General features: G+C 51.2%; 1 protein-coding gene across 1 annotated transcript; it reads right to left on the bottom strand.

Moving 5' to 3' along the window:
* Window positions 1–20,967: 20,967 nt before the first annotated feature.
* Window positions 20,968–70,784, bottom strand: TSPAN15 (tetraspanin 15). Its single transcript, XM_036265414.1, has 8 exons — window positions 70,566–70,784; window positions 40,924–41,109; window positions 39,633–39,707; window positions 32,156–32,251; window positions 29,542–29,658; window positions 23,910–23,957; window positions 22,321–22,437; window positions 20,968–21,726 (listed from the first exon to the last, which is right to left on the bottom strand). The coding sequence occupies exons 1-8, from the start codon at window positions 70,659–70,661 to the stop codon at window positions 21,577–21,579; spliced, it is 885 nt and encodes a 294-aa protein (XP_036121307.1). The 5' UTR covers window positions 70,662–70,784; the 3' UTR covers window positions 20,968–21,576.
* Between the last annotated feature and the right edge of the window lie 255 nt (window positions 70,785–71,039).

Raw genomic sequence — 71,039 nt, 5'->3', positions numbered from 1 at the left:
GAGAGCAGGGATGGCCTGGGGGAGCAGGGGAGCAGGAAGTCCCCAAAGCCCAACCTGGTCCAGGATTGTCCGTGGTGAGTAGGTGGAACTTAATTGAGCCACACCCCTTAGCAGGCACCGCCCCTCCCTCAGCTTTCCCAATTTGCCTAAATTTCTCCGGGGATGGGGTTGGGGCCAGTATTGTCCCATCCTTGGGCCTAAACTCACCCAAAAGCTCCCGTGAGACAGGAGATGCAGGCCATGTCCCGTCTGGGAAGGGCGTTGGCAGGGTGTCTCTAAACCTCGAATCCCTCCAACGCCCTCAGGTCCCTGTGCCACAGGAGACCCATTCCTGGGCCAGAGAGCTCGGTCAGCTGGGGACGGGAGGGAAGCACAAAGGGGCAAGCTGTGTGGCCTCGGGCAGCCGGCTTTTGAAGGCCGATTTGCTCTGGCTGGGCTGCAGGAAGCAAATGCTAATTTCCTCAGAAGGGGGTCTGCCTTCCCTTCCTCCCTAGTCCATAGGAAGGAAGAGTGGAAGACCAAATTTTCTTGTTGCCCTGGGACCACCATCGTCCTCCCCCTCCCTCAGGCTCCTCACAACTTCTGGGACCCCAGTGATCAGAAAGAACAGAAGGCAGGTCTGATCACCACCGTAATGCAGTAGATCACCACCCTGCCTCTATTCTCCCCACCGAGTAGTTGGGCGACCAAGGTTAAGGGCAGCCAGGCTGGAGCCGCCACACCCACCGCAGGGCCAGGGCTGGGAGGGCCCAGAGCAGCGGTTCTCAGCCTGTGGGTCGCAACCTCTTTGGGGGTCAAAAGACCCCTTTCCCAGAGGTCGCCTAAGACCATCAGAAAACACATATTTCCGATGGCGATTCATAACAGTAGCAAAATTACAGTTATGAAGTAGCAACGAAAATAATTTTATGGTTGGGGTCACCACAACAGGAGGACCTGTATCAAAGGGTCGCGGCATCAGGAAGGTTGACAACCACTGGCCTAGAGGTACGAACAGGAACAGCTCTTTGAACTGCTGGAGGAGAGAAGTGTTCCTTTTTCAATCCTCTTAATCTCCTTGGATTAGGTCCAGAAGTCCGAGTTTGTTGCAAACACTTGCTAACCATCCTCCCCACCACCTACTATTCTCAGCAACCCCCCCCAGAGCCTCCAAGCCCCAAGCCCTGGCTGCCCCAACACCCAGCCGAGGTTTAGCAATATTGGGCTATTTAAATTAAATTTTGTTTTAGAATTTGTTTCTATTTCTTTTATTTGCAGTTACAATATAAACTTTTCTTTTTAAATACTGTTCAAATAAAATACTTTAAATTTAAAGAAAAGGATTAATAGTTTAGGTGGGTATGGCGAAAGCAAAAAGTATGCAGTGGGTGCTTGATGATTCAGTCTGGGAAACCCTAGTCTGATGGGCCAAGAGTGGGGTTCAGAGAGGCTGAGTCTTGCCCAAGGGGAGCTGGGACCTCCTGCGCCACCCACAGGCCTGGCTGCCCAGAGCCTCTAAGGACCTGGAGCTTCCCAGGGGGACTCTCTGGCACAGAGGAATGAGTTAAACACCCCCAGTTCCACCTCTCCTCCCTCCAGGCCTATCCCCCATGTCTCCTAGGGCTGGGGGCTTGGCACACACACACACACACTCACACACACCCTCCCTGCCTTCTCCCCACCTTCCCCTCCCCTCTCTCCCTAGAGACGAGGCCTCTTTGGCAGCCCCTTTGGAAGGTAATTGGATTTCTCCCCTTGTTAGTTTGCAATGAAAATGTCATCCATTCCGGGCCACCGCCAGGGAGGGGTCAGGAGCCTATTCAGCAAGTCCGCCCAGAGCTGTGAAGCTATTCAGGCCTCACAACCTCCAGCCCGCAGCTGCGGAGACTTTCCCTGACAATGCCCCCCTTCGCCTCCACCCCCACCGGCAGGCCCCGCCCAGAGTGGCCGTGGCTGGGCTGGGACTGGGGGGCTGGATTCTGAGGCTCCAAGGTCACCACCACCCAGCCCCAGTGAGTAGGGCTAGAGGAATTTAATTTTAAGAGCATTCCCCCACCCCCAAATGTGGGCATGTGGTAGGGGGTAGGCTTCCCCCAAGGGGGAAGTTCCATTAATTCTAAGACTAGAAGCGGGGTGAGAGAGACCACAAAGGGCAGATTCTGGGACAGAAGGATGGATACCTTGACCTCCCTTAGGAGACTGTTATGTGTTGTGATGCCCACCAAACCCAAAGCCATTTGGAGCTCCCAACCTCAGCCTGAACAGTGGACAAGTGCATGTTCCATGTCCCCAGGTTCCCAGTTGGAAAGACAGGGGATGAAGTGGCTCACAGTGTATTTGGACTTCTGCCAGAGTCCTTCCCCAGGACCTGTGGGCAAAGGGACAAAATGAGGGGAAATGAGATGGAAAGCCAGTCATATGAATCTGTAACCTTGAAAGGCTTCCCCCAAAGGGAGAATGATAAATCCCCCCTCTGCACCCCCTTTTTCAAACATGGAAACTGAAGTTCAGACTATGTAAGTTCTTACTCAAAACCGCACAACTGACAAGAGGCCAGGAAGGGTTTCCAACCCTGGTGTTTCTCATGCCCAAGCCTGTGTGTCCTAATTGCTATGCTTACTGTTTAAAAAGCAAAGGGATTTTAGATGCATCAACATCCAAACCAGGGCCAGGTCGGTCCACACCTGGTGCCCTGCTCACAGCCTGCTGCAGGGCAAGGGCGCAAATCCACGTGCCTGCAAAACTGCGGGCTCCGGAGACTCCCTCTCCCTCTGGGGACGGTGGGGGCCACAGTGGGCAGCTGCACTCCATTCCCCCGGGGCCTCAAGGACTAAAACAGGAAGTTGCCTGAGGACTCAGCACAAGGAAGGACTTTCTGAGAAAAGAGGGAGTGGGTTGTTTCAGTGGGGAGCAGGGGCTGTGAGTGGAGGCTGGGCCACTACCGACTGGGATTCAAAACCACTGTACTCCAAGGCGCCATTTGGAGCTAATCCCACCTCCCAGCCCTCTTAGCACCGGCTGGCAACTGCAAGCTTCTCCAGCCACTTGGCCTCTCCCTTGCTCTCCCCCCACAATTCACCCTCCGACCCCCAAAGCCTTCCCCTACGTCCTCTCCCTCGTGAATCGGCCCCATGAGGAGTCTGCTGGGGGCGGGGGAGGGCATGGGCTCCTCTGACGTCTCATTAGCTTCCCAAACATCCTCCTCCTTCCACCTTTCGTATAAAGCTCTCTTTCTCTGAGGCACGCAGCCGTCTGCCGTGGTCATCATGGAACATTCTGATGACCCATATTTACGAGGACGTCAGCACTTGGGTCACACTGCTTCCTCCCCCTCAAGTTCTGCCCTCATTCAGGGGCACTCCAGCAGCGCTTGGGAAACTCACCTGGCTCCTCTGTCCCTCAGCTCCAGGACAACCCCCTTTGATTCGCTTCGGCTGCCCACTCCCTGGAGCTTGGCATCACCTGATGTTGTCAACTCCAGAGCCCTCCTCGCCAGTGTAGACTCCAGCCTTCCAGTGCTCCCCCTACTCAGGACACATCCCCGTTGACCTCCTCTCACCTTCGCCAAGACCCCCCTCCTTTCTGGTCTCACTGTTTTCCCACAAAGCCCAGACCCCCCAGGTCCATCACCTGAACATCTCTACCTACATGCTTAGATTCCTACCCCCTGTCCTCAGCCCACCCTGGAGAGCCCCTACCTTGAGCCAGCCATGCCCTCTGGCATGTTATGCTATGGGTTGAATTGTGAGCCTCCCCCCAAATTCATATGCTGAAGTCCTAACCCATCAGTCCCTCAGAATGTGACTTTCTTTGGAAATAGGGTCATAGGCTATGTAATTAGTTAAGTGAGGTCATTCTGGAATAGGCTGGCTCCCTAACCCAGTATGAGTGGTGTCCTTATAAAAGGGCAAGCACACAGGGAGAACGCCATGAGAAGGTTAGATCATGCTGCCACATGCCAGAAACTTCCAGAAGCTAGGAAGGAGGACTGGAGAAGATCCTCCCCTAACACTTCATAGTGAGCGTGGCCTGGACCTTAGACTTCCAGCCTCAACAACCATGAAACAATAAACTGCTGTTGTTCTAAGCCACCCATGTTTGCTACAGCAGCCTGGCAAACGAATATACTTCCTAGCGGGTCCCCCTGCCTCTGCCTTGCTCCCTTCAATACTTCCCCTCACAGCTGCCTGAGGGGTGGGCAACAGAGACCTGACCATCTCTCCTTCCTGTTTAAACACTCGTTGGTGGTTCCTGTCACCCACACTCCACACTCTGAAGCCCAGGTTAGCCCTGCTTGCTGCTCCAGCCCCGTCCACTGTCGGTCCCTTCCTTACACCCTGTGTCTCTGCCGCCAGCAAAGTCCTACATGTGCTATGGCGTTTTTCACCCATCACGTCTGCAGTGCTAAGTGCTCCTTCACTGTTACCACCCCACCTGTTCTCCAGAAACTCGCCTGCTCTTTGCCTTCATGTCCTTCCTTAATAAACCTTCCCAAGATGTCCCTCTCTGGGCCCCAGTACAGTACATCTGTGCCTTTACTCAATAGATTTTACATTTCTCTATGTCTCAGTCTCCTCATCTGCAAAGTGGGGTTAACAATAGGAATTACCTCCAAGGGATTGTTGGAGAATGCAGTGGGTTGGTGGTAGCGGATCTCCAAAGACAGCCGACAGTGGCCCACAGTTCTGGACCGTCCCCTCCAGCGTTAGCCTGGGGTGGCCTGGGACTAAGAATGTTGCTGTGCCAGTTCTGAGTCTGGTCTTTAAAAGGACTAGCAGCAACTTAACCAAAGAAGTAAAGGACCTATTTGCAGAAAACTACAGGTCATTGAAAAAAGAAATAGAGGAAGATATAAAAAAGTGGAAGCACATACCCTGTTCATGGATTGGAAGAATTAACATCATTAAAATGTCCATACTACCCAAAGCAATCTATAGATTCAATGCAATCTCCATTAAAATACCAATGACATACTTCACAGAACTAGAACAAATACTTCAAAAGTTCATATGGAACCAAAAAAGACCCCAAATAGCCACAGCAATCTTGAAAAAGAAGAACAAAGTAGGTGGGATCACAATACCAGATATCAGGTTATACTACAAAGCGACTGTAATCAAAACAGCCTGGTACTGGCACAAGAACAGGCATATAGACCAGTGGAACAGAACTGAAAACCCAGAAATGGACCCAAGGCAATACGCTCAATTAATATTTGACAAAAGTGGCAAGAGCATACAATGGAGTAAAGACAGCCTCTTTAATAAATGGTGTTGGGGAAATTGGACATCTACAGGCAAAAAAATGAAACTAGACCATCAACTTACACCATACACAAAAATAAACTCAAAATGGATAAAAGACTTAAATGTGACCCGTGAATCCATAAAAATTCTAGAAGAAAATGTAGGCAACAAAATTTCGGACATCATACAAAGCAGAATTTTCACTGATACATCACCTAAGGCAACAGAAATAAAGGAGAAAATGAACACATGGGACTACATCAAACTAAAAAGCTTCTGCACAGCAAAAGAAACAATCATCAAAATGGAAAGGCAACCCACTGTATGGGAGAACATCATTGCCAATGATGTATCAGATAAGGGGTTAATTTCCAATATATATAGAGTGCTCATACAACTCAACAAAAGGAAGACAAAGAACCCAATTAAAAAATGGGCAGAGGAGCTGAATAGACAGCTCTCCAAACAGGACATACAAATGGCCAAGAGACATATGAAGAAATGCTCAACATCACTAATCATCAGAGAGATGCAAATTAAAACAACAATGAGGTATCACCTCACACCTGTCAGAATGGCCGCCATCAACAAATCATCAAACAACAAGTGCTGGCGAGGGTGTGGAGAAAAGGGGACTCTAATACACTGCTGGTGGGAATGCAGACTGGTGCAGCCGCTATGGAAAACAATATGGTGCTACCTCAAAAAATTAAAAATTGAACTTCCATTTGACCCAGTGATCCCACTGCTGGGAATATATCCTAAGAAGCCTGAAACACCAATCAGGAAGAATATATGTACCTCCATGTTCATAGCAGCACTATTTACAATAGCTAAGATCTGGAAACAGCCCAAGTGTCCACCAGTAGACGAATGGATAAAAAAGCTGTGGTACATATACACAATGGAGTACTATGCAGCGGTAAGAAAGAAAGAACCCTTATCCTTTGAGACGACATGGAGGGACCTGGAAAGTATTATCCTAAGTGAAAGAAGCCAAGCAGAAAAAGACAAATACCACATGGTCTCACTTATATACGGAATATAATGAACATAACAGTCTGAGGAATACAGTAGACCCAGACACATGGAAGTAGGGCACAGACTGACATCCCTCAGAAGAGGGGATGGGGGGGGGGGGGTGGGAAGAGATAAACCACAGAACTTATATGCATGTATGCATGACCAATGGACATGGACAACTAAGCCGGGGACAGGGTGGAGGGGGGGGTGGGGGGTGCCAATGGGGTAAAAAGGTAAAATATCTGTAACAAAAAAATAAATAAAAATTCATAAAAAAAATAAATAAATAAAAATAAAAAAAATAAAAGGACTAGCAGCTTCTGCTTTGCCCTCTTGGAAGGCACGGCTCTGAGCTGCAGCAGAAGTCGAGCTGTTCTGCTGGAGGAAAGGCCACCTGAACATGTCCCTTGAGGCGAGGCCCTGAGACTCCACAGGGAAGGAGCAAGGACCAGCCATCCCAACAGCTCAGTATCCTGGCTCAGCCTCCCAGTGACCCCAGGTCCACCTGTTACTTGACTGCAACTGCATGAGACTCCAAGGACGACCAGCAGAATAACTGCCCAGCTGAACCCAGCCATCCCATGGAACAGTGAGGGGTAATTAAGCCACCAAATTTTGAGATGGTTTGTTACACAGCAAAGAACAACTGAAGCGGAGTTGAACAAGTGGTGTGCTTAGAACTGCACCTGGAATGTGTTGGTTCTTTGTCACTTGCCCTAGAATCCTTCTGGCTGTCGTGTCCAGCTCTATGGGGTAGGGGAAGGCCAGAGGAGGAGAAATGTGGAGTCAGGAAAGGTCCCCGGTGGAGGCAGTTCTTGACATGGGCTTGCCTAGTGGTTTGATGCCTTGGTACAATATGCCATTCAGCTGGGTTTACGTTCTTCTGAAGTGGGGCAGAGTTGGGCTCAAGGTCTCTCCCATCCTCATTGGCCACCATGATGTCCTGAGCCTCCATGGTTCCCTCACTGGTCCCAGCCCACCATTCCCACCTGGACTTTCTCTCCCGGGAACCTGTGACTCCTATGGGGCATGTGCCAGCCTCCCTTAAATGCTCCGCTGCCTTGGCCTAGTTTATGATGGAAGCAATTTAGATGAGGAGCAGACTGATGGGGAAAATGGTTGAAGAAGTGGGGGGAAGCCCTCAAATTACACCAGATATTCCATTTATCAGCTTGAATAATTTTGTAAAGCAAAACTGTTTATTATTTGGTTGCTTCGGGTACTAATCATATAAGAAAAAAAGAATAATGCTTGATTATTTCCCTTTATCTATCAGGTTTTAAGACAATGAACTGCTTCTCATTCGTCCTCCAAAAGAGACAAATGAGTTCTGTGGGGTTTTTTTTGTTGTTGTTTTTTGTTTTGTTTTGTTTTTTAGCATCATTATGAATTCATGGGTTAAACTTAATAGACTTCAATCCATTATAATTCTTATTCTCATTGAAACTCAAATTATTTCATTTTGATCAACGGGAGCCTCTTCGAGTTAGCTCCTGGGTCCTTTTGACACAACCTTAGTAGCTTGATAACTTCTCTATGTAGTATGACACAATGTTCCAGACTCATATGTTTCTTCCTCCAGGCCAGTAATCTTCTATTTTTCTAAGCCCTGGTTTCACAGGAAAATGGCTTTTCAACATTATAACCTGAGTCCTAGAAATACTCACGCTGCTGGATTGGTCATGGCATTCAGGTCTTTTCAGTGGGCAGAGATAGAACATGGAAATGAAATACAAATATTTGAAGATGAAATACCCCAACAGTTTATACTGTGTCTCCCAATCCTTTTCAAAATTACAGAGTTTTCACTCAGCTCTACTGTACTACATCTGTATCTCCTTTCTTTCATATTAAGATTCCTGGTTACCAGTACACAGGCATTGAAAGGACGAGGATACCCCTTAAATACTCATTTGCTTTATCCCCACTCTGCACATAAGCAGTATCAGAATAGCAATACTAACACTACCACCGCCAACGTGATTATTAAAAATGGTTTAACTTATTTTTTCCTATGCTCTCTCATTCTCCTCCTACCCCTGTTATTTGTGCACTATAATTATACTCAAATTATATAGCCACTGCATTCTATAAGTGACTCTACATTTAATATTCACCTTCAGTCTTTATGCTGATGTCTCTCTGGTCAGTCTTCTTGTCTAAAGCTTATTCTCTGGTAGATCTCTTAGGAAGGGGTCATGGGAACAATATTTTCTGAGTTCTTGCATGTTGATAAGAGTGCGTCTCTGTTTTTGTCAAGTCGGTTTTGTTAGATATAAAATCCTTGGCTCACAGTTTCTTTCCTTCAGTATCTTAAATATGTTACTCCATTTTCTTCTGTTATAAAATGTTACTGTGTAAAAGTCTGGTGATCATCTAATGTTCTTTTTCTTCTAAATCAAATGATTTATTTATTTATTCACTAATTTATTTATTGCCTAGATGACCAGAGAAATTTCCAAGAGTATGTTTTTGGTGTTGTTCATTCTAGGCTGATATTTTCAGATATGTGGTGTGCTCTTTCTAAAACGTAGCTTCTAATTTTTCTTTATTTCAAGAAAGTTTTCTTGAATAATAGTTTCAAGTATTTGTCCTGTACCTGTATTTTGATTTTCTTCTTCAGGGGTGTGTCAGACTTTCTTTGCACATCTTTGATGTCTGTCATCTTCTTTTTCTCTTAACGCATTGTCTGTTCTGTCTGTTCACTGTTACACTCCTTCTGATTTAGTCTTAATTTACAAAGTGATGTTTTTCCTTTTATTTTTTAATTCTTTTCTGGAATTTTGACACCACATTTCAGATTTTTCTAATTCTAATTTAAGTTACTCTTTCATGTTTTATATCAATTTCTTCATGTATTTTTTTTTTTTTTACCACTTTGAGATAATGGGATATAGTTTTATACTTTTTATTATAGGTTTGTCTTTCTGGTATGCCTTTATTGTCTGTAGCAATTATTCTGTTCCTTATTCTCTTTTTTTTTTTAAATAATAAGTTTTATAAGATTTGGCCTCAATATTTCTTGATTATTTATTTTTACATGAAATTAGTTTTCCTGAACTTTTAGAAGGAGGCGTGGTTCAAGATTTTATAAATTATATAACTCTCTCTCTTCTATTGTGTTTATATAGTGTTAAAATCTGGTGGTATGCCCAGCTGGTGTGGCTCAGTGGTTGAGCATCAACCCATGCATCAAGAGGTTGCCGGTTTGATTCCTAGTCAGGGAACATGCCCAGGTTGTGGGCCCGATCCCCAGTGGGGGGCATGCAGGAGGCGGCCAATCAATGTTCTCTCTCACTGATGTTTCTATCTCTCTCTCCCTCTCCTTCTCTCTCTCTAACATCAATAAAAAGAAAAAAAAAATATTTTAAAAAAATGGTTTAAATAAAAGTCTGGTGGCTTGCTTACTCCAATTTTCTAGCAGTTTTCCTGACACCATTTTACCTGGATGATCTCTTTACTTCATCTCTTCGCTCCTGTCCTGAACAATTTTTATTGCACTCCAAGCCTTTATCGTGTCTAGTACTAGTCTTTGCATTCCTGTGTTGGAGCTGTTAGAAATCACTCTGGGATTTCTCAGTAATATTTTTAGCAAGTATTAATAGAATTATGTGATAGTTGTCTTTTAAATTACTTTTAACTTATGTTGACAGACTTCCCAAGTTTTAATTTTGTATACTAAGAATTTTACATCTATACTCTTTCTGTTTTGTTTTGTTAATCCTCACTCAAGGATACCTTTTTCCATTGAATTTTAGACAGAGTATAAGGGATGGAGGGAAGGGGAGGGGGGGGGAGAGAGAGAGAGAGAGAGAGAGAGAGAGAGAGAGAGAGAGAAACATCATTATGAGAGAGATACAGCAATTGGTTGCCTCCCACCTAAGCCCAGATCAAACCTGCAACCCAGGTATGTGCCCTTGACCAGGAATTGAATCAGCAACCCTTCCTTCCACGGGCTGATGCTCTAAATGCTGAACCACACAGGCCAGGGGTGCATCTATATTCTTAAGTAAAATTGGTCTATAGTTTTTTGGTACCATATTCATTAAGTTTTGTTATTAAGGTCATGCTTGCTTATAATGTGGATTGGCCTTGGCCAATGTGGATCAGTTGTTTGGGTGTTGTCTTGGGCACCAAAAAGTTGCTGGTTCATTTCCTGGTCAGGGCACATGCCAAAGTTGCAGGTTCCATACCTGTCATGGGGAGTGCAGGAGGCAGCTGATCAATGTTTTGCTCTTACAACAATGTTTCTCTCTCTCTCCCTCTCTCTTCTTCTCTCTCTAAAAATCAATATATAAAAATAAATAGATAGATAAAGTGGATTGGATGGGGCTTTTCATCTTTTTTAATAATCTGGAATAATTTGAATTATAAGAAGTTCCAGTTCTTCAAAATTTGGCTAGAACTCAACATTTCTCTCCCTCCTGGGCCCACCCTAGACTACATTTCTCAGCCCCGCTTGTTGTTAGCGTACCATGTGACTGAGTTCTGGAGGATGGAATGGGACAACAGCATTCCGCTTCTAGTCCCCAGCCATAAAAACCTCCATTTTTCCATCCTCCTTGCTCTTTATTCTTTTGCAAGCTATCTGTCAAAGATGGTGCAGACAGAGTGGATTCTCGTATTTCCATTGAGGGACATCCAGCCATCAGTGAGGGACACCTGTTTTGGTCTCCATGCTTGTAAAAGATAAATATCTATTGTGTTAAGCTCCTGAGATTTCAGGAGGAAAGTTGAAGCAGTTGGTACTGCCTTATTAATACTATAATGAGCTGTAATACTATCTACACATGTTGCATTTATAAGTCATAGATTTTTAAACAGCTTTATTGAAATATAATTCACATATCATTCAAATTGCACAATTTAATGGTTTTTACTGTATTCACAGATAGGTGCAACTATCACCACAGTCGATTGAAAACAGTTTCATCATCTCATAAAGAAACCCTGTACCGTTTAGCTATCACCCCCTAACTGCCATATCCCCACCCCTAATTCCAAGCAGCCACTAATCTACTTGAGGCTTCTGTGGTCCTTGTCCTTGTGTGTTCTCAGTAATGCTCTGTCCTTAGCCATTTCCTTTGCATCCTGGGAATGTTTCTCCATCTGGTCCTTTGTACCATTCATTTGATTTTTACATGTTCAGGTCTACTATTTATTGCATTCGATGCAAATTGTAATTCAGCCACTGTATTTTTTGTTTACCACTGTTTCTTGCCCTTATTTAATGGGAATATACTCTTGTATCTTAAATAGAGCGTGAAGTACAAATATTCTAATTCTGCCAGTACAATTTATTGCTGACAGTTATACTCTGAGTTATATACTCATTCAAGAAATAGTTACTGAGCACCTACTCTGTGCCTTGTGAGGAGCTAGAGCTACAAAGACATAAGTGTGGCCGTTACCCTCCTGTCCTCCCTTCTCTCTGCTGCACCTGTTTCCATAGGCCCATTTTCCCTCCTGGTGACCCTCCTCTAGTGAAGAATTGTTGTTATGGGCCCTTGTTGTGTGGATTGCCTGGCTCCATGGGACCTTGAGACCCTGGTGGGATCTTCCTAGAGGTCTAGGGTGGGAGATATGGAGGTATGTGGTACCCAGCAACCTTGGCCAATATCCTCGGCGTGCTGGCTCCCCTCCCAGTAGGAGACCGTGTTCTAGTCCCGGTGACAGGGGCCAGGAGCCTTCGAGTGGAGCTTCCCTGGAGCTGGTTTCTGAGACTCACTTTTGCTGCCAGCAGGGTCCAGATGATGCTGAGGGGAACTCACCGCCTTGCTCCAGAGGCTCCCCAGCATCTCCCAAGTCAGCATCAGGAGGACGGCCAAGGCCAGCTATAAAAACCCCACCAGGATGCGAGCCCCCACCGACGATGTCTCAGTCTGGGTCCTTCCTAAAAGCTGCTTCAAGATCTGCCTCCAAAACAGGCTTAGTTTCTTAAGTTGGTGAAGATATTTTTCTATTTGCAGCGATTTCACTGGGGTTTTCATTGGATATCGGAAGGGCGAGGGGCAGCCACAGCCTGTTTACTGTGGCAGATGGAGGAAAGGACACTAGGGCAGGAAGAGGGAGGGGGAAGCACAGCCATGTGCAGGGTGACAGGTGGCAGCCAAGGGCATCCTTACCTCTGGCATGGCCGCCCCCTGAGCCATCACACCCTTAGATGCTCCCCTTGGAGAGGAGAGAATGGTCCAGGGAGGAACACAGATTGACCAGTCTGATAGCCTGTAAGGCCGTGCAACACGCCAAGACTGGTCCTCTGGGTTTGCATGTGAGATACAAGGGGCCCTCCGAGTTCCAGGACCCAGCACAGGTGCCACATGCTCCAGGCCACTTCCATTCCCTCAGCGGACACCTGACTACTGAGCACCCATCGTGCACCAGACACGGCGACCTGAGCCCGGGGAGGCAGCAGTGTGCGAAGCAGAGCACAGCCCTGCTCATCAGCAGGGGAGACAGACAGTGCACAAAGCTAATCAGTACGAGAAATACTCTTGAATGACCGCTGTGTTACTACTGTTACTCACTGTGTGGAGTCAGGGCTTGGGTGCTGAGCCCTCACCGGGCAGCAAGTTGACACATGTGCTTTCATGTCATCCAGTGACCCAGCAGGCCGGGTATGGGTGGTTACTCTCTTTTCTTTTTATTTTATTCTTTTTTTCTTTTTTCTTTTTTTCAGAGAGAGGTGAGAGAGATAGAAACATCGATGAGAGAGAACATCTGTTGGCCGCCTCCTATATGCCCCCACTGGGGATTGGGCCCACAACCTGGGCATGTGCCCTGAACGGGAATCGAACCGGCAACCTCTCGGTGCATGGGTCCATGCTCAACCACTGAGCCACACCGGCAGGGCTGGTTACCCTCTTTTCACAAAGAAAGACTGCCCTCTAGAGCCCAGGTGCCCGCACTGCTCATAAGTACCTGCGGCCCTTCCCAGGCTTATTCTAACCCCTTCCGTGGCGGTCTAGAGACCAAGGCTGCCTTCTGGTGGTCACATGATGCCCAGGGCGGAGGCTGTCCTGGCTGTGCAAGGTCGATGGGCTTCTCCTGGGGTTCTTTTAGGGGTGGGCAAAACAAGGCACTAAACTAGCAAGTAATCCTGATCGGATGTAGGCAGAGGGCTTCAAATCCTGGTCGTTTCTCTTACCCCACTGACTGGCCTCTCTAAACCCCAGGTTTGCACCTGCAAAACGGGAATATTAAAGCACCTACCTCATAGCTGTGACCAAATAGGATGAAGAACATAGTGACCTACCCATAGCTGATGATAGTAACCTATTACGGTTGTTAGTATCTGGCCTCAGTTTTCCAGGTTGTAAAATAGAGATGGAAAGAGCTCATCTATGCCAACTTCTTAGAATAGTCATTCATTTATCGAGCGCTTACTATATGCAGATACGAATAGTATTTTAGGTTCCCTTTCCTTGTGGCCCACTCTTTTGGAGGAGTCGTGTGGGGCATACTCAAGCTGCAGCCCCAGAGCACCCATGCTTTGGGGGCGGAGAGGGTGGAGTTTGAGTGCTGGGCTTCAAGCAGCGGGCCAGCAGCGCCACCTAGTGGCAACATGCAGCCAAGCCAGAAGACTTGGACCTTGCCTGGTTCTCAGGACTGAAAATCAGGCTCCCTTCCAGAGCTGCAGGGAGCAAGGACCCTGTGCCAGAGAGAGAAGCCTCATAATATTTCTGAGCACTTCCCAGGCCTCAGGAGAGTGGCAGGTATGGCAGGGACTTGGAAGGAGCCAGGCTTTGGGGTTGCTGGCAGAGCCTCTTGGCAAACAACTTATTAAACTAGTCTTCCTCATCTACAAAATGGGCGACCATAATATAAGTCCTTCCAAACACAGAACTGACACGAGATGCAGAGGGAATGGGGAGGGCAAGGTAGAGAAGCTGAGAGCTGGATCTTTCTGTGAGATGGTAGGTGGAACCATATGAGCTAAGAATGAACTGGGTACGTCCAGGGACCTGCTGACTGGAGCAAGGGTCCAGGGACCAGGCTGGAGTGGTCGATGGGACCTCAAATGCCAGACCAGCACGAAGTAGGGAGGTTGAGGGCCTTGCAGTCAGACATGTGTTCAAATCCTGGCTATACTACTTCCCAGATGGCCCCTAAGCACATTCTTTAACCCTCCCTATTCCAGTTCCCTTCTCTACAGTATAGTTATTGTGGCCCGTGGTGGGTGAAAAAAGAGCCACGCACAACAAGCGTGGAAAGGGGGCAGCTGTTGCTTGATGGACTCTGTGGAGAGAAATCACCAGGAAGGAGTTGTCCTCTTAGAGATCAGGAGGCCAGAGTTCATGTCCGTCCCAGGGTCCCAGGACAGCCCAGCATCTCCTAGGGTCCAGGCTATAAGCATCGGCCCCCTCCAATCCCTCGGGTTGTCTGGGACAAAGGCTAGGGCCTGGCCTGGCTGTCAGGGCTTCTTGGGATTTATATCCTCATGTATAGTATCTCCCCAGCTCATTCTCACTCATTCTTTCCCTTATTCAACAACTCTGGTCTGTTACTATGTGTCAGGCGCTGGGCTAGGTGCTGGGGATACCGTGGGGTCAGGCACCTCTGTGCTCCACTGCAAATCCTCTTGACCCCATACCTTATTCCATCCCCGCTGCAGGACCCAGTTCTTCAAGCAGGTGCAGCGGGGCAGTGCTGCCTGCCCTGGGGCTCCTCTGAGGCCAGGTCTGGAATGCCTGCTTGGTCCTGACGCATGCGCAACTTAAAGTGAAGCAGAGTGGGGCTACTCTTGACGAATGGGAGCTGATGGAGAAATGTTTCCTTTCTTTCATCCCCTGGGCAGACAGTTCATTCACAAGCCTCTTCAAGGGGTTCCAGGGGAGTTAGCAACCCCACTCTGGTGGCCGATGCAATAACACATTCATATCTGAGACAACAATGCATTCATGTCTGAGGAAATAATGCATTTATATAGTAGCTTTCACTCCTTTCTTCTTTCTTTTCCCTTGTTCCTCCCTCCTGCTCCCTGGGAGCACTTCCCCAATTGTCAGTATGAAGCATTTGTCTCTAGGTCAGCTTTCAAGACGAGTGATGAACAAAATACACAAAAATTCCCACCTTCATGGAGCCTTCACTCCAACAGAAGAGACAGACAATAAACACCACAATAAGTCAAGTAATAGAGTTACATAGTGAAAGTGCTAAGAGAAGAACAAAGCTGGAAAGGGGGACAGGGGATTTATTACGGAGGAAGACTGCAGTTTTATCAAGGGTGGCCAAGGACGATCGCCCCGAGGAGGGGACATTCGACAAAATGAGAGTGAGAGCCAGCCGCGCGGACCTCGGAGAGCACCGCGCTCCGGGCAGAGGAAACAGCTCACTCACAGGCCTGGTGCGTCCAAGAAACAGCCAGGTCTGACTCCTTGCGAGGACTGGAAGGCTGGAGTGGCCCTTCCCCGAGAGGTGGAAGACAGCTGCAGGGCAGGCTTGGGGGGATATCAGGAATCACTACTGGAAATCTCAGGTGTAGGATGTCTATTGCTATTAGACATCCAAGTGGAGATGTTGGGCAGCCAGTGGATATATGAGTCCAAGGGAGAAAGGTCATTATGGGCGTGTTTCAAACCACGAGGCTGGAGGAGCTCGCCAAGGGAGTGCCGACAGAGAAGACAAACGCCCTCAGATGCTGAGACTGGGGAGGAGGAACCAACAACTGAGAAGAGAAGGGGTGGCCACAGAAGAAAGAGGAAAACCAGGCGAGGCTGCTGTCTTGGAAGACAAACAGCAAAGCATTCAGGGAAGAGAGGGTGACCAGTTGGCTAAGGGCCAAAGAGCTAGGAGAGAATATTGAATTAGGCATGAGGAGGGCACTGATGATCTTGATAAGAGCAATTTGAGTGGCAGGGTGGGGACGAGGGTCCTTCTAGGGAGGTTGCAGAATGAATGAGAGAAGAGAAATCAGAGACAGTTTAGACACTCTCTCAATGTGCAGGTTGTGAAGGGAGGGGAGGGGAGGAGAGAGATGGTGGCTAGAGGGGCAGTAAGATCAAGAAAGGTTTGCTTGTTTGCTTGCCTTCAGGTAGGAGTAGGAATGGCTTATTTATATACTCGTGAGAATGACACGTCTGGTTCCTTGAGAAGATCAGTAAAATTGATAAAGCCCTGGCCAAACGAATTAGGGGAAAGAGAAAAGTCAAATTACCGATACTGGGAATAAAAAGATGTCATCACCACAAGTTCTACAGATACTGCAAGGATAATAAGGGAATGTTGTGAACTACTTTGTCCCAATAAAATTGACATCGTGGGTGAAATGGACAAATTCCTTGAAGGACTCAACTACCAAAATTCTTAAAATCTGTAAAATTTTTAGACAAGGACGAATCTAGATACAAAGTATGTTTGCTGATGTGTCTGCTATTGCCACATTCTATCCTTTTGCAAATCCCTCTCCTGCCCCTACCTAGACAACTCAGGCTGGCATACATGGCAGACCTATCATCCTTTTTTTTGCCCATCCCCAAAAGAACCCCAGAGAAGCCCCTCGACCTTGCTTAGCCAGGACAGCCTCAGCCCCGGGCATCATGTGACCACCAGGGGGCGGCCTTGGTCTCTAGACGGCCACGGAAAGGGCTAGAATGAGCATGGGGAAAGCCGCAGGTACTTAAATGCCAGAATGAGTAGTGCGGGCATCTGGGCTCTAGAGGGCAGTCTTTCTTTGTGAAAAGAGGGTAACCAGCCCTGCCGGTGTGGCTCAGTGGTTGAGCATGGACCCATGCACCGAGAGGTTGCCGGTTCGATTCCCTATCAGGGCACATGCCCAGGTTGTGGGCCCAATCCCCAGTGGGGGGCATGCAGGAGGCGGCCAATCAATGTTCTCTCTCATCGATGTTTCTATCTCTGCTTCTCCCTTCCTCTCTCAAATCAATAAAGAAAAAAAAAAATTTTTAAGGTAGTATCTTGACTGAGTGGGGTTTATTCTAGGAACACAAGGTTGATTTGACATTTGAAAATCAATCACTGCAATTCATCAAATTAACACATTTTAAAAGATGCAGAAAAAGCATTTGACAAAATCCAACATCCATTCTTGACAAAAATTCTCAGTAAGTTAGAAATATAAGAGAACTTCCTTAACCTGATCAAGGACATCAATGAAAAACCTACATTTAACATGTTTAATAATTAAAGACAGAACGCTTTCCCTTTAAAATCAGGAACAAGACGAGGCTGTCTGCTCTCACACTTCCTATTCAGCATTGAATGAACCAGAGTAATTGTTTAAATTTTTATTGAATTTATTGAGGTGACATTGGTTAATAAAATGTTACAGGTTTCCGGTGTACAGTTTATAATACATCATGTTTATCATATTGTGTGTTCCCCACCCCAAGTCAAGACTCCTTCTGTCACCATTTATCCCCCTTTACCCTCTTCTACCCACCCCCTCCCTCTGGTAATCACCACACTGTTGTCTGTGTCTATGAGGGTTTTTAATCCCTTCACCTTCCCCACCCAGGGCCCCCAAACCCCTCACCTCTGAGAGCTCTCAGTCTGTTCTCTGTATCTGTGAGTCTGTTTCTATTTTGTTTGTTAGTTTATTTTGTTCATTTGATTCCACATATAAGTGAAATCATATGGTATAGAGAATCCAGAAATAAACTCACACGTATATGGACAATTGATTTTCAACAACTCTGCAAAACAGGTCAGTGGAGAAAAGCTCGTCTTTCAACAAACGGTGCTGGAGCAATTGGATATTCACGTACAAAATACATGAATTTCAAGTCGTTCCTTGCACCACATACAAAAATTAACTCAAGCCCTGGCTCAGTGGTTAGATCGTCGGCCCATGGACCAGAGAGTCCTGGGTTCGGTTCCCACTAAGGGCATGTACCTCGGTTGCAGTTTGTCCTCAGCCCAGTTGGGGTCATGCGGGTGGCAGCCAGTCGATGTGTCTTTCTCACATCGATGTTTCTCTCTCTCTCTTCCTCCCTCTCTCCCTTCTGCTCTGTCTGAGGATAGACACACACAAAAAAATGTCCTCAGGTGAGGATTAAAAAATAAATAATAAATAAATAAAAATGACTGCTTTGGATCCTCGGTTGAATCTGCAGATGCGAAGGACCAACTATAGTTAAATTGGGGGGCATCAAAGTTATTCCCAGAGTTTTGACTGCCCAGGGACTGGCACCTCCCAACGCATGGATTATTCAAGAGTCAACAGTACATTTCTCTATGAAGCCATGTACATAAATGTTCACAGTGGCTCTATTTGTTATTCTTACAATAACAAATAGAAACAAGACAAATGTCATCAATAGGTGAATGGATACATAAACTATGGTACAGAAAAAGGAATGGACTACTGATATATGCTACACAAAATAAATGAATCTCAAAATACTTAAGTAAAAGAACCCAGACAAATGAAAATTACATGCTGTATAGGTTCACTTCTATAAAATTTTAAAAAATACAGAGAAATTTAAAGAGACAGAAAGCAGACCCATGGTTCCCTGGGAATGGGTTAGGGGATTGGTGGGAAGGGCTATAACGAAGGAATTACTAAAGGACAAGAGGAAATGTTTTAGGGTGATGGATACATCCATTAATTTTGGTAATGGTTTTATCAATGATGTATTTGTTGCTTTAAATATGTGCAGTTTATGTTAGGTATACCTCAATAAACAGCTAAAAAATAAGTTTGAGGAATATTGTATTTGGGATTTTTATACAAAGCCCATCTTCCTTAATGCCTTTTATTGTTCTTTTTGTCTTGTAACCATATACCAAACATGTCCCAAATCAAAGCCCACAAATCTCGTTTCACAAATATTGCGGCCTGCACTAATGTCCTCATCTTCTATGTGCACCGTGTGTGGGAAGAGGGCTCGTTTTGAGGGTCATTCTTCCATTCCTGAGATGTCATTGGCTTTTAAGCACAAAAGAGCGCGACAAAGGGGGCGTCCCGACCACAGGCCTGACACAGTCCTTGCCACCTGCTCCATTTTGCTTCCTAGAGAGGCAAATGACTGAGGTTTGGACAAAAATAAAAATGTCCACTGGAGCTCAGCCATCTGAGGACACCAGCCATGATCCCTGGTACACATAAGCAGCATGAAGTAGAAGGGTGTGTGTGGTGGTGGTGCAAAGAGGACAGCAAGGTTCCAGGAAAGTGACTTTGGATAAGTAGACTCAGTCCCAAACTCTCAGTGCCTCTGCATCCCCTGTCCCAGGGCCACTCTCAGCATGGAGCACATCCTCAGAGAACAGACAGGGCCCAGGAGCCACGAGGCCATCAGCCAGACAGAGTGTGGCCTGGCCTAGTGTCCAGAGGTCAAGATGGGGGCCAGGCAGAGGCTCTAGCAGTCACTGCAGCTGCCCCTGGTTTTGCACACCTCGTACCACGTGTCCACGAGGCAGCAGAGCAGAGGGCCTGAGCGCCCCAGGAGGTTCTATCTGGGTTCATGTGGCTTTGTCTATCAGCCGTGCGCCTCGGGCAAGTTACTTAACTGCTCTGTGCCTCAGTTTCTTCAGCAATAAAATGAAGATAAGAATGACCACACAGCCCTGGCCAGTTTGGCTCAGCAGTTAGAGCGTTGGCCTGCGGTCTGGAGAGACCCGGGTTTGGTTCCTGCAAAGGGCACGTGCCTCAGTTGCAGTTTGTCCCCTGCCCCGGTTGGGTTGTGTGGGTGGCAGCTACTCGATGTGTCCCTTTCACGTCGATGTTTCTCTCTTTCTCTTCCTCTCTCTCCCTCCCACTCTATCTGAACAAAAAATAAAAAAAAATGTCTTTGGGTGAGGATAAAAAAAAAAAAAATGACCACATACAGTTGTGAGAATTAAAGAAATTAATATCTGTAAGATTTTTAGACAAGGATGAGTCTAGATACAAAGTATGTTTGCTGATGTGTCTGCTATTGCCACATTCTATCCTTTTGCAAATCCCTCTCCTGCCCCTACCTAGACAACTCAGGCTGGCATACTTGGCAGACCAAGCATCCAACCACTTGACTCCTGGGTGTGCTGGACATTTCCCTCAACACCCTTAGATCAAGTTCATCAGGTTTGGGGCTCTTGTTGACTTATTTCCATTGCCCTGGCTACTAAGAACCTCATATGAAATCTCGAATCAAAGCCTTGTGGCAGAAAGGTATAGGTGAACTGATCCATGTAGGTCCTGCTGTCTCCAGCAGGGGGCAACCAGCACCAAGCTTTGCTTGGCATTACGTGTCATTTGGCCCAACCCCAGTCCCTGGGAACAATATGCTGCTTACTGAAGGAGCCATGGGTGGATCTGTGGGCACTGCTCCGTCCCGACCCCTGACTTTCCTAGCTCCCATCTGCCCCACTTTCCGGAACATCATCCTCATGCCATAGGTGGCTTGGCCTCAGTTTCCCCATCTGTAAAGTCATCTCTGCCTCCTCCCCTGAGGTTTCCCATAAGCAAATTCCTAGCACGAAAGGCAGGCGCCAGGCCCAGCCCACAAGCTCAGAGGAGAAAAGCCATTTCCTTAAGTGGCAACCAAAGAAGGAGAGGCCGTTCCAGCCCAGCAGCAGACAGCCTCGGGCCAGCTGCAGATGTTCCCAGGCCTGTGTCCCAAACTGTTCCGAATCTTGGCCCCTAGGTGCACGCCTTCTTCCTGCACCAGGGGGCCGCCAAGCCCACATTCAAGCCTTCCTCGTCCCCTCCCCACCCAACAGCACAAATGAAAGACACACAAAAAAATCATGTCTTTATTGTTTAATTAATAAACTCACTTGGAGGGGCAAAAGTGGAGTGCATAGGAAACACCCGGCTTTGATTAGTCAGAAACTCCTGTTAACTGTGTACAAAATAAATGTTACAAAATCATGTAAAAAACAGGATCAAGCAAAGCAGGAGCCCATGAGGAGGGCTCAAGGCACCTGGAGGCTGAGTACGGGCCCCTGGGGCATGGACGAGGGCCTGGGGCCCGGGGTCTGCACCCTCCCTTCTGTCACCGCAGGGCACACCTGTTCTCCTCTCTCCCCATTTACAGGTCACTAAAAGACACACCCAGAAGGGCATAAACATGAGGCAAGGCACTGCCAGAAGGGAAACAGCCCTGAGTTGAGCGCTGACCCTTCCGCGGCGGCCCAGGCCTAGCGAAGGGCCACCCTCATACCCAGTGTCCAACGATGTGAGCAGACACAGAACTCAAGCTGGGTAGGACCTCAGGCTCTGTCCTCCGGGCAGGCAGTGGCCATGGGAGGCCTGAGCCGGCCACCAGAGCAAACAGCCTGGGCTTTGGCCAGTGCGGACTGGGAAGAAGGACCACTGTCCCATCCAGCCCCCACGACACGGCGCTCCGCTGGCACGTCCCACTGGGGCCACTGCCCCAGGCCAGCCCTAGCTGGGGTAGCACATGCAGCATCCTGTGCCTGCTGTCTCCACTCTGGGCTTGGCCCCAGGCCCCAGGAGCCCGTCGGTGACCGAGTACTCCGTGATGATGTCTTCCACCCGGGTGATGTACAGGAGCGTCATCAGTACCCCCAGGAACTGAGAAGAAGGCGCAGGATGGGTGAGAGCCTGCTGGGAATCTGGGCAGCGCTCTCTGGCAGTCCCAGCTCCCAGAAACCCCGGCAGCCAGTCACGAGCGCTCGTGGCACCGGTGACCTGGGAAACCCGGGAGCCCAGCCTTCTCCCCAGCACCCCTCTCCCCTGCCCAAGCAGCCCACTCTGGGCCCTCCTCTGCCCTCCCAGCAAATCCCAGAGACCTTCCCTGTGCCCATCAGCAGAGGTTTCTCCATTTGGGGATTCCTGTCTCCACCCAGCTATGCCACTCACCATCTGGAGGACCTTGGGCAAGTCACTTAATTTTGCCGAGCCTCAGTTCCCTCCTCTGTGAAACGGGTACGATAGTACCTACCTCGCAGAACTGAAGCGGGTAGTGCCTGTGAAGCGCTCCGAAGCTTTACAAGCGATGCTACCGCCGTTTGCCCTCTCCTCTCAGCCCTCCGGCCTTCCCGGGGTGAGCCCAGATTGCCAGTACAGAGCCTTCTTCCTGCCCCTCAACCTCCTCGGCATTCTGTAGCCACCTGCCCCCCGCCCCGGCGCCAGCTGCCCTCCCTGAGTGGGGCGGGACCAGCCCACCTGGGGGAGCAGGATGCCCAGCAGGAGGCCCGCCATGAACGTGTAGTTGTCCATGAACCAGATGATCACGGCGTTGGTGCAGCCCCGCACGTGGATGACGTCCTGCACGCTGAGGCGCTGCCCAGAGAGGAGCCCGGCTGAGTCCCAACTCTGCCACTCACCGAGGTCGGGCCGTTCCCGCAACCTCCCCGAACCGCAGTTTCTCACATACAGTGTGAGAAGGTGGTTCTAGACCACTGGGTCTCAACGGGCAGTCGTGTTCCTGAGAGAGCACTGTGGTGGCACTTCTGGCTGTCACAGGGAATGGGGTTGGGGACTGAGGAACTTCAGAGCTAAGGACAATTCCACACCCCCCACAAGGTCCCCCCTGCCTGCCTCTCAGACGGCCCCCAGGCATTCCTGTGGGGAAACCCTTTCTTCACTGTCTGAGCCAGAAGCCTAACTCCAGGCCCACGAAAACCAAAGTGTTTGCCACAGGATTTTACTGTATACATAAATTTTGCAGAAATACTACTGTGTAAATTAAGGAACAATTTTCCTTCATTTTGTTCAGAACTTTATCGAGAATTGTTCACCACGTCAACTGCAGAAATAATGCCCGTGGCGTGCAAGTTGACAACATACCCCGCCCCCTCCCCCCCCCCCCCCCCCCCGCAGCAGCTGCCCCTGCGGTGCAGACTCCCGCCCGCGTGTGTCTAGTGCCTGAGCACTTGCATGTTGACATGTGCTATATGGTCATCAACTGTTTCATTTTATTTCTCCTTCCATCTCAGCTAGATCGTTGTTACTTGTTTTGAAATTAGGTATGTAGGAAGGTTATATTATCTGTGGGTTTCATTTCAGGATAATATCCAGGGCATTACCAAGAGTTTATTACAAAAAATGGTGGGAGAATAAAGAGTGTGGTATTGAAAAATAAATTAATTAATCAAAAAGAAATAAAAACTGGCCATTGGGTCTGATGGCTCCAGAGCCACCGCCAGTCTATGCTCTCCAACTCGAGCGCAACAAAATCACCTCTGGGCCCCACCCCAAGAATGTGCGCTTCTGACAAGTTCCCAGAGGGGTGCTGTTGCTGCTGGTCTGGGGCCTCACTCTGCAAACCACCACCCAGAGCATCTCAAGTCATTGGTTTTAGCTCCCTTCTCAGCACTACCCCAGCTTCTCTCCCAGCCCAGGGGAGTTACTCAGGAAGCTGATCTGGAGGGATCTCCGAGAGAGCTCTCTGTCCTCTGGGGACTCCCGAGTCCCAGGCTGAGAGTCCGTGTGAGCATCTGCGAGCCGGTGGCTCCAAGGGCAGGGGCAGGCTGGTGCGGAGCATGCTGGGCACATGAGCATGCATCACAGACCAATCCACAGCGGGTGCTCGGCAAACCCCAGCAGGCGGCCTCTCCCAGCCTGGGGGTTCTTCGCTCCCTGAGCCCCTCAGTGTAGAGGGGTAGAAAACCCTGGCAGTCCCTGGCTCCTGTTCAAAGCCAGAAATGTTGGAAAATCTCCGCAGCCAGGAGCCCACCCATAGAACCCCTCCAACCACCCTGGGGATGGGACAAGAAGAGCAACCTTTCTGAAGAAGATTTTGCAGACATTACCTCCTTGTCAATGGTTCTGTAGCCACACATGGTGTTGACAACTTGTGTCTGAAACAGAAAGGTATATTAGCTAACACATAGGTGGTGCTTGCTGTCAAAGACACTGTTATTCTCCCGTTTTATGGATGAAAGAACTGAGGCACAGTGTTGCACTGTCCAGTATGGTTGGAGCCGAGATTCCCACCAAGGCAGTCTGGCTTGAGTCTGCATCTTAACATCCCACCTCCAAGAAATGCCGATGGAGGAAAGGCGGCACTAGTTCTGTGGCGCTTGGTGGGACCCGTTCCCTCTGGCGGCAGCCAGGAGCCCAGGGAAGAGCAAGCTGCTCCAGGCTCCTCCCTGCGGCCTGGCTGAGGTGCGCTCTGCCCACAGGGGATGCCCTGTCCCAGAGGTCGGGCTGGGCCTTCCCTGCTCTGCGAGCTCTCCTGCAGGACCGCCTAGACCCAGCCAGGACCCTGCGGTGCAGCACCTCTGACCACCCTCCCGGCCTCCACAGACTGCCGCCCCGCCAGGGGAAGTGTTGCTCAAGTTCCCTTCCGGGAAGAGAGTCGCTCTCAAGAACTCCCCGACGCCGCTCGATCTGGGTGCAGGGAAAGCTGTGGTTGGCCCCAGATCTCATCAATCCCTTCCCAGCAGGTATCAGTCACAGGGCTGGCAGGGGCGCCTCCCATCATGCCTGTGTCCCTGTGCATTCTCTCATAGGTGGGAGAGAGCTAGAGGCCCCGGTCCCGCCCCTCCACATCTGGGTCAAAGCTGCTGCGGGGTCAGGGTATCAGCAGCAAGGCAGGAGAGCACCAGAGTGGCAGTGTGGCCTCTGGCATCATGGTGCCTGGTCCAGACCCTACTGTCACTGAGCTCTGTGACCAGCCTCAGGTGTGCTGCGGAGGGGCTGGCACATGGAGGCACTCATTGTTGGATGGATGGATGGATGGATGGATGGATGGATGGATGGATGAGTGAGTGAGTGGTAGGCTCCTTGGTCTCTTCCATAAGCAATGATGATCAGTGAACCCATCTCACGAAGCTGTTTTGAACATAAAGTGAGATACACACATAAGTGCTTATCCCAGGGCCGGGCACACAGGAGGGCTGCCGGAGCGCCTTTGTCTGCGATCCTGGCTTCTGCAAAAGTGCGGAAGGGTGTCTACTCTCCTTCCCACAGAGCAGGTTGGATCTCACGTCGTCTGGATCAGTCTGAACGTCAGGGCCTGGTGTGAGCAAATAACCTCCGTCTCAGTGGTCCGCCAGGAGCCCTAGACCCAGCATCGCCAGCATCCACTAAGCACTTCTGACCCCTCCAGGCCACGAACATGACCCTGATGGAGAGGGTCAGGCCAGGAGCAGGGACAGAGGTCATGATGGGAGTGGGTGCTTTCTCCCTTGTTTGTCTGTTCATTCAGGCAAGTGTTGACTGAATGCCTGTTAGGGGCCAAAAGCCGTCCGAGGTATTGGGAATGTAGAACAAAACAAAGTTCATGGAACTGGTATTCCTGAAAGGGAGACGGGCAGTGAACACGATGAATAAGCAAACTACATAGGATGTAGAAGGTGACAGGAGTGACTTCGCTCTTCACTGAGGTTGCAGCCCCAGAGCAGGGCCCAGCCACTGCCTCAGGGAGCAGACATGCAGCGGGCAGGGCTGTCCCCTACCCCTGCAGCCCAGGAGGCCCCCTAGGCCCCTGGGGACTCGCCTCCCCCTTCCAGAGCTCCCCTCCGAGAAGGGGGAAAGCTGCACCCACGGTCTTTCCCAGTGTAAAGCCCGCACCTGAGGGGCGCACAGGCCCCGAGGCAAGCTGTGCAGCGGCCCATCCCAGCTGGCACAGCGCCACCAGGTGGGACACCAGGGAGGGAGCTCCTGGGCACAGCCAAGTTCATCTGTGCCTCCCCTCGCCCTGCCCCAGGAAGCTAGGTTACCTGGGGTCTGCGCAGCGAGGAAAGGGGAAGCGGGAGCTTCAGGGACAGGCCCCCAAGGGTAGCCAACCCAGGAGAGTGAGTAGCGATGAAAATTGGACACAAGTTCAACAGGCCACAGGCACAGCAGTCCGGGGCCATGTAATGCAGAAGCGAGCTGCCCTTCACCCCAACAGGTCTCGGGGCATCCTGCCTGTAACCCAACTGGACAAGCCAGCGTGAAGCTCTGTTGCTCCAAACCCTCTGGAGAACCAGGAGCTGACAGTGCAGTTTCTGTCCAAGGTTGGCAGGCTTGAGACCCAGGAAGAGCTGATGTTCCAGTTCAAGTCTGAAGGCCGTCAGACAGGAAGAATCCTCTTACTCAGGGCAGGGACAAATCCCACCCAAATCCTCTACAGGAAGCCTAGTAGAAGACATTTCTCTCCAAGCTGAGAGCTAGGGAAAAGTGACTCTCCCTGAAGAACTGGTTTGCTTTCTTGGTTAAACGTTGGCAGCGTGACAGACTGCATCTCCCTTTCCCTGTGGCTGCCAGGAAGCTCCAAGCCACCAAACACGAGGCCCGTTTCCAGTGATTCCATAAGCCCGTTAGGCCTACATAATTTTTTCCATCATCTGGCCCTCCTATTTTAGCATATATTTTCCATGATTCTGATTTTTAAGTTTAGTTTTTTATTTTGTGTATTTCAGATCCTTGGTTGAATATAAAATAAATCGATTCATACACACATGGAACTGATTCTTTTGAGGAGGGAAAACACCCTATTTTATATTTAGAGAAAAAGCATCCAAGTGTGGGAGACACAGGGAGAACACAACAGGTTGGCCCTGCATGACCAGAGATAACCCAGGCAGGTGACGGTCCCCTCCCCACCTGGTGTTCCCATTTAGGGGCCAGCTTGAGATCCGCTTTCCCTGCAGATGACATCATGTTTAGACTCCCAGCCTGGCCATGGCCCCCAGACTGCAGACTCATCTCTAACTGCCTCTTTGACAACCTGGTGGCGTGTCACACAGGCTCTCGAGCCCCACGTGCTCACGCTGAGCTCCTGCGGTCCCCACCCTTTGTCCCTGCAGTCCTCCCCTCAAGCAACGGTAGCGCCGCCTTTCCTGTCGCTCAGGACAAACTCTGGGAGTTGTCAGTTTCCTCTTCCACCTGCCTCTCACACCTGATCTGTCAGCAAATCCCGCTGGCTGACTTGCAAAGCACGGCTGGAATCTGACCACGGCTTGCCTCCTCCACGACCGCCACCTGGCTCGCAGCCTTTGCCGCCTCCTGCCCGGTGTGGTGGGTGCTGGAGGGAGCTGCCCAGACCCCGCGGCTGCTGGGAGCGGGCTGGCCGCAGCCCCCAGCTCTCAGCCCCCCGCAGTGGTTGTCACAGGTGGTTAATTTTATGTGTTGATTTGGCCAAGCTTGGGGTGCCCAGACATTTCGCCAAACATCATTCTGGGTGTTTTTGTAAGGTGGTTTTTCAATGAGATTAATAGTTAAGTCAGTAAACTAAGGAAAGTGGATTGCCCTCCCCAACACGTGCAGCCTCAGTCAACCAGTGAAAGGCGTGAGCAGAACAAATAGAGAATTCTTCCGGCCAGACTGTCTTCAGATCTGAACTGAGACACCAGCTCTCCTGGGTCTCGAGCCCCCAGCCTTCAGGGAGGGACCACACCATCGCTCTCCTAGACCTCAGGCCTTCGGACCCGGACCGGAACCGAAGCACTGGCTCTCCCGAGTCTCCAGCTTGCTGACTCACCCTGCCGTTCTTGGGACTTCCTGCCTCCATAATTCGGTGAGCCAATTCCTTACAATAAATCACATCTCACACACACGCACACATCCTATTGGTTCTGTTTCTCTGCTGGACAGAGCCAGCAAGTCCCTTCCCAGGTGGGGCACTATACTCATGCAATGCCTAGCCAATGTGGGGCATGAAGGCTTGGCCTCCTTGTCCCAGAATGGGACACCTCTGGGGGGCACCCACATAGATTCCGCGGAGGTTCCTACTGAGGCCGCATCATTGCTCAGTTTCTCCCTCTGCCCAACTCAGCTTCTGTCACCTCCCTTACAGGTGTTGACCCTGAGAGCACCTCCCACTAAGCCTCCTGCTCACTAACCGGAATCTCAGAGCCTGACCTATGACACCTGGACCGCTGCACTAGCCTTCAACCAGACACCCCACAGCAGCCAGAGTGATCCTGGTAAAGCCTACGCCATATCTGCCAATCAGTCACGGAAGCCCTGTCACTCAGGGAACATCAAAGTTCTGATCATACCCGTGGCGTCCCTGACTTCATCTGCTGCTGTCCTCACGCCCCACCCCTCACTCTGCTGCAGGCAACTATCTCTGTGCTGTTTCTCAAACACACTAGGGCAGTTCCTACCTCAGGGCCTTTGCACTTGCTGGACTCGCTGCCAGGAATGCTCCTCCCCCAGAGATACTTCGCTTACTCCATTTCCCTCAGGATTTTATGGAGAACTCACCTTCCCGGTATCTAAAATTGCAGTCCTCCACGTACCTTTTTGTCTTTTATCCTGAGCATTTATCACCTTCTAAGATCCTCTTTTACTTATTTGTCAGTTTTCCCCACAAAGACATCAGCTCCATGCAGGTAGAGTTCTCTGTATGTTTACTGTACCCCCAGAACATAGAACCACACCTGGCAAGTAGTAGGTCCTCAATAAATATTTGTTGAATGAATGAATACAAGTTGGGCTTCCACATCTCAACTTGGACATGCAGGGGCCACTGCCCTGGGTGAAGTTCAGGATCACCTCTCACAGGCCTCTCAAAAGCCCTGGGCTCCTTTCCAGCATACCCCTGCCCAGAGAGCTACCCCAAAGGGCAGCTGAAACTTCCAAATCCACCTCCCCTCCTGGCCCAGCCTTTTTTTAGGGCTCCTGCAGACTGGCTCCCTGACTCATGGGCCAGGCCCGCACCCCCACCAGCAGCTGCTTGGTTTACAGAATCTGGCAGTGGGCACAGAATGATGGAGACATCAGAAGAGAAACTTTCCATGACCACCCGGAGCATGAGTAATTGCAAAGCCCTCTGCCTCTTTCCAGGCCAGAAACTAGGCAGGTTTGGGACACATTAGTCAAACACAGAGGGTTGACGAAGCCTCCCAGGCAGCTAAGTGGGTAAGAAAGTTGACAGGCCCCTCCGGGTGTTCGCATCACCAGACCTCTTCCAAGCGCCTTGTTCCTGACGCTCGCCAGGCCCTCAAGCCCTTCGTCCCTGGAGGCGCCCGAGCACAGGCTTGCTCCCGCCCTCCAGCTGAGCTCCGCGCCGCCACCCTGCTCAGCACCCAGGCCTGGAAGCCGCTGTCACTGCCGCTGCCGCTCGGCAGGCTTGTCCAGTGGCCAGAGCACAGCTCTGACGATGGCTGCCTGCATTTCAGCCCAGCCCCACCACCTCGGGCAAGGCACCTTTGGGTGCCTCAGTTTCCTCACCTGTACAGTGGATAAAACAACAGTACGTGCCTCACAGGGTAGCTGAAAGGACTAAATGAGTTAGTACAGCTAAGGACTTAGAACAGGCCTGCACGTGGTGGGTGCCCAATGGACGCGAGCCACCGCTCCTAACAAAGGGAAGGCCCCCCAGGTGTGTCCTTCCAGCAGCCCCTGAGGCCCAGGAAGCCTGGACAATGACCACCACCTGCTGCCCACCCCACCACTGTCCTAAAGATGGGAAAGGTGCTTGGCCGGGGGTGCCAGAGCAGGGAGTACCGTGTTTCGGATGCAGCAGGTGTAGGGCACCCCGCAGGCCAGGGGTCCAGGGGCGTTGCAGTCATGGTACTGGTTTTTGCTCCAGTCTCGGTAGTCTTCCCCGCCACAGCACTTGAACTGAGAGGGGAAGCAAGCAGGGAAGAGAGCTGCTGTCACCGCCGAGGCCAAGGACAGACAACAGGAGGGGGTCCTGGCAGGGGACGATGCAGTTTATGATGTGGCCCCCCCTGTGGCTACAGGGAGCACCTGAGGCTGGATGTGGTCAGGTCACAGCACTCCACAGGCAGCACGGCTGCCCAGCAGGTAGTGAGCACCCCGTCACTGGAGAGGCATGCAAGCCAAGGCTGAGAAGCCTCTTGGTGGGATATCAGGGTGGTGACTAAACACTGGAAAACAAAGTCCTTCCTTGACAGATGGAGTCCATCTTCACTTCCCAGTGCAGGTGTCAGGCCAGAGAAGCTGGCCTTTAAGGTCCCAGAGAGTAGGATTCTATGGAAGCCACCACGACCCAGCGCCCCCTGCACCACACCGACCTGCTCCTCACTGGCCCAGCGCTGCCGGCCTGCCCTTAGCAAAGGAGCACACCCGCCTCCATCGTGCCCTGGGCAGGACTGAGCGATGGGAAGGCTGGTGTCCTTCTCCCCTGACATGAGCTCCTCCCTGCATCTCCCCGTAGTGGTGCCAACATCTGGGGAGCAGTTCCTCTACGGGGGTGCAGGGTGTCCGGGCATGTTCTGGGCACTGCAGAGACGGTGTGAGCCAAGCAGCGTGGCCCCTGCCCACGCGGGGCACATACCAGTGGAGGGACCCAGCGGAGGGGACCCATGTAAGCACAGCAGGAAAAGGTCAGTGACTAGTGCTGTGTACCAAGAATGTGAACACACAGGGAAGGCGGGGGCAGCTTCAGGTTAGGAGGTCAGGAAACGCCTCTGAGGAGGTGATATTTAATCTAAAACATGAACAACGGGAGTAAGTCAACATGTGCAAAGATCCTGCGTGGAAATGAGCGAGCTGTATTCCAGCAGCAGGCCGGAGGCCGCGTGTGCGGAGGCCAGCAGGCAGAGGGGATGGGATGAGGCGGAGGGGGAGCGTAGGCCAGGCATCCAAAGCCTGTGAGGAGGGAGCTGGGATCCTATTCTGAGTGATGGAAGTCACTGGAGGGTGTAACCAGGGGAGTGACATGGTTGAAGGTCCTGGTAGGAACATAAACCAGACAACCTCTCAGTGTCCCCACAGTGCCCTTTAGGCTGTTAGGTTTTAGGACCTGAAAGTGCAAAGGGCATTTGCTTTGCAATCAGACAGACCAGAGTTCAAATCCTCACACCAGCACTCCTAGCTGTGTGACTCCAGGCAAGTTGATCAGCCTCTCTGAGCCTCAGATCCTCATCTGTAAAGGAGGAAGAGATATTCCAGCTGTGCACAGCTGAGCTGAGAATTACAAAGAGAGCCGTGAATGATGCACCCAGCACAGGGTCTGGCACCAAGTGGTGCCCAATAAGCATGAGTCACCTCCCCACCAACCCACCCCGGGAGAGATAAAATCCCCAACCCAGCTGAGAGTTAGTTCCAATGAAAACACCATGCTCCACCCAACAGCCAGAGCTGACGGACTCATCCCTACAGAGAAGGGCCTACCAGAGGCTGCACCTGTTGTGAATACAGCCAAGCCCTGAGCCAAGGGAGTGGTCACCACGGGTGGCCCTGGGTGCAGAGAGATGTTGGTCCCCACTGAAGGCTATCATGAGGGATCAGGTCAGTGGAAGCCCCCAAGGTCATGTCCCAAGAAGTGCTGCCAGGGCTGAGTGGGCTCACAGCCTTCAAGCTCTGCTTGTCCCCCCCTAGAACTTGAGGACAGTGATCACCGTAGCTGACACTGACTGACTGAGCTCTTACCACAGGCCCAGCACTGCTCTAAGAACTTCTGAATTAAGTCAAGGCGATCTCGCAGTGAGCCAAGGGGAAGGACCATGAGAGCCCCTGACGCAGGGGAGGAACCTGAGGATCAGCCTGGATCGGTGTGTATAAGCCAAGGATTGTGGCTGGCCCTGCACTCCTGTTAGTGCACTAACAGGCTTGGGTGGACCTTGGGGGAGAGGCACAGCATCTCAAAATGACATCATCGTGTTCAAAGAGGGTCATGGAGGAAAAGGAGAAGTTTCGTTCTATTCCCAGTGCTGCAGAAATGGAACCAGGGAAGAGCTCTGGTCACACTGGGGCCGTCCTTGTCTTGGCAGAAAGTGAGCGCCCTGCCCCTGGGACCTTGGCTGCAGAGACTCGAGCTGGGTGGCTTTGTGCTCATTCCCAAAGAGCCCAAGGAAGGAGGCTCTTTGCCCATTGGAGCAGGGCACCCTGGGGCCCTGTAGGGTGGCTTATAGCTGCACCTGACCTTGTTCTTTTTAGAGAGAGAGTCCATGTAACTGGAGAGGGACAGGTAAGGCAAGGCATGTGGGCAAAGGGCTGGTTAAGGTCAGGCCCCATCCTCGATGGTCATCCATGGCCCATCCTTGCCTCCGACTTGGTCAGCCTCCTGCTTTGGGAATGGATAAGCCACGTAACCCATCACCCTCACCAAGAGCACGGGAGGCACATCTCTGACTCAAAAAGCCTGGCTCACCTTCTTCTGAACAAAGTCCATGATGTTTTTGAAGTCCAGGTCGTCATAGTAGTTCTCGATTCCTCGTCGGATGTTGTTGTTCAGAAAGTCGATGGTCTATTTAGACAGAGAAATTACAAGAGAAGAAGACCACACACACCTAAATCCAACCCAAGATTCCCCAGAAGTTCCCACTGGAACAGAGTGCCCACGTGCCCAGGTAGCCCCACCCCTGCCTGCATGGAGCACCCTCCATTCCCACCCCGAACACTCACGACCCCCTGTCCATACCCCCTCCTGGCTGCTAATGCCCATCTGATGCCTGAGCCCCTCTGCCATGTCTGAGCAGGACTGATTCACCCCTTTTCTCTGCAGATCAAACAACAGGCCCTGAGAGGGTGGGGCCCTGCTGGGGGTACACAGCTGCCCCAGTTCCCAGCCGGGTGCTCCTTCTGCTGCCCAAAGACAGGCCTGAATCCTCCTTGCCCTCCAGATCTCCTCTCCACTCGATGCTATCCCACCGCTTGTGTTATGGATAAGGAGACTGAGGCCAGGCAGGGGGCCTGACCCTCCCCGGCTCACAGAGCAGGCTGGTCAGGGCCCAGCCGGGACAGGAAATCAGGCTCCTGACTTCCCGCGCGCGCGGGCCTCTCCTCATCGCTGCCCGCTCTGGCCGGAGGAAAGGCCCACCTCCCCCTTGCACTGGGACAGTCCCCTCCGTGGAGAGCGCTGGCACGCCACCCCTCCCGGTCGCACTGGGCCTTCTGGATCAACAGCCTGGCTGTTGTGCTGAGACCCCGGAGCACAAAGGGCCCACAGCGGGAAGGGGTGGGGACGGGAATGTGGGCAGCCCAGCTCCACGCTCACAGGGACAATCGGGGCTTTCAGAGCAGGGAGGCCCTCGTATCATCAGAGGCTGAGCTGACACAAAGGGGCATTCTCGCCTCTGGAGCCAGATGATCCCCGGGGGAGGTGCCTGCGGGGACACTGGGACAGCAGGCCCGGGTTCCAGGCCCAGTGCTGCCACAGCAGGCCCTGGCACAGCTGCTGCCTTCTCTGAGCCTCGGTTTCCCTCTGAACCAACCCTGCAGCCTATCTGTAAGGCACTTCCAGCTCCGAGGCGGGAAGACGAGGCTGAGAGGGGCTCTGAAGCCTGCGATCAGAAACAGTCCGCGCAGCCCCCCAGGCCTCGGCACCTCCATTTCCTTACCCGCAAGATGGGGAGGGCAGTCCTGCCGCACAGGGCTTTGAGGTTTAAATAAACTAAAGCGACGGAAGTTCTTCTTGAGATGCTGGGTACATCGTAGCTCCTGGTCTTATTATCACAGCTCTTTCCTCTTCCAGGAGACACAAACCCTTTGCTGCCACTTTATACCCACCACGTCATCCGTGGAAAATAATCCCAAGGCAAAGCAAGGCCCTGAGTCTCGTCCAAAAGACATACTGCAACGGAGGCAGCCCCGGGACAAGACCCAGCCCCTGGCCTGGGACTCCACACAAACACCCTGCAGCCCAGAGAAGCCATGTGACTTGTCCAAGGTCACCCAGCTGGTCACTGGCAGATTGATGCTGGAATCAAGGTGTCAAACCCTCAGTCTGATCAACTTTAAGAAGCCAAGATAAGAACCCAAGGTTGTTTGGGGTCATCTCCCCAACCCATCTCGTGTCAGGAAGAGACGCACAAAGGATAGACCGGCCACGTCCTTCCGGATACACTGCGCAGAGCCAAGGTAGCGAAGAGACTGGCTCAGGGAAGCCTCCCTGTGGCCAGCAGGAAAAGCCTCTGCTGATGATAAAGGAAAAGCTGCTCCGGAGCAGAGCTGGGAGCTGGGGAAGACGGGAGGGCAGCGGGAGGCCTGCGGGAGGCCTGGGCCAGACCCGCTCCCGCGTGAAACCCTCTGCACTCAAAAGCCCACAGCCCTGCACATGTCTGGCGCTGGCTCCTGGGGCAGGGGCTGGGTGGCCACACAGCCTGGGCAGAGCAGGGACCACCTGCCTTCCCAAACTGGGTGTCTGTTCCTCTGGGTGATGAAGGGACAGGCCAGCCAGCTGGGACATGGTTGGTGTCTAAGAAACAGGACACCAGGGCAGGGCCAGTCTGCCACCCGTGGCAGGGCAGGAAATGAGTTCATGGCATTGAATGACATGCTGCAGGGGCCTTGGCTGAGCGGAGGAGGCACAAGGGGGCAATGTGCGAGTCAGGGGCGCGCCTACGGCTACATGCCCGAGGCTGTGTCAGGCGGCTTCCTCCCGCTCTCGAGGCACTGCAGACAGTCCTGGTCCACCATGTCCTTCTGCACCTGCCCCAGCCCAGTGGCCACCTCCTAGGCCCTCTACTGGGTCACATGCTAGAGATGGAGGTGAGGGGATAAGGGCAGGAAGCCCAGGGCAGGGTCAGCAGAGGGGATGCCCTGAGGTTCGAAGGAAAGGCTCTCCTCCCTCTTTGGTGAGCACCCCTGACCTCCCCCACCAACCATCTGTCTGCACGCTTCCCAAAGCTGCTGACTCCAAGAGGCCTTGTGGAAATCAGGCCTCCCATCTGATAAACTGAGCTGGGCCCCTGAGGGAACAAGAGGCCCCACTGGAGGCTTCTCAAAATGGGCAGTAAAAACAGATGGTCCCTTGCCCAGCCAGTGTGGCTCAGTCAGTGGTTGAGCATCAACCCAGGCACCAAGAGGTCGCCAGTTCAATTCCCGGTCAGGGCACATGCCCAGATGTGGGCCCAATCCCCAGTGGGGGGCATGCAGGAGGCAGCCAATTGATGTTCTCTCTCATTGATGTTTCTCTCTCTCTCTCCCTCTCCCTTCCTCTCTCTAAAACAGATGGTCCCAGGCTCCATGGGAAGCAGCTGCCCCTAGCTCCCATCAGGGGCCTCTCTGCATCATGCTGGCTCTCACATGTGTGCACTGCCTTTAGCACTGTGTGTCCGTGTGTGTGTGTGTGTGTGTGTGTGTGTACAGGGAGATGTGCAGGACATATATGTGGTCCCTATACTGGGACAGGTTTGGGGAATGGGTGGGAAATTCCAGTGAGGCAGGTGAATTGCCAGTTCATTCATGACTGTAAAGAGCTATGTTCTGAGATACTGGGGAGCCACTCAGAGGACATGCCTTGTGGAGCGGGCTTCCTCTGCTGCTCCCAGATGACAAGCACACCCAGTGCCACCCCCACCCTGCTCTAAACCAGGTCACACCAGCAGGGGCAGCTCCAACAAGGACTAGAAAACCACCTTCATGAATGGCTGGCACAGCCTCAAGGCCACATGGCCTGGGCTCAATTAAGCCAGCAGTAAGCGAACATCAGAGGGCACGGGATCTCCAGAACACGCCGTTTAGGCCACCAGATTCCAGCCACCTCGCTCTCCCTTTTACGTCTGCTTTCAAAGATATCCGAAGCCTCCGCATCACCCCCTCAGCAGAGATGCTTAGCATGTTTCTACATAAATGAGGAGTTGGAAGGGGTGGGGGCGTGTGGCAGCAGCGCCCCCAGGACCGGCAGCTGGAGGAGCAGGGAGAGGAGAGGGGGGAAGGGGGCAGCTGGAGCCTCCCACCAGGCCTCTGGGGATGGAGCTGTCCTAACTGCCTGGATTCCTGGAGGCTGCCGGGTCCCACACCAGATTCTAAGACCCGAGGTGGCAGAGGGAAGGAGGCCTGGGATGGGGACACAGATGTACCAGGTATAGCCCAGCACCCTCTGGGTGTCCCTGCTCAGCTCTGCCTGACTGGGAACACATCCCTGCCACCCCAAGAGAGGCCCTAGAACGGGCTGGGGTGATGATAGGTAAGAGGGGTGAGACACAAATTCTGGAGGTCATTCCGGTTTTCCTCTCACTGGCTGGGGTCAAGACACTGCTTTTCTGTTCCTAACGCCCAGGCCCTCAGGGCCACTTGCTCTGTGCCCAGCTCCCCAGTGCATGGCCACTAGACCCTGTACAAGCAGAGAGGCCATTTCAGTCTGACCCTCAGGTCATGCCTGACAGCAAAAACCTCGTCCAGGATCAAGAGTTGACAGAGTTGCTGCCTTATACCTGGGAGTCTATTTATCTTTTGCAGCCTGGTTGTGCCCATGATCTATGAATCTCCCTGAGAACTTAATATGTAATCATTAGCTTAATGATCTGTCCCCATTTGTCACCAAAAGTAGATTCTTAGAGTTATCAGTGGGGCTGACTTGTTATAGTGTGGCTCATAGAAATCTGTCTTCTCCTCAGGAAAAAATGGAATTGGGAACTCACCTCCTCCCAGAAGCTGACCTTGATTGCTCCTCCTCACCTGTTCCTCCACCTTACACTGCCTCCTCCTGCCGCCATCAACCAGCCAGGCTGCTCCTCCCCTATCCTCACCATTGGCTCATCTCTGGTTTTATGAAATCAATCACATCAGAGTTGGAAGGGACATTATTTTTCTGTATATGGTATTTTCCCCTTGATTCTGACAAAAGAAAAAGAAATTTGGAAGCTAGGAAAAAATATATAAATGAGAAAATAAAAATTGCCCTAGTACAATCCCTTAGAAGAAATAAGAGTTTGTATGTTCATATTTCTATTTCCTTCCAGAGTTTTCCAGGCCTACTTTTTATTGTGGAAATCTTATTCAACTTACAGTTTTTAAAATCTCATTTTTCAATTACTTTGAATTATGTATTACACGCATATGATAGCACAGCCCACCAGGAGCCCCCCAAACAGCTGAGACCCTGATGGTGAGGGTACTTCCTGGGCTACGTACTGAGACCCTCCCCTGACAGGGCCCGGAGAGGGGACAGACACCCCATCCAAGGGGAAGAAACACACTTCACTCCATGGTTCCCTTGGATTCTGGGGGCAGCTGGGGCTCTGACCTCGGACCCACAGCACCCTAGCTGTGAGGACTAAGTGACCCTGGAGGGTTCACCTTGGCTCAGCTCCCTCACTAAAACAGAGGAGTGGTGTCATAGCCCTGTGACCTACAAGGGACTGGAAAATGACCAATCAGACTGCCTCTGTGAAAGCATGCTGGAAACCAAACTGCTGCTCACTTAGGGGACTGTTTATGACAACCTCGGATGCTGCTGACCATGACCTGGACCTGGGCTGCAGCCAGGAAAGCACTAACCCATAATCCCAAGGCCGGCCGGGAGCCCTGCTGGCGGCGCAGGAAAGCATCCCAAAGGGCAAATGGAATAAACAACTCTCCCCGCAACACTGCCAAAACATAAACCATGCCCTGGATCTGCCAGCGCAGACAGATGGGCTGCCAAAGAGAAACGGGGAAAGGGGAGGAGCAGGTAGCAAGGCTAGATTGGGAAGACAACCAATGGGGCACATAAGAAATCAAAACGGAAATAAAAAAATATCTTAAGACCCATGAAAATGAAAACACAATGTACCAAAACTTATGGGATACAGAAAATACAGTTCTAAGAGGGAAGTTTATAGTGATGTTTATAGTGATTCTTTCTACATTAAGGGAAAAAAAGAATCTCAAATAAACAATCTAACTTTACACCTCAAAGACCTATAAAAACAAACTAAGCCTAAAGTTAGTAGAATGAAGAAAATAACAAAGAGTGGAAATAAATAAAATAGAGACCAGAAAGACAATAAGAAAAATCAATAAAACTAAGAGTTGCTTTTCTGAAAAAGATAAATAAAATTGACAAACCTTTAGCTAGACTATGAAAAAAGAGAAGATTCATATAAATAAAATCAGAAATGAAGATGTTACAAAAATAAAAATAAAAGAGGAGACATTACAACCGATGTCACAGAAATACAAAGGATCATAAGAGACTATGACGAACACTTATACACCAACAAACTGGATAACCTAGAAGAAATGGATAAATTCCTAGAAACATACAACCAACCAAGACTGAATCATGAAGAAATAGGAAATCTGAACAGAACAATAATGAGTAAAGAGCTTTAATCAGTAATCAAAAGTCTTCCAATAAAGAAAAGTCCAGGATAAGATGGCTTCACTGGTAAATTCTAAGTGTTTAAAGAATTATTACCAATCCTTCTCAGATTTTTCCCAAATATTGAAGAGAAGGGAACACATCCAGATTTATTTATGAGGCCAGCATTGCACTGATACCGAAGCCAACAAGGACACAAGAAAAAATTTATAGGCTAATATCCCTGATGAACATAAATGCAAAAATCCCCAACAAAATATTAGCAAATGAAAATCAACAGAATTTTAAAAATCACACACCATGATCGAGTGGGATTTATCCCTGGGATGCAAGGATGGTTCAAAATCTACAGATCAATCAATGTGCTATACCACATTAACAGAATAAAAAATAAAAATCATATGATCATCTCAATAGATGCAAAAAAGTCATTTGACAAAATTCAGCATCTTTGGTGATAAAAACTCTCAACAAAGTAGTATAGAAAGAATGTACCTCAACATAATAAAGGTCATACATGACAAGCCCACAGCTAACATCATACTCAAAAGTAAAAAGCTAAAAACTTTTCCTAAGATCAGAAACAGACACAGTGCCCACTCTCACCACTTTTATTCAACATAGTACTAAAGTCCCAGCCACAGTAAAAAATTAGGCAAGAAAGAGAAATAAAAGGCATTCAAATTAGAAAGAAAGAAGTAAAATTATCTGTTTGCAGATGACATGATGTTTATATAAGGAAAATGTTCACATGCATTCTCTTATCAAATCCTTACCCCAAACTCCAGCTAGGAACCATGATCCCCTAAGGAACCTAGGGGCTGCCAACAGGTTATGCTTGCCCAGGTCACACAGCTGGTATGAGGCTACATGGCCTGCAGTGGAAACTGTGGGAGACCAGAAGCCCTGAGAATCTTTCCAGCTCAAAGGGGCCCTGACTCTGCAAACCCTTCCAGAGGGGTTTCATGGCACGCGGCCTTCTTGGCCTTTCTCTTGCCCTCGCTCTATTTTCCAGCACAGCAAAGTTCTGTAGATAGACACTGCCTCTAAAACGTACTCCAAACCCCTGGTCTCCCCACACCCCCACACCCTGCAGCGAGGAAAATGCAAACCAGATCACATCACTTCCTCTGCAAAGGCTTCCTATTGCCTTCAGAGAAATTCCCAGCTCCTAAATCCCGGCCCCTGAGAACCCACGTGATCTGCACTGGCGGGCACTCCAACTCCAGTTCCCACCCCTCCCCATTTCTCATGCCCTTCAGCCAAGTGGCATCCACTTGGGTCCACATACCCACCAAGCTCCCCTCTGCCTCAGTGGCTCCCTCTGCCTGGCATCTGCTCCCGATGAGCCTCACCTTGTAGGCTGCCCTTCATTACTTCATTATTGTCCTCCCCATCTGCACCCCAGGCCCTCTCCCAGCACCCTGTCTTGTTTCTTGTTCTTTGGCTTCCTTTTTCAGTGTCCATCTCACCAGCAAAATAAACACTCCACAAGGAATTTTATACCCTGCTCTCTGTGCACGCCCTGTTTTATAGTCCAGGGCACACACCCAGTGGGTGCTCAGCATACACATGGCTGATAAATGTGTCACAGGCCCACCTGGTTCCGGAAGAGCAAGGCCACCACGCCACCAGTGAGCTCGATTATGAGGCAAATCCCAAGGATGTACATAAACTGAAAAACAAAATTCAGAGATTCACCTAGAGGGGTAGAGGAAGCGCCGTCTGCTCCAACGTCAAGAGCAATCAGGGGAACCATCTCTGCCAGAGCTCTTTCTTCTCCTGGGACTCTCGCCCCTTCCTCCTGTGAGGACACAGGATGTGGACAGACATTTGGAGGAAAAGCCCGTCTTTGGAGCCAATGGTCAGGAAGAGTGACTCAGCGGTCCAAGCCAGACTGTGACTGAGGTTTGTGTCAAGGCTCCTCAGCAGGATCTAGGTGGAAAACACACACCCCTCCCCCAACCTCCACAAGGAGAGCTGGTCCTTGCTCTGGCTGCCCCAGAGGGGACAGGCCTAGCTTATTGGGCAGGGTAGGGTAGCATTTGCAGCTGTGCAGGCAGAGCCCCTCAGAAGTGGCTTCCCAGACCCCCCGAGTGGGTAAGGGGATGTCTGAGATTTGGAGGATATGCACCCCACCCCTGCCCTTGATCACAGAATAGGCATTGTCCAAACCGATGCCAGCAAAGTCTAGCCTCAGGCAGCCGAGGCCCTGCTTCCAGGGCTTTCTGGGGCTTCCTGCGGAGGAAGACAATGAAGCCAAACACCCATGCAATGCAGAGTCGATGCATCTGCCTATGTGGCACCCCCAGCTTTGGGGAGTCATCCCTCACCCCACAGTAAGGGGGCAGGCCCTTCAGAGTCCTGAGACTTTGGCCAGAGTTACCAAGAAAGATTCCCTGGAATCAAGAGCCACAAGGACTCTGTGGCCTGAAGCTGCTGGTGACCAGCACAAAGAGCGAATGAGGACAGTGCCCAGCGTCCAGCTGGGAGGTGGCAGGAGAGAGAGCCCAAGGGCACTGTCTACACCCCTGGGCCCAGTGTGCATTAGCTGGTTAGATGAGTAAGAGCTTCCTACCAACTTTTTTTGGTTTTGCTTGCTCTCATTTGAGTGTGGTTTCTCCCACTTCCAACTGAGAGTCTGGACCAACACAGGGTTTAAGTAAGAAGAATAGTATAGAAAAATAGTATTCAAATCAGCCCTTGTACGCAGCAGTGGCGGTGACCAACTTGGACAGCTAGGCTGATCCAGGACACCCTCTAGAAGAGCTGATTTGAGGCAAGGACTGAAAAACCGGGCAGCCTGAAGGCAATGGGACAGTCTCCCACCTTTTGGGGGGACTCCAAGGACCCACTACCTACCAGCTAAGGGGTGCAGAGGGCTGACTCACCACTTGAAGAAGGCACAGGTTGTCACGAAGGGAGGCCAGCACGCCAATGAAGGAGACGATGAACATGATGACTCCTAGGAGGATGAGGATAATGGCCGGGGCCAGAAAGGCACTTTCAAGGGTTTTGTATTTCTGCCGCTCGACCTCTGCATAGATCCCCACTGACAGAACCAGAGTCCCGATCAGCTGCAGCAAGAAAGCAGGGAGTGAGAGATGAGAAGGACTGGAAGTCACCTGATTTCCCTCCAAAGAGTTTATTTGAAGGTTGTGGTGCCTCCATAGGTGGTGGTGGGGGTCCCCCTAGATGACCATACAAGGGCTGAATATAATCCCCTAAAATTCCTATGCTGAAGTCCTAACCCCCAGAACCTCAGCATGTGACTGTATTAGGAGCCTTTGAAGAGGTAATTAGGCCCGGCTGGTGTGGCTCAATGGATTAAGCATCGTCCACTTAAGAGGTCCTGGTTGATTCCCAGTCAGGACACATGCCTGGGTTGCAGCTCAATCCCCAGTAGGGGACATGCAGGAGGCAGCCAGTCGATGCGTCTCTCTCACATCGATGTTTCTATTGCTCTCCCTTTCTCTCTCTCTCTCAAAAGTCAGTTAAGAGGTAATCAGGCCCTGGCCGGTTTGGCTCAGCAGTTAGAGCATCAGCCCACGGTCCAGAGAGACTGGAGTTCAGTTCCCACAAAGGGCATGTACCTCAGTTACAGTTTGTCCCCCTCCCCGGTTGGGGTCATGTGGGTGGCAACCAGTCGATGTGTGTCCCTCTCTCCCTCCCGCTCTGTCTGAAGATGAATGCAAAAAGTATCCTCGGGTGAGGATTAAAAAAAAAAAGAGAGAGAGGTAATTAGGTTAAAATAAGGTCATGTGGGTGGACCTTAATCCAATCTGACTGTTGTCCTTATAAGAAGAGATTAGGACACAGACAGACACAAGGAGCAGACAGCCACCTTCAAACCAAAGACAGCAACCTCAGAAGAAACCAGCCCAGCCAACAGACAGCTGGTTTCATCTTAGACTTCCAGCCTCCGAACTGTGACAATAAGTGTCTGTGGGTTAAGCCACCCCGTCTGTGGTACTGTTATAGCAGCCCTAGCAAACTGATGCAGACCCTATTTGGAAATTTAGAGAAAAGTCCTGGTGAGTCAGAGGGAATGCCTGTTAGAGGGTCAGGACCTGGGCCTTTGCACGGGCTGTTCTTATTGCCTGGAATGCTCTTCCTCTGAAATCCACATGGCTCACTCCCTCACCTCCTTTCTGCCCTGGCTCCACTGTCCGGTGCACAGTGAGACCTTCAAGGGCCATCTTATTTAAAAAGGAATCCCTCCTCCTGAAACTCCTGATCTCGTTTCCCTGTTCCTCCTCTGCACTTACTAGCATTTAACATATGACTTTTTTCCTTTGATTTAATTGTTTGTCTTCCGCACCAGAACATAAGCTCCATGCCAGGAGGGGTATTTTCAACTGTTTCCGGGCATCCCCAGCAGCCAGTACAGTCCTGACACTTAGGAAGTATAGTCAGTGTTTATACTCAGTGTCTGATTTCTTTTGTTGTTGTTGTTAATCCTCACCAGAGGGTATTTTTTCTATTGATTTTTAGAGAGAGGAAGGTGGGGGGCATCAATGTGAGAGACACATCTATTGGTGCCTCCACCACAAGCCCCAACCAGGGCCGGGATCAAACCTGCAACCCAAGTAAGTGCCCTTGACTGGGAATTGAACCCAAGACACTTCAGTGTACAAGATGACACTCTAACCACTGAGCCACACGGGCCAGGGCTACAATCAATGTCTGCTGAATGGATACAAACTGGGCTTCCTAATAGACCCTGCTGGGTTGGAGGTTGATGCTGTCTACCCAGTCTCTGGCCTGCCCAAGGATTCTGACTTTCTGGGTCTCACATTCCCGAGGGCAGGGACAAAGCATCAGAGACCCTGGACTTCGCTGAGCGGAAGGCAATGTGGGGGAGTGACCGAAAGCCATGGTGCTGTCAGCTAAGGCCCGAGTAGAGGAAGTGAGGGGTAATACTGAGAAGATGTTGGCAAGATATGCCATGAACACAGATAACCTGAGTCAACGTCCGGGACACTGAGGGGCTGTCCCTCCAGGGACTGGTCTACCCTGGCCTTGAACCGGCTATAGCATGCCTTCCCAGCACAGCCCCCGACTGCCTTCTAAGAGGGCTGGGTAAAAGGACGTGCCTGCTCCCCCTAGGCTCTGACAAATGGCAAGGATGCCAACAGTCAAACAGACCGAGCTTCTTGGAAACACCGGATGACAGGATTACCCCCTCCCTCAGTCCCGCATTCTGCTGTATTTCACAGCTAAGTGCCATTCCCTTGGTTTGAAAAGACAGTTGGGATTGCAGAGATCCACACCCCCCAGCCTAGCAGGATGTCCTTCCAGTACACACTGGCCAGGAGGAGCTGAAGGTGTTGACAAACTCACGGGAAGCCACTTATGAACAAGCTGGCCACGTCTGGGAAACTGAGTGAAATGATGTCATCAAAATTACCTACTTGGTAAATGTTAAAATCTATAAGGCAGGACACATGTGTGCGCGCACACAGCCCTACACAGGAAAATGGTGATCACAGGAAATAAGATCTACCTTCGATAGAGAAAGATTAACCAAAGACTCTCTGGTCACTTCATGCTCCAAAACCCAGAACATGGTGAAATCGTTATTCAAGGTCAGCCTCAGCCCCGCGAGTCCTCTGGGAACAAGGGCAGGCAGCTTTTAATAGCCAAATCTCCCCCTTCCGAATCACTGCACTTACAAAGAGTCAGTCTCCCAACCCGAACCCTAACCGGACACACCGCGGTCGCCCCTCCACCCCGAAGCTAGGATTATGGGTAAAGAGAACCCCGGAGAAGCGAAGTCTTCGGAGCCCAGGCAGAGGGCGAATTAACGCTGCGAGGGCAAAGTGAACCGTGGGCTGCAGAACCGGGGTTTCATTTCCACCCTGATGAAAAGTAGAATCCTCATGCTGTCGCTGAACCGACAGAACAGCTTCTGGTATTTTCAGAACTGATGCACATACTTTTGAGAGTCGTACATTTCCTGTTATAAAAAAAGTTCTTCTCAGGCAGGATGGCCATGGCCCTAGCCTGCCGCCCCCTCCCCGCCCCTGAGGCTGTGCTGCTGAGGTCAGGTGCCCTGCTTTGGAAACCATCTCCAAAACACCAGAGCGTCACTGCCCCAGCTCTGAGCAGGACTGACCCCAGCCCTCTCCATGACGGCGCTCGGTGGCCTCTGTTTCCACAAGCTCCCCGGAGCCCAGGGCCACCCCAGGACAGCCGTGCCGGCAGGAAACGAAACTCCCTCTGATCTCCCTCCTGTTGTCAAGCATCGCATTTCCTTCCTAGTCGGCCCTACAACCTTCCCCGGCCCTGGAGCCATAGGAAAAGCTATCATAGCAAATGCAAACCCAAGCCTCCGGGCGCTGCCACCACTGTGTACCCAGCCATCGCAGGCCTGTCCCTCCGGGTCCACCCAGAGGTGCTGCCGCCCCAGCCCTCCCGGAGGCCTGGCAGCCAACCCCCAAGGCGGCTCACACGGCACAGGCTGATCTGGGCTCCTCTTTTCCCAGAAACTTCAAGATTTCCAAATGATATTTACATCTCCGATGACATCAGTTTATGTTTCCATTTAAATATAAAAATTAACTGTCGATGCCAGTGTGGATCACATCCACTCTTCCCTAATTATAGCCTTCCACCAGGCTGCCGGCCACTCCAGCTCCAGCGCAGGAAGCAAATGGACTATTTGTCAAGCAGGACAGCTTCAGCTAAACAGGGTGGGGGCAGAGGGCACACAGCCACGCTCATCTGGGGCCAAAGAGGGGGAGAACACGCTGCCGGCAGCCTACAGGCCAGGCCCAAAGTCCCAGGCTTTGCAAACCACATGGTGCCTTCAACAGGCTGCACAGGAGCCCTGCTGTCCCACGTAAAAGGGGCCTGAAAGTCCCCTCTGAGCCCTGCAGGGAGAGGCCCAGCCCCACCCAGCTGCTGAGAAACAGGAGTCCCTCCAGCACCTGGGTCTCCTCCTTCAGGAAGCATCTGGTCACTTGGTCCCCTGCACAGACTGGCTCACCCCCAGCTGAGGCAAGCCTGCATTTAGAGGGGACCTGAAAGGCCCATATTCACTCCAAAACGCACAGACTAGGCACCTACTGTGTTCCAGGCCTTGAGGTCACAATGGGTGACAAGACGAGATATGGGGTAAGGCTGGGTGAGGGGAGATTGAGAGAAGCTAGGAATGGCCTCTACGGTCCTAGGGATGAAATCCAGGGGGTCTTTCAACTGGGGATGGAGAAAAAGGTCACACCTTTACTTCTGTTAACCTCTAAGTGAATTGTGCCTCATACAGACAAGGTAAAGGACCCCTTGGTCTACGGGAAGCCAACTGCAATTTCTACTGGAGAGATGCAGAGGATTAGGAATTTGAACAACAGTGAGGGGAAGAAAGAAACTGTCAGAAAATCAGGATGGGCTTCCTGGAGGAGCCACTGTTTCCTGGAAGGCCCCAAGAATTGCTTCATTCTAAAACTATCTCATGGGGCACTTGATGCTCCGGGGCTCTATGTTGAGCCCAAAGAGAGCACTTTTCTGAGTTTCTAGAGATGTGGGGAATAGCTAAACTCCAAGACCTGAGAGAGATTTTAAATAAGTTGGGGCCAGCAGGATCCCTGCACCCAGGCCTTTGCATCAGCCCTTCTGCCCCAGGCCAATTCTGCTGGCCCTGGGCCAAGCCCACCCTGCAGACAGCCTCCTACTCAGACCACAGCTTCTCTTCTGTCCAGACTGGGGCTGGAAGGAGCAGTAGAGGCAAGATTGGAGACAGGAGTTGGCATTCCGGGCTGCCATTTATTAGCTCAGTGCCCTTGGCCATGCCACTTCCCCTCTGTGACCCTCTTGCACCTGTAGCACAGGAAGGCCTGCTGCATCTATAAAATGCTGCACCGCATCCCGCCAAGTGCGAGACCTGCACCATCTCCCTCAACTTCCACACTCCCTCACATCCTAGAAATGAGGAGTCTCATCTTAGAGACCAGGCTCGATGCGTCACAGGAGAAGTAGAGTCATCAGGATTCATGACAAAACCTGTCTGGCCTGCCACCAGGGCTTCCAGACCAGCCTTTTGCAAAGACCTGGGAGAGAACTGATCTGCAATGTCAACAGAATATTCTATGACGTTGGTAACATCCAATACAGTAGCCACGAGCCACGTGTAACTAACAAGCTCTTGAAATGTGGCTTGTGTGTCTGAGGGGACTACACTTTTCATTGTATTTCATTTAAATTAATTTAAATCCGGCCACCTGTAGCTAGTGGCCACCATGCTGGACAGCACAGACCCAGAGCGTCTCTCACCGGATGCTCTCCCTTACCATTCCCACGTTGACACTTTCCGAAAGCAGAGACCACCTACTTTATTTTTTAATAAAAAATCGTGTGTCCTAATCAATCTGCCACTAGCCAGAGAAGGTTCAGTTAGTGTTCACTGACTTCATTCAGGGAAAACCGCCTCTTCCCCCACTTTCCCCAAGAAAGCTCAGTTCTGTTGTCCCAGCCCTTCTTTCCAGTCTCAGGGGGCCCTGGCAGCGCCTCCGACCAAACTGATACAGGGCCCAGACCCCCTCCAGGACTCCAGGGCAGTGTTCTAAGCTCTGGGGGCCCTGAACCCCGGTGCCATTGACCTGGCCCCTGTCCTAAGCCGGTGCTTGAGGAATGGGGCTTCTTTAAACCCCACATAAAGCCAGCCCTTGAGAAAGCAGCAGAGGCCCCGCCTACTGCCAACAAAGAAGCCGGTTCCTGGTCTTTGTCACCAGTACTTTGCTGTCAGCTCTGCCTTAACCCTGGACTTCCTTTGAAAAACTGGAGATCAAGCCCTGGCTGATGTTGCCAAGTGGTTAGAGCATCGGCCCACGAAATGAAGGGCCTTGGGTTTGATTCCCAGTCAAGGGCATGTACCTGGGTTGCAGGTTCAATCCCGGCCCTGGTTGGGGTGAATGCAAGAGGCAACCAATTGATGTCTGTCTCTCTCTCTCTCTCTCTCTCACCTCTTCTTACTCCTCCTCCTCCTTCCCTCCCTTCCACTCTCTAAAAATCAATGGAAAAAATATCCTCGGGTGAGGATTCACAAAACAAAAACCTGGAGATGAAGTACAGAGAACTCGGTTAATTGCAACCCTTGATCCATGACGTCCTCTCAGACACCTGCTTTGTAATGTAACAAGCACCATTAATAACCGGTCCTGTCCCCAGTGATCTGCCGTGACCCCACTGTCACACACTAAGGCTCCACATATGCCTAGGGCAGCTTCTGGCTCCCTACCTCTTCCGGCGGTCAATCTACCCCCTCGTAGTGACTATAGCCCTAGAACACATCTTAGCATCTAATAGGTCAAGGCCCTCCCTCCGGGCTTCTTCGGAAGTGTCCCGGAAATTCTTGGACCGTGACTCTTCCCTATACATTTTAGAATCATCTTATGAAGTTCCATGAAAAAAACCTGCTGAGGTTTGACTAGAGCCGCATGGAATCCATAGATCCCTTGGATGGAACTGAATCAGGTGTTCCTGCCCACGAGCAGATCTTCCTTCTTTACTCGTGTCACCTTCGCTATTACGCTCCCTCTAGGGAAATTCTCTCCACTTCCCTCGAGCTGCTCCATGGTCTGTGCAGGGCCGGGGGCTTCGGGAAGCAGTTTCCAGGCCTGCCTGAGCAGGCCCTCCAGCTAGGTCCCGGGTGGAAAACACGGCCTTTAGAAAACACACCGCTCTAAACAGCAGAGTGGGCACACCTGCCCGTTTTGCTACCCTCCTGTCACCAGCGGTGACAGAAACCTAATTTAAAAGACTCCCACATATTGTCTGCTCTCTGTATTGGGAAGTTTCTCCGAGGTCTATCTCGTCACCTTCTCTTTCACCCTGGATGATCTTCCACATTCCTAAGGCAAAATAAAAAATAAAAACACTGCCCTGCACATGGCACACTCCAGGCTCTGAAAGACCTAAGCTGGGCTGGGCAGAGATCCACCACAACATGGGAGCCCTGGGGGAAGGAGCTGCCCAAGCCCACTCTGCTTGGGCAGTTTGGGAACAGGCAGATGGGAAGTGGAGTAACAGATAAGTAACATAACTGGAGGATGTTCTGAAACCAGAGGCGGAGCAGTCGCTTCCTCCTGGGAATCAGGGAAGGCCCTCTGCAGCCGACCTTGAAGGAGGCACCGGGTTAGACTTCACACCCTGGACCCCCATCAGCACACACACTGACCCAATATACCTGCCGGAGGAATGAATCTGAGAAATCATACCACTTCACATGCCTATGAGCCCCAGGAGGAAACGGGTGGTCCCACTCCACAGGAGAGCCTTCCAAGGTTTAAGGACACGAGTGACTCGTGGTTCATCTGAAACCCATGGAAACAGCCAAGGGGGAAGGGGGAATCAAAAACAAATCCCTCTACCCAACACACTCCCCTCCCTGGTTTTCTTTCCTCTCCCTCTCTGGACCTTTCTCTCTCCCCACCTTCCCTGTGTCTGAACCAAGAGTCAGAACAGGAGGGAGGGCCATGTTCTCAAGGCATCAGAGTGATTATCTTCCTGGATCTCAGCCAAGGTCAGACTGACTCATTAGCCAGAGGCCGATCAGAACAGAAGCCAGTCTCCCCGGAATGCACCCAGACCCGTGGCTCTGCCAAGGGGACTTCCTGCTCAGGCCACGGCAGGCAGCCCCTCGGCCCGGGGTGGGGGCTGAGAGGCTAGGGATGATGACTGCAGACTGGGGTTCTGGGATGTGGGCTTGGAGACTCTAGAGATGAAGAGCTGTGCAGGGCTGGGGTGGAGCTGCTTCCTGCTGGGGTACACTGAGTACCCCCTGTGCCCGGTTGGCTAAGGCCCCACTGCTCATGGCTGCAAGCCGTTGGCAAGAGTGTATAAGATGACCAGGTCTCCCCATTTTTCAGGCCCTTTAAAAAGAGACACAGGGACTTCCGGTCAAGATGGCGGCGTAGGTAAACGCGGTATTGTGTCCTCCCACAACCACATCAAAGTTACAACTAAACTACAGAACAACCATCATTCAAAACCGCCCGAAATCAAGCTGAATGGAAGTCATACAACAACGGAATTAAAAAAAAAAAAAGCAGCTACATCCAGACTGGTAGGAGGGGCGGCAAGGGGTGGTGGCGGCGGCGAGACGGGCTGGTCCCAAACCCAAGTGTGGCGGATAAAAATCAGGAGGCTCCCGCGGCTGGGAAGGTCCTTCCTGAGGACTGAGGGGTCCCCATCCAACACCAGGTGCCCCGTTCAGGGTTCCAGTGCCAGGAAGAGAAGTCCCCATAACTTCTGGCTGGAAAAACCAGCAGGAACTGAGGTTCAGGGAAGCTGACCTGGCTGGAGCCCCAGGCAGCTCCCTAAAGGGCCCGCGCACGGACTTATCGGACTCTCTCCCTCTAAGCTCGGAGGGGAGGCAGCTCGAGGGGCGCCAGAGACAAACAGGGAAGAACTGAGCTGTTTGGCACTGGAGCAAGGGCTGGAGAGGGGGCTTTCTCCGGGACAAACGAGCTGTCAGAGGCCTTTGTTCCTTTGGTGAGCCCTTCCCGGGGGCGGCAGACAGAAGCCATATCTGGGACTCCAGCAACCTGGCTCACACTGGTAGCCCCGCCCTGGTGACTCCCTGAGACCCCGCCCCACCCCACCCAACTTTCAAGCCCACCCAAGCTGTTGCCACTTGCTTAACCATAGGATTGGCCAGTCTTGGATCCTGCTTGAGGTTTTCCTAAATTCTTTCAAACGAGCAGCATCGGGTCTCAGCGAGCCCCATACCTCTCGTTAAGTAATACACAGAAACAAACACAGGGAGGCAGCCAAAATGAGGAGACAAAGAAACAGGTCCCAAATGAAAGAACAGAACAAAACCCCAATAAAAGAACTATGCGAAAGGGAGATAAGCAACCTAACAGATACTGAGTTCAGAATACTGCTTATAAGGATGCTCAATGAACTTAGTGAGAACCTCAGTGAACTTAGGGAGAGCCTCAAGAGCATAAAAAAGACCAGTTAGAAATCATGGATACACAGTTAGAATTAAAGGAGGCATTAACTGAAATAAAGAATAATTTACACAGCTTCAATAATAGAGTATGTAAGTCCAAGGAGCAAACCATCGATTTGGAATATAAGGAAGCAAAAAACACCCAATCAGAACAGCAAAAAGAAAAAAGAATCCAAAAAAATGAGGATAGTGTAAGGAGCCTCTGGGACAACTTCAAGCGTGCCAACATTCGCATCTTGGGGGTGCCAGAAGGAGAAGAGAGAGAACAAGAAATCGAAAACCTGTTTGAAACAATAATGGCAGAAAACTTTCCTAACTTGGTGAAGGAAACAGACAAACTTTCCTAACTTGGTGAAGGAAACAGACAAACTTTCCTAACTTGGTGAAGGAAACAGACATACAAGTCCAGGAAGCACAGAGAGTCCCAAACAAGATGAACCCCAAGAGGCACACACCAAGACACATCATCATCAAAATGCAAAAGGTTCAAGACAAAGAGAGAATATTAAAAGCAGCAAGAGAAAGGCAACTAGTTACCTACAAGGGAGTACCCATTAGGCTGTCAGCTGATTTCTCAAAAGAAACTTTGCAGGCCAGAAGGGAGTGGCAAGAAATATTCAGAGTGATGAAAACCAAGAACCTACAACCAAAATTACTCTATCCTGCAAAGCTGTCATTTAGAATTGATGAACATATAAAAACTTTCCCAGACAAGAAACAGTTAAAGGAGTTCATCACTACCAAACCGTTATTATATGAAATGATGAAGGGTCTTTTTGAAGAAAAAGATAAAATGTATGAACAAACAAAATGGCAATGAATACATATCTATCGACAATGGAATCTACAAACAAAATGAACAGGAAGAAGAGAAGCATTCTCATAGATACAGAGAACATTTTGTTGGTTGCCAGATAGGAGGGGGGTTGGGTGAAAAAGGTGAAGGGATTAAGAAATACAAATTCATTGCTAGATTGACAAACCTCAAAGGGGAAGGGGTTGGGGGTGGGAAGAAATAAACCAAAGAACTTATATGCATAACCAATGGACACAGACAATAGTGTGGGAAAAGGCGGGAGGGGGGTAGGGGGGGAAGGAGGGGGCCAATGGGGGAAAAATGAAGACCCTCTATAATACATTGAACAATAAAGATTTAAAAAAGAAAGACAAAAAAAAAAAATTAATTAATTAATTAAGGGCAGTCTCTATATACTTTTGGCAATAATAGGGCTTACTTCCAGGCTGGTTTGGCTCAGTGATTGAGCGTTGACCCATGCATCAAGAGGTCACCATTTCAATTCCAGGTCAGGGCACATGCCCAGGTTGTGGGCCAAATCCCCAGTGGGGGGCATGCAGGAGGCAGCCAATCAATGTTCTCTCTCATCGATGTTTCTCTCTCTCTCTCCCTCTCCCTTCCTTTCTCTCTAAAATCAATGAATAGGGCATACTGTCTCATGCTGCTTGTTTTTTAATGTTAGATCTAATTTTATATCTAAGAATAAATGAATCATTGCTATATATGTGTATGTGTGTGTGTGTGTGTATTTCCCTTGGTTCATTCTTTCCCTTTTGCACAAAATCTCACATCTGAACTAAGCCCTTCCTTTGACCCTAAACTAGGGTTGGAAGGCAGAGGAGGCAGTCAGATCACACGTGGCAGTGACTGGCATGTGCAGGGCCTTAAAGAATGTAAACTGAGCCCAGCCAGAGATTGAGCATCAATCCATGCACCAAGAAGTCGCCAGTTCGATTCCCAGTCAGGGCACATGCCTGGGTTCTGGGCCTGATCCCCAGTGGGGGGCATGCAGGAGGCAGCCGATCTATGTTTCTATCTCTCTCTCCCTCTCCCTTCCTCTCTCTCTAAAAGCAATAAAGAAAAAAAGAATGTTAATGGAACCACTCCAAGGGCTCAAGACTCCACAGGTCAAAGGGCAAAGAAGAAAGGAGGCAACATCATACAATGGAAGCACTGAGTGGGGTGGGGGTGGGGGATGGGAGCCCAGGACTTTGATCCCAGCTCTGTCACTAGCTCCCATTCCACTCGGGCAAGTCACTTTCCTCTCTGGGCCTTAGTTTCACTGCTCCAAAAAGGAGGGAGGAGGCCACAACAACCCCTGGAGTCCCTTCAGTGCTCCAGGAGTCCAGGAAACTCGTGCCTACACAGCTCCTCCTAGAATCCAGCCAGCAGCAGAGTGTGGGTGGCCCACTGTTGTCTCCTCTCCCAAGTTCTCCATGCTTTCCCACCTAGTCCAAGGGTATCACACCTCTGCCTAAGAAAGGCCCTACAGGGGACAGAGATGCCCTTCCCGGCCCTGCCTCAGTGGAGGTACACACCTTCAACACTGCCTCCTACAGCAGCTATGAAAAGAATAACAGTTTTTTGAAAATAATAAAGCCAAAAGGTGCTAATAACCATCTTCCAAAGCTCAACTCAAAGCCCTCCTCCCCCGGGAAGCCTTCCTGGATCACCCCAGCTATAAGGATCTCTCTTCGTTTCTGATCACCTACGAAATCAACAATGGGAAGCCTGTCCTCTGACTTCCGCCTGGTGGGAGGGAGGCATGACGAGTTTGCAGAGCAGTGACCTGATCTTTGATTTTTAAATGCGTTACTCGGTACAGGCTTCCCATTTGTAGCATTAACTCTGCCCACTGAACAGATAATTCCAAGTATTTATTACCCACTGCTGCAGGGCATGGTGGCAGAACCTAGCAACACACATACCATCTTTGACCTACCCAACTTCACAGGCTGCACACACTATGCAAATGTGTGAGTCCCAGTTCACAGGAAGTTTGGTGGCTCAGCTCCCAGACCTCACTCTCCTGGCAGAAGCCACCTGGAAAGTGGTTGGGGCCCATGCCAGTTCCCAAGGGCCTACTGAACCGCAATGCCCCTGAAGATGCCATGTAAAAGTTCCTGGCACCAAGCAGGTGCTCAGTAAATGTTACTTCTCCTTCCCCAGTAAAGATGTAGTACTGATGTAACGCTGACATTTTTGTCACAAACCATTTCCCCTGCAGAGGCACTTTGGTCCAAGGGTAATCCAGGGGAGGGGAGTCCCCAGCTGAATTCCAAGGCAGCACTCACTGTCTCAGTATACATTTATTAAGTAAGTGCCTGTCATATACCAGGGCACTGGGAATAAAAAGATACCTAGTTCCTGCCCTCAAGGAGCTCAGCCTGCTAAGAATACCTACACACCAACACATGCAGCAGAAATGGGGAACACTGGGGTAGAAGTTTGTGGTAGAATGTGCAGAGAGCAGGACACGCTAAATCATGGCCAGACCAGTGAGCTCAAGGAGGCTTCCAGGAGGTGACGTTTGAACCGAGTCATTTAATGCATGTGGTGGACAAGCAAGAATTTCTGAAGTAGACAAAGGTTTCAGGTGCCCATGAAGGTGCTTTGGGGACAGCAGGTCAGCAGAGCTGGAGCCAAGCACAGGTTGACGGGGAGGGGAGGCGCCAGACCACCAAGGCCTGGTCTCTCAGGTTAAATCCAAAGGTTTATTCAGTCATTTAACATCCCTTTTCTGAGAGGTTGTTTAAGCCAGTGGGACTCCAAGTGTTTGGTCTCAGGACTCCTTTAGACTCTTAAGTTCTGAGGACCGCCCTGGCCAGGTGGTTCTGTTGGTTGGAGCATCGTCCCATAAACCAGAAGGTTGTGAGTTTGATTCCCTGTCAGGGCACATATCAAGGTTGCTCTCTCTCTCTTTCTCTCTCTTTCTCTCTCTTCCCCTTCCTCTCTCTAACATCAATAAACATACCCTTGAGTGAGGATTTTAAAAACATTTAAAAATAAATTTAAAATTTTGAGGACCCTAGAACTATCGTTTGTATGGATTATATCTATCAATTATTTGCTATGTAAGAAATAAAAACAGACATGTTTTAAATATTTAACCCACCTAGAACTAACGATAGTTTGCACGTTACATAGGAATAGTACACGTACTCGCATGTTTTTTATTTTAAAAATCCCAAACACAGCTGAGCGAGAAGCGCAGCCTGGGCCCTGCGTGTCCGCAGATGTGACTGGCTGACGAGAGGACGCGGGTCCTCAGAGCTGCTCCCCGTCAGTCAGCCGCCACGTGCCCGGAGGCGTCCACTGGGCACTCCCGAGAGACGGAGTGGGAGGCAGATGACATCTCAGTGCCACAGCGAATATGGTTTTAACTTCACACCTTGAGAGCAGCTGTTTCAGGAAGAGGGTCAGGAGCACAGCTAAGACAGTGAACCGAACACAGGGGTCCCCTTGGGTGGAACTCACATTCTAGTTGGGGAGAGACGAACAACAAAAACACACAGTGTGTCATGGTTATAAGTCTTACAAAGAAAATGAAAAAGAAAGAAAAAAAAACCCAGGAAGGAAAGACAGGGAGGCTAGGGAAGGGGGCCGTCATTTCAAGTCGCAGACTTGAAGTAGGAGAGCACTCTCTGCCATCTACATGGATAAACGGACAAATGTCCAAGCAACTCCCAAGACCATGGAACACGCCCCTGAGCTCCGGCACCAGCAGCTACAGCATGACAGAGGGGTGACCGCAGGTGATAAGAGGCAGCGGCCAGGCCAAGCAGGTCAGGTGGAGCCTTCCAAGCCCCCTGGAGGACTCTGACTTCCGCTGAGTGGGAGGGAGGCATGATGAGTTTGCAGAGCAGTGACCTGATTTTTTTGATTTTTAAATGCGTTACTCAGACTGCTACGCTGACAGCAGACTGGGGGATGGAGGCCAGAGGGAGAGCAATCAGGAATCTCCTGCCCTAATCCAGATTCAGGGTGAAGGCCCGGACCAGGTGGTGAGAAGTGGGCAGACTCAATACATTTTGAACTTGAAACAGGGAAATCATCGAAATAATATCAGCAGGAGAGTCACATGCTCACATTGGCTTTCAAACGCTCTTTCACCCATCTGAGTCCTCACACGGCCCCAATGTCACCCCATGGTCACTCGCTGGTTTCATGGGAAAAGCACGTTTAAGTGCAGAGGGCTGGCGGAGAGCTTGGCATGGCCAGCGGCGGGGTGGCTGGGCGTCACACGGCTCTGACCTGGCATTCTGCGCCTCCTGCCGCTTCCCCTGTGCAATCCTGCAGGAATGTGTGGCCTGAACCCAGTGCTAAGGAAGCTGGGAGGCAAATCCACAGGCTAAGGTTCTGCAGAACAACAGACCTGGAGGCCACAGGGAATCCAAAGCAGCGAGGACAGTCTAGGCTGGGGGAGGGAAAGGAGACTCATCACAGCCCGAGCACGGTGCGGGCCTGAGCGCACGCTGGATTGGGTAAAATATCCCACAGAGGACATTCGAAAAACAACTGAGGAAATGTGGATACGAACTGCACAGAGGATGCACGAAGGGACGGTGATTACTTTTTCAGGACAAAGCTGGTGCGAGAAGGCCCTTTCTGAAAAGCGGAGTGCCGGGGTGTCTGGGGGTGGGATCACGGTGGCCGCAGCTTCCTTCCAGCCGGGTTGGCAGAAAACAAATGTATTTATTGAGAGAGAGATTAAGACAAGATATTTACAGTGGGCAACTCAAGAGCACACAGGTGTTCTCTGAACTCTTCTTTCAACTTTTCTGTGGGTTTTAAATTCTTTTTAAAAAGAAGTTTATCGCCTCACCCTGGCTTGGTGAGGAGCTGCTCATGTGACGCTCTCCATCTTGCAGAAGAGAAGGGGCCGCTCCTGGCCCCATCCCAACCATGCTCTAAGCATGCGAACCAAGGGACGGAGAGGCTTCGCCCCACACATCCCTGGGCTCACTGACTTCCCCAAAGCCTCCTACACACTGGTTGTTTATAAACCCCATCTACGATCGGGCAACAGCAGGGCATGTTGGGTCTCCCAAGCAGACTTTGGGCTCTTGGGCTCCCAGCTCTTTAGAGCATCTCTCCTAGCATGTGCAGCTGGTGATTCAGGGTGGGCACTTGGGGAGTCCCGGGTCTGGCATCCAGCCGCTGAGCAGCGTTCCTTCCAACGGGGGGAGGGCTCTGCAGGGGCCCCCACAGCTCCACACCAATTTCCAGGCCCCGCAAGCGTTTCCCTACTCACTTTCTGCATTTCCCTAAGCCAGGAGCAGGCAAGGCCCCAGGAGGTCTTGGTGGATCAGGCAAATGCAGAGAGGTAACACACAGCCATCTTCCCCGGGATTCCAGAACATTCAGGGCCGTAAAAGTCACCTCTCGTGTTTTGTTGAAATGAGGTCCAGTGCACTACATGAGCCATGGCACTGCGTCCTGATTTCTCTTAATGCATTATGGGAAACATCTTGGGGACCATTGGAGAAGTTTAATATGGTCTTGGTATGTTCTTGGCATGATGATAGTACTGTGGTTATATCCAAAAACTTGTCTTGCGGAGGAGATGCATTCTGGGATATTTGGGTGAACTATCATGATGTCTGCAATTTACTCTGACATGGTCAAATATTAAAACTTGATTCTGGTTGCTGGGCAAATGAGTGTTCACTGTATCATTCTTTCACCTTTTCTATACTTTAAATATTTTTACAATGAAAAAGTTGGGAAAAAAAGCAAGATCCCGCCCTGGCCAGTTTGGCTCAGTGGTTAGAGCGTTGGCCTGCGGTCTGGAGAGACCCGGGTTCGGTTCCCGCTAAGGGCACGTACTTCGGTTGCAGTTTGTCACCGGCCCTGGTTGGTCGTGCGGGTGGCAGCCACTCGATGTGTCCCTTCATGTCGATGTTTCTCTCTCTCCCTTCCTCTCTCTCCCTCCCACTCTATCTGTACAAAAAATGGAAAAATATCCTCGGGTGAGGATAAAAAAAAAAAAAAAAAAGCAAGATCCAAGTTCTAGCTCTTCCAAGAGGAAGCCTGTTTACAGGTCTGAGTCTCCCTTTGGCCTGGGAAGTCTCAGTGGCCAGAGCCAGGGGCAGGCTCAGCTGGGGCAGGAAGCCTCCGCAGGCCTGGAATGAATGCCCTAACCAGATGTTTCACTGCTGGCCGGGGCCAAATATAGCCTGTGACAGGAACTTACCTATTACACAGCCAAGAGATCCTACTAGGAAACAGGACCCGCGGGCGTTAGGACTTGCTCCTCCCAGTTTGGGGAAGACTTGGAGGCAGGGAGACAGAGGGTCACTTGTTACCTTCAATCCCCTCCTCCACTTTAGGACAATTAGGACAAGAGAAGACAGACACAACAAACAGACATCATGATGAAAGCCTAGTGCGGAAGGTGAGAGGAGGCCGGGCAGGTGTCACCAGCAAAGTGAGGCCTCCCTCACCGAGGAGCTGCGCGACCTTGGACAGAGCACCTCCCTCCAGAGCGCGGGCGCCTCTGCTGTCAGGCTGGAACCATAACACCTGCCCGGTGGTCCTTCAGGGGCACCGAGAGACGGGGAAACTCCTCTGTAAACTGGAAGGTGCTGTCACACAAGAGAATCCCTTTTCTTTCTTTAAAATCAGCAGGTACAAAGACTGTGCTGAGTGCCTACACCTGACCAGAGGTGCCACTATTTTTCTTTAAATCGGCCGACATTTTTTTTAACAAAATAAGTATGGTCCTGACCTAACCTAATCAACACCTATTAAATCATTGATTTAAGGTACTAATTATTTTCTTTTTGATTTAGCTATTGATTTTGAGAGAGAGAGAGAAAGAGAGAGAGAAGAGGAGAGAGAGAAACTGATTTGTTGTTCCACTTATTTATGCATGCCTTAGTTGACTTTTGTATGTGCCCCGATGGGGATGGAACTTGCAACCTTGACGTATCAGGACAACACTCTAACCAACTGTGCTACCAGCCAGTTAATTAATTATTAATTATTTTTGTTAATATACAGTACATTTAATGCATATGTACTAAATGTCTAAGTGCTCTCCCAAGGACCACCTACAGTCATCTTGCCGATCTGTTCTGGGCCAACCCCCTTATTTCACAGATGGGAATCTGAGGCCAGGAGACAGGCTGCCCCTCCCACAGTCACAGCCAGCAGCCAGCCGCCGTGACCGTGTCCGGAAGCCCAGCACAGTGCTCTCCACCGCAAGCTGCCCGCCCTCGTCATGAACAAGAGTTCTCCCGCCCCGGCATCCCCTCTCAGAAAAGAGAAAGAAAAATCTGTTTTTTCTTTTTATCCTCACCCGAGGACATTTTTGCATTTATCGTAGGATAGAGCGGGAAGGAGAGAGAGAGAGAAACATTGATGTGAGAGAGACACATCGAGTGGCTGCCACCCACACAACCCCAACTGGGCTGGGGACAAACTGCAACTGAGGTACGTGCCCTTAGCGGGAACCGAACCCAGGTCTCTGGTCCGCAGGTAGATGCTCTAACCGCTGAGCCAGACCGGCCAGGGGGAAAAACTGTTTCTGAAGGACAGTGACGCCGGCTCCATTCCTGCCTCCCTGCAGCTCGGAGAGCCCGACAGGGACCTGGCCCGGTGCCTTGAGCCACTCCAGGTCTGCTCCCTCCTGTCCGTGGAGGGTGGCCGTCAGCCCACTCCCCGCCCAGGAAGCTGGGCTCCACTCCAGGGCCTCGCTCCTCCGACAGAGCCTCGGAGAGAAGGGGAGGACCCCCGTGTGCCCAGAAAATGTTAGATGAGTGACTAAGTGACCAAACCAACAAACAGACAGTCCCCCTCCAACAGCTCACCTCCCTCAAAGACATCCTTCTCCCGAGGATGGACACCCGGGACAGGAAGGTCCCGAGAAGCCTGACAGAGAAAGACTGAGGCTCCGAACCTGCCTGGGGTTTCCCGAACCCCGCTGAGCCTGTCTCTGCCTCTGCGTGGGTGGGCCGTGCCAATGTGCCCCTCGGGGCTGCGGAGGGGTAAAGGAGAGGATGTCTAGGAGACAACTCAGCCCAGGGCCCGGCACACAGGAGGGCTCCCTTACTGCCAGCTTCAAAAAGACAAAGAGGAGGACATGGAAGGTACCCCCAGACTCGACAGAGGGCAGCGAGGGGGCGGCGGCTTTCTAACTGCAAGGGGAAACTTGGATTTGAAGTGAGGCCACGGCAGAGGAGACCGCGGTGGAGAAGCAGATAGAAACGCCCCACTCCGCTTCAGGCCGTGGCTCCTGAACGACTCCCGGCCTCATCTCTTCCTGCTCTGACCATGAGCACCACGCTTGAGGATGGGGAGAGTCAAGAGGCTTTGGCCGTCCCTCCGGGAGCCCAGAGCCCAGCTGTCCACTGCTGACTAAGTGTCCCCGCCAGAGTCACAGCATGTCTGCAGCTGTCCTGAGCAAGCTGCCAGGACTCTGCAAGTGCCAGCTCTCAAAGGACAACAACCAGGCTGGCTTACCTGTCCCCTTGGCCCACACCGTGCCAGGAAAACAGATGTCCCAGATCAGAGGCTAAGCAGAACCAAACCAGAGGCATGGAATGGGCTCCCGCTGCCTGCGTTCTTCCTGGCCCCGCAGAGGCCAGTCTCTGATAAAACACGTGTCAGGCCTTTGTCCCCAAGCCCAGCAGCAGGCCCATTTAGAATGGAGACACCCATATCCCAGCTGGAGAGGATGCCCCTGGCGTGCAATCACTGACCAGTGCCCGTTGTCCCCCCTGGACAATGGAGGTTGTCCCCCTGGCCAGAGTTTTAGAACCACAGGCGCTCGCTGCGTGGTCTGGTCTCGGCTTCCTCCCCTCTGAAAGGAAGGGGCTGCACCAGGTGGCCTCCCAACTGGAATTGCGAACCACGTCCCAACTGCCCCGAGTGGTGGGTGACACTCCTGTCCTGAAAGGCTGTAAGGGAATCCCAGATTTTTTACAGCCCCACTCAGCAAGCTGTTTTGTTTAACTATTTTCGGAACCAGGAAGTCCTTCCTAAGAGCTAACTTGCATTTCCTGCCCCTGTTTTAACCTCATTCTATCAGGCTTTCCTTGCAGAGGGGAAGCTCATAAGAAACAGGTGGTAATCCTGGCCAGTTTGGCTCTGGTTGTTAGAACATGGGCTTGCAGACCAGAGGATCTCAGGGTTGATTCTGGTCAAGGGCACATACCCGGGTTGTAGATCGGATCCCTGGCCCTGGTGGGGGTCGTGCAGGAGGCAACCAGTCCATGTGTCTCTCTCACATTGATGTTTCTCTCTCTCTTCCTCTCTCCCTTCCACTCAACCTAGAAAATCAATGGGAAAATATCCTCAGGTGAGGATTAACAAATAAAAAAACAAAAAAGAAACTGGTTGTAGACCATAACCTTTGACCTCTGAGGGCCCACAGAGCTAGGAGAGGGCGGGGCCTCTGCTGGGGCAGGACTATAAGCCTCACCCCTGCCAACCTCACTCCCAGCCGCAACCCTGTCTCCTCAGGCTTCAGCACAGTCCATAGAGGAAAAAGCGCTTTCCTGGGCCGGTTGATGGGTCCCTCCCTAGTGAGGCAAAGGGCTTGCACTTGTTTCTTGGGGCTGTCGAAACAAATTACCCCAATTGGTGCCTTAAAGCAACAGATATGTTCTCACAGTCTGGAGGCCAAGGAGTTCTGGGGCCATGCTTCCTCCAGAGGCTCGTGGGGAGTCCTCCCTTGTCTCTCCAGCTCCCGGGCTCCGAGGTGTTCCTGGTCTTCCCTGCTCTGCTCCAGGGCTCCGAGGTGCTCCTGGTCTTCCCTGCCCCTGCTCCGGGGCTCCGAGGTGCTCCTGGTCTTCCCTGCCCCTGCTCCGGGGCTCCGAGGTGCTCCTGGTCTTCCCTGCTCTGCTCCGGGGCTCCGAGGTGTTCCTGGTCTTCCCTGCTCTGCTCCGGGGCTCCGAGGTGCTCCTGGTCTTCCCTGCCCCTGCTCCGGGGCTCCGAGGTGCTCCTGGTCTTCCCTGCTCTGCTCCGGGGCTCCGAGGTGCTCCTGGTCTTCCCTGCTCTGCTCCGGGGCTCCGAGGTGCTCCTGGTCTTCCCTGCTCTGCTCCGGGGTTCCGAGGTGCTCCTGGTCTTCCCTGCTCTGCTCCGGGGCTCCGAGGTGCTCCTGGTCTTCCCTGCCCTGCTCCGGGGCTCCGAGGTGCTCCTGATCTTCCCTGCCCTGCTCAGGGGCTCCGAGGTGCTCCTGGTCTTCCCTGCCCTGCTCCGGGGCTCCGAGGTGCTCCTGGTCTTCCCTGCCCTGCTCCGGGGCTCCGAGGTGCTCCTGGTCTTCCCTGCCCTGCTCCGGGGCTCCGAGGTGCTCCTGGTCTTCCCTGCCCTGCTCCGGGGCTCCGAGGTGCTCCTGGTCTTCCCTGCTCTGCTCCGGGGCTCCGAGGTGCTCCTGGTCTTCCCTGCTCTGCTCCGGGGCTCCGAGGTGCTCCTGGTCCTCCCTGCCCCTGCTCCGGGGCTCCGAGGTGCTCCTGGTCCTCCCTGCTCTGTGGCCACAGAGCCTTCCCCGTCTGCGTCCTCTCTGTCTCAGGGCTCTCCCTGTCCTTCTCTTACAAGGACACTTGTCATTGGGTTTAAGGCATACCCGGTGACCCAGGACGATTTCGTCTCAAGATCCGGAACCTAATTATATCTGTAAAAACCCTTTTTCCATATAAGGTCACATTCACAGATTCTGGGACATAAATATATCTGGGTTTTCTTTGGGAGGGGGACACTATTCAACCCATCACAGAGCTCACTGGTCAGAGTCAGAAGTCTCCATTCTTCCACTACCTTGTCACTAGCTCATCACTTGACCCAAAGCAAGCGCCTGTCACCCATCTGGAACTTTATCTCCCCATCACGTGCGGCACCTCTCCTGGGGGGCCAGAACTGCAGGCCCCTGAGCCTCACGAGGTCACAGGCAGCTTCCCAGCCTCAGCAGCCCTCCAACTGGAGACATGATTAAAGGGAGGAGACATCTCAGCTCACCTCCCAGGTGTGCAAATCCCTGACTCAAGAAACTCAAATCTGCTCCTGAGACTTCTTCAAGTTCCGAAGTTAACCACGGACCATGTAAAAGGATGTTGAGAAGATAACCAAAAGAAAAACTAAATTCTAGAGCCAAGGACACCCCTGCCCCCCGAGATATATCCTGGTCCCCTGAAGAAGTCCCGCCTCCCACATCCCCAGCCTGGTGATCTCCACACACCTCCACCGGCCCTTCCTTCCTCCCCCAGACCGGGCCCCACCAACTCCCCCCACACACACCTGCTCCTCCTGCCCTGGCCAACATGCTCCCCCTTTCTGGGCCCACTCCCTCGTGGTGAGCCTCTCCCCAACATGTACACTAAATTCCCCAGCCCACAGACAGGTCGTTCCGCAGGGCTGGGAACAGCATTCAGCTGGAGAGAAAGTCGTCTTGGAAACCAGGCCAGTCGGGTCAGAATTCCCTCACAGACGCCACCGTGAACTGCATTTTCCACTCCAGCTGCACAGTGGAATCACTGGGGAACTGCGGGTGCCCGAGCCCCATCCAGACCCACAGAATCTGAGGATGCAGCCTGGACTTATGTACTGTCAAGTCCTCCAGGGTGGGAGGCCCACTGGGCTAGACGGTGCCGTCTTTTGACTTCAGGGAGTGACCCATCTCAGGATTTGATGCCAGCCTTGGAAGCCCCACCCCTCCCCACTCCAGCCAGGAGCCTTCACCCCAACCTGTGACAGAGTGGGCTAGGGGCTAGCCTCCATCCACTGCCAAGCCACCACGGGGCCCACAGCACCCGCACACAGTGGGTATATAAGAACTGACCACCTGATCCCAAGCACCCCCGTAGCCCCCCCACACTGCACCCAGCACGGCCCATCCCCAAGACCAGAACCGGCTTGGGGAGGCCGTGGGACTGGTCCAAGGCCACACGCCTGCATCCTGGGAGGGGCTCTCCTGCAGGAAGGGGGAGGGGCTCTCCTGCAGGAAGGGGGAGGGCTCTCCTGCAGGAAGGGGGAGGGCTCTGAGCCCTGGCCAGGACAAGGCTATTTTCCTTCTACCCTCCAGGCAAATATTTGCCAAGTTGCAAACACCTCCATTGGTGGGAAAGTCCTCTATGAAAAAATTAAAAACACAGCAGGGATGGTTGTAAATGGTCGGTTGTGCCACTCACATCCCCTCTCGAGGGCTGTCTCCTCGGCTGTAAACAAGACAAGGCGTCTGTCTACCCAGCTCACAGGGTTGTTCTGTGGATCCAATGAGGTAAAGCAAAGTGTGGTGGGGCAAGTACAAGATGGAGAATCCTCCCGAGCCCCCCCTCCCTCCAGACCCCCACCCCCTAACCACAGCCAGTGAGCTCCAGGCTCCCCAGGGATGCAGCTCCTCCCAGCAGCTGTGCTCATGCTGATCACAGAAGACACTCTGCTAAGAGAGCCCTGGAGGCATCTCCCCACTCAAGCCTGGCCCCCGCAGGAGGCACAACGGTTACCCCCTTTCCACAGGCAGGAGAACTGTCCGCGACTTGTCCACGGTCGTGCAGTCGGTCAGACCTGCTCCCCACTCACCACTCCCTCTGTCTGAGATGCTCTCTTCAAGCCCTTTCTATGGCTGGCTCCTTCCCACTCTCTGAGCCTCAGCGGAAACGTCAGCTCCTCCTAAAGGCCTTCCTGGCCACCCATCAAAAGCAGGAACCCCCATCTCTTCCCACTTGCTCCCTAATTTCCTCTTCAGCACCTATCACAAGCTAGTTATTTACTGTTGGCCTGTCTTCCAAGGCCTGAACTAAATCTTTCTTGTTCATAGTTGTTCCCCAGTAACTATCACAGCGCCTGGCATACACACAGGCATCAAGGAAACGTTTGTGGTCCTGGCCCGGTAGCTCCGTCGGTTAGAGTGTCATCTCGTATGCCAAGGTTGTGGGTTCAATGTCCGGTCAGGGTACATACGAGACGCAACCAATGAATGCATACATAAGTGGAACAACAAATGAATGTGTGTGTGTCTCTCTCTCTCTCTCTCTCTCAAATCAATCAATAAATATGTTTTGAAAAAGAAAGTATTTGTTAAGCAAATAAGCCAATGAACCCACCCCCACCCCCCTGGAGAGAATGGTGGACCAGGACTGGGCGCTCCCGCCTCCGCTGAGATGTCGATTCAAACCCACTCAGATCCAAGGGCTCCTTCTGGGAAAGGTTTCGTTTTCAATCCCGTGTCCTGGGCTCAGCCAGGAGTCATCATTCCCTGTACGTGGAGGCAGCTGGTACAGAAATCTCATTATCAGTTCCTTGTCTGGTTTGCTGAGCCCCGCCCCAGGCTGGCACCGCGTCACCCAGAGAGAAGGCACCGGCAGGCCGAGGGAGGAAGGAGGCTTCCAGGAGCAAACAACCCAAGGCAGCCAGGTCCCAGGCCAGCCCTGCCTCTCAGAACAAGCCCTTCCTTTTGTGAAGGGTCACAGACACCTAGACTGAGCCTAGACGAGGGGCCCTCTCTGCTCCTCTGGAAGACGAGTGTGACGGCATGTTCTCCAGACCTTCCAGGGCTGCCTTCCTGATCCTCTGGGTTTCAGAGACCGGGGAGCCAGGCTGAGGGAGGGGGCGGCCTCCGGAGTCCGAGCCCACGCCCTTTGTTTCCAGATCTTCTCCCACAGCCCACTAAGCATGGTGACCACTTCTCCAGCACGAAGGCTGCCTGCCTCACTTTCTGCCTGAGGTTCACAGTTTTCTCTTTGAAGTGCTTGCCTAGAGCAAGAGAAAAACAGACCTGCCTAATGAATCAAACACAATTTAAAAATTTTTTTTTCCTTTATTGATTTGAGAGAGAGAGGAAGGGAGAGGAAGAGAGAAAACATCGATTGGCTGCCTCCTGCAAGGCACAATTTTTTCACATTAAGGAAATTAAAGTGTATACATAGGTACAAGGATCTAGATGTCCCAGTGGGTGTTTGCCAACATGTAACAGTGGTTCTCTCTCGGGGACAGAACTGCAGGTGACTGTTACTGTCTTCGCTGTACTAACCTGGATTGCTTGAAATTTCTTAAAACTATGTGCATGTGTTATCTTCACAAAAACAATAAAGCTCCTTTCAACAGTTAGGAATTCCTGCTGGAAACTAAATCTACTTTCTTTTCCATCTGGCTTCACCTAGGGCTTCGGGAGGCCAGACACCGGGCTCCTTCCAGAAATGCTGTCCTCTTACACCCTGAGCCCTGACACCAGGGAGGTACCACTTTTTTGGCGGGGAGCAAGGGGCCGGTAAAAGGTCAGGATGACCCAGTGAAGAAACTGGAGTCAAGGGACCTGGGTCCTGGTTTTGGTCTGTCACTAACTTGTTGTGGGGTCTCTAGTGACTCGCTTCCTCTCTCCAGGCCTCTGTTTTCTCCTTGATAAAATGAAAAGGTCACACTAGCAATGCCTTTAAGGGCCCTCCTCATTCGGAGTCTATGGCTCTGAGCACCTAGAATAGAGAGGAAAGTGGGAGAATAAAGGCTAACCCTCAAGGAGCTGACACCGTTTCTCATGCACCAGGCATTGCTCTAAGCTTTTCCTGTATATTAATCCGTCATGATCTCAGCAACTCTCGGGTGGATTTTAATATCACTCATTTTACAAACAGGGCAAGTGAGGCACATGAAAGCTAGTGCCTAAGTCACTCGACATGGGTTTTGAACCCAGGCAGCCTGGTCCAGAGTCCACACCCTTCCCAGTTTGTTAAATTATAGGGATATAGCCCGGCCGGTGTGACTCCGTAGTTGACCATCAACCCATGCACCAAGAGGTCGCCGGTTCGATTTTTGGTCAGAGCACAGGCCCAGGTTGTGGGTTCGATCCCCAGTGGGGGGCATGCAGGAGGTGGCCAGTCAATATTTTCTCTCATTGATGTTTCTATCTCCCTCTCCCTCTCCCTTCCTCTCTCTGTAAAATCAATAAAGAAAAAATATTTTTAAAATAATTATAAGGATATATAAAGACTCACAGGCCAAGCTTTGATAACAGGGTCCATGCTTGGACAAGGCAAAGAAAAGTTAATATTGCCTCTGACACTTATTGCCATCACTACTTACCCACATCCTATGCCTTCCCACTTGCCCCCTAAGTTCTCTTCTTCCTAATATTACTACTAATACTCCCAGAGTGCCAGGTCTCCATGATCAGCCCTGCCCACTTCGCACATTCAAGACCTCAGCTGGCTACACACCCTGCTCAGCCTCTAATCCAGGCACTGCCATCTCAGATCCTTACAAGGCACAGACTGGCACTCAACCACCCCAATGCAGCAGGCCTTCCCTGAGCACTTACTGGGTGCCCAGCCCCCAGACCAGCATTCGGAAGAAGAGATGAATGAGCTACACCTCTGATCTCCAGGAGCCCACAGTCCAGCAAGGAAAAACAGTCCTGTAAATGGATCTCTAGAATACCCTGTGGTGAGTGCTAAAAATAGAGGTGTGTCCCCAGTGGGCTGAGGGCACATGTGTCAGAATGATTCACCATGCATGGTGGGAAGAGTTAGTTCCAAGTGCCTCTGGGTGAGCTCATTGCTAATGGAGAATCCTCAGCAACCTACCAGAAGGAGCAGTTAACTGGGAGTGAGGACACCTGGGGGTTCGTGCCAACTTTGCCGAGTGAGCCTGAATTACATCCTCTCTAGGCCTGAGGTCCCCCTCTGAAAGCGAGAGGACCAGCAAGTGTGAAGTAGGAGATCACTATAAGTGGTTCAAGGTCATACTCATATCGAATCAGAGACTGAGAAAAGTTTTCATTGCTCAATTCCATTCCGATCCTCCGTATCTCATAAAGGAGCAAATCTCAGCTTTGGTGCCAGTTTGTCTTTAAGACTCTGAAACACTTGCCAACCTGCTTTCTGAACAAAAAGGGCAGGCCTCGGGTTCACAGCCAACAGTACCCACAATATCTAGCTAGGATTTAATAACATTGTTTTGTTTTCCTTGCACTGGATTTATTGTAACCATTACCTGCTATTTTTAATGAGAGAATATTGTTTTCCCATTGGGAGTAGTGATATAAATCCTTCTTTTAAAAACAAATTCAAGTTTAAAAAGTGAGTCTGTTTACAGAAATACAGCAAATAATGTTACACTTAGTAAAACCTCTATGTGTGGCAATTTAACATTTATCAACCTTGTAAGCGCACGTAGGAAAACTAGATAAAGCTGCCTCACGCTATTGGACATTCCAGCAGAGATGCCCACTGGAGGCAAGGGGTAGGGGCTGGAAGTGGGAACAAGGGGCACTTTGGCTTCTGCTGTCCATTCTGTTGGTTGTCCTGGCGGCTCATAATACAGGTGTGTTCACTTTGTAAAAATCCATCAAGCTGTATACACATATGATCAGTGCATTTCTGTATGTATATCATACAGTCACATACCCTTTAACCCAGCAATTCCAGTTCCGGAAATTACCCTGCAGACACGCACGTGTGTGCAAAGCAACATGTTCAAAGATGCTCACTGCAGCACTGTTTACAGTAACTAGAAATTGGAAACAACCTGAGTTCCCTAGCTGGGGACTGATTAAATACATTTTGGCATAGCCAACGGTGTATTCTATACAGCCATCAAACAGAATGAGCTCCAAAATTTACATGGATTTAAATTTAAATGAACAGGTAAGGGCAGAACTGTGTATAGTGTGCTACCTAATGTGGAAAAAAAAAAGAATATAATATATGCACATGAATGTGTCTAGGGCTAGGATACTAACTCAGAAAAGAATCACAAGAAACCGATAATACATGTCCCCTCTGAACAGCGCAGGCCAGGGGAGAGGGGTAGGAGGGAGGCTTGTAACTGGTAACTACCCTTTTGTACTTTAAAATTTTGTATAATGTCCTTATTTGATAATAAGTTTTAAAGCAAAAAACCTTACAGAAGGTGCAAGGTTATGGTAAAAATGTATGGCCCCTTCCAGACCTAAAGACTGAAATTCAAGAGTTAACACTTTGGGCTTATAAAGCAAGTAACCCTTGGCACCTCTCCTCCTCCCAAGGGATGGTAGCGGACATAATGGGTTTTCCTGTAATGATTTCCAATTAACTGCAAACCCAGTCTCAAGCAAATTACTTCTTCACACTGGGTCTCCACCCTGCAGTCAAACTCTGGCACCTGGAGCTGCCCTGGCAGAGTCGGCAGGTGGCTGAGTTCTTGGCATGGGTGGGGAGATTTTTAAGCAGAAATTCTTCCAGCAATGGGAAGTCAAGGACTTGCTAAGGCAAGCTCAGTTGGCTGGAGAGGAAGGATTCTAAGTTCTGAGTCCACCCTGCCCCAAGAGACAAAGCAAAGCAAGGGCCATAAGGTGTTCTCTCTGGGCTGCAGGGGACAATGGCAGAACAAGGCCTTGAAATTTCAAGGTTTGTTTTTGTTTATTAATTAATTTGAGAGAGAGAGAGAGAGAGAGAAACATTGATGTGAGAGACATACGTTGATTTTTGCCTCCCATACTCACCCAGACCAGGGATCAAACCCAAAACCTAGGTGTGTGCCCTGACTGGGAACTGAACCCAAGACCTTCCAGTGCATGGGACGATGCTCCAACAAGCCACATCAGCCAAGGCAAGTTTAGTTTTAATGGCATAACTTTCTTTTGTATAGCATTTGGCTTGTCCACGTGTCACTCTCTCCCATCACTGATCCTAAAAACAGTCCAGTGGGGTGTGGAGCACAGCATCAGTTATCCAGTTTACAGGTGGGAAAATGGAGGCACAGGGAGGTTAAGAGACTACTCAGTGATTGTATGTGGAGAGAAGGAGCGAGGCCGGAAACAGAACCCCCGCCTTCTGACTCCTGGTCTTCCCTATTTTCTTTCTTTCTTTTTTTTTATCCTCACCCAAGGACATTTTTGCATTTATCTTCATATAGAGCAGGAGGGAGAGAGGGAAGAAGAGAGAAACACCGATGTGAGAGAGACACATCGAGTGGTTGCCACCCACACAACCCAAATGGGACCGAGGACAAACTACACCCAAGGTACGTGCCCTTAGCAAGAACTGAACCCAGGGCTCTCCAGTCAGTGGGCCAATGCTCTAACCACTGGACCAAATGGGCCAGGGCTGGTCTTCCCTATTTTCCCACCTCCTCACCCATCAATTTTAGCCTTCCTTCTTTCAACTCTGACCTTCCGAGAAAAGAGTTCCTGAGGCCAGACAAGCAAGGGGCAGGCAAAGAATCCCAGAATCAGAATCGAGGGGCCTATGAGACCATCTAGCCCAGCAGTTTTTGACCCTGACTACACACTAGAATTACCTAAAGAACTTAAGTTAAAATAAATACCTATGCCTAGGCATCTGCAGTGTTTTTAAAACTCTCTAGTTGACTCTGATGTACCATTGAGAGAGAACCACTAAATGAAAGCTCAAATCACCCCACCTCAATCCCACATTCACCCTGCTGCCTCCTGGAGTTTCCACCAACAGGTCTCTGCTCCATCCTCTGGCCCCCAAACATACTGCTCATCTCTCTTCAACATTACATAGTGTCATAGATCTAGATGGGCAAGTCACTTAACAGCTCTGAGGCCCCCAACTGTCAAGTGACTTGCCTAAGATCTCCCAGTGCAGTAACAATACAACTGCAATCTGGATCCCTTGACCACTAGGCAAGGTCACACCTGCAGGGGGGTCACATGGAAAGCCAGGCCTGACGGCAGATCTAGCAGTTCTTGCCAGTAGAATAGACCCAGTGAGCGGCTGAAGGGGAGACCAGGAGTGTGAGTGTTTCGGGGGAATGGGAGTCAGTGACTCCCTTTCCCCTTTCTGGGGAAGTCTGCCCTGTGGCATACTGGGGGCAGGGGCCTATTCTTCACTGGCAGGACTGGAACTGGACTGTAGAAAGATGTCCTCTTTTCTAGGTGAGAGCCAGCCTAGCCTGAAATCTCCATAAAGAGATCCAGTCTCTTGAGACAGTTTACCAGGAGGACCCAGGTTCCCCGCCCACAATAATAAAAAGGGTTTACACTTGAGCTCTTCACTGGTCCCTGTGCTAAGCACTGTACTTGGCCGACTTCATTTAAGCTCCACAACTATCTTAAAAGTTGGACGTAATTAGTGTCCATTTGCAGATGAGATAACTATGGCCTAGAGAGAATCGAAGGAACTTCCCCAAGATCACTCAGCTAGAAAGTGGTATCGGCAGGATTCGAAGGCTGGTTTATGTCCAACTACCACCATTCTGCCCCAAATCAAGACAGAAGAGGGGGTCAAGCCCAGTGGGCGTGTTAGTAGTTACTAGGAGTGGCTGGAGACCTCCCCAGATGTCATCTGGTGCAATCCTCCCAACCACTCCGCGGAGAAGGCACGCACATCCTCCTGGTACATCCTCCTTTCTCTCAAGAGGAAACCAAGAGCAGGGGGAAAGCATCTTGCTCGGGGGCATCAGCAAGTAAATAGTGGGGGCGGGACCGGGAGCCCAGGGCCACAACGCCTGACCACGTCTCCTCCACAGGCTGATGGGGCGGTGGACTCGGGACTGCCCCGCGGGCGGGGTGGGCACGCCGACGCGGGAACCACGGCCTACCGCCCCAGCGCAGCGGAGGCGAAGCTAACGCGGAGGACGGAACCGCTGGTCAAGTGCACACAGGTGAGCTAGGTGGTGCTTCTCCGCCAACTAGTTCCAACTCCCGACCAGGCGGCCGAAATTCAGGCTGAGCTCGGCCGCCAAATTTCCTGGTTCCCAGGGTGAGTGGGACGCGGAGTCAGGCGTGCGCTCCTGCGCCCTCCCAAGAGCAGCCAAGTCTGGACCCCACCCCGGGCTCAGTGTGGAGCTGTCGAGGGAGTGTGCCCCAACCTCCATCCCCGGGCCCTCCTGGGGTCACTCACCCAGAACACTGTGGAGTAAATGATGAGCGAGAACTTGAGCCAGAGGTAGGAGAGGCGCGCGCAGTAGCGCACCTGCTCTGAGTCCCCGCGGGGCATCCTGGGCACACCGGGCGCGGGGCTCCGGGGGCCCCCTGGCTAGGTCCCTGGCAGCGAGCAGCTCCACCTGCGGCTGCCTGCCGGGCTACCAGCCCAGCCACCGGCGCTCGCTCGGGGACTGACACCAGCGAGCTGCAATCACAGCCGGGGCCTGGGACCAGCCAGCCCCAGTGGCCAATGGGCGCGAGGCACCGGCCCAGCCTCTGGGAGGAGGCAGGCTGAGGGCGGGACTACGGCCCAAGACCCCGACTAGGAGAACCGAGGAGCGGAGGGGTCGAGGGTTTTGCAAAGGAGGTCGCGTGCAACTCTGGGAACGCCTGTACTAATGGGGCGTGAGAGAAGGTGTACAGAGGAGCAGTAGGGAGAGAGCGAGCGTGC

The sequence above is a fragment of the Molossus molossus genome, unplaced genomic scaffold, assembly GCF_014108415.1.
Source record: "Molossus molossus isolate mMolMol1 unplaced genomic scaffold, mMolMol1.p scaffold_m16_p_17, whole genome shotgun sequence".
NCBI classification, from domain to species: domain Eukaryota; kingdom Metazoa; phylum Chordata; class Mammalia; order Chiroptera; family Molossidae; genus Molossus; species Molossus molossus.
Note: the sequence above shows the minus strand (reverse complement) of the source record. Positions and strands in the feature narration are given on the sequence as shown.

Excerpts from the sequence above, each read along its gene's own strand:
- TSPAN15 (XM_036265414.1), bottom strand. The coding sequence starts at position 70,661 with ATGCCCCGCGGGGACTCAGAGCAGGTGCGCTACTGCGCGCGCCTCTCC. Across the intron at positions 39,708-40,923 it reads ACCTGTGCCTTCTTCAAGTG|TTTATGTACATCCTTGGGAT; the intron begins GTGAGTCAGCCC and ends TTTGTTTTTCAG. Across the intron at positions 32,252-39,632 it reads CCTTGCTCTTCCGGAACCAG|ACCATCGACTTTCTGAACAA; the intron begins GTGGGCCTGTGA and ends CTGTCTAAATAG.